The following is a 72089-nucleotide window of genomic DNA, read 5'->3' on the forward strand; positions in this document are numbered from 1 at the left end:
TATACAAAAACAAATGTACTTTAAGTTAAAAATAATGAACACCCTTTTGTTTGAACTGCAGGTGGTTGATATTGCTGCTTTAGTGGATAAGTCTACCCACAGAGCCTAGAGGGGAAGAAATAATTCAAACACAGAGACCAGGATGCAAACGCCACTCAGGAGCAGCCACATAGGACAGAGGCCCCTCCAGAGAAGCCAGCAAAGGGCACAAGTCTATGTTAAGGTTTTGAGAAAATACCCAGGTAGGAAATCAGTGTAGCCCCATTAAGTGACTTTCTCTTTCACCTTAAAGTTGATCACTACCTGATTTTATTTGCTTATTACTTGTCTCCTCCTTTTGAAATATAAGCTTAAACTATAAACTTAATATAAGTATAATTTACTTAAGTGTTCTACAGATGAGATCAGTGGCCTCTATCTCCAGTGCCAAAAGAGTGCTTGGCACATAGTAGATGTTCAATCAGCATTTACAGAATGACTCAAGACACAAAGCTAGCTTCACAAACAGTGCTTTGTTTGAGTTTTTATGAATAAACCAACCTGAAGACATCTCCTTTGTAGCTAAGTTCCCCCCTTTATTTAAAGGGGGTGAAGATGTGGGGAGTGCAACTTTAATCTGTGTTTACTGAAGGTGGAAGCACCAAGATTAACCTAAATGGTAATTCAGTATTCTTATGACATTACCCAGAGAATAACATGGTTCCTGTTCCAGCTTTGTCAATTACCATTCCAAGTCACAGTTTCTTCAACTGTGATGTAGGAACAATTATGGTACCTATTTATAGGATTATCGGGAGGATTAAATGAGACAGCAACTCTAACGCATCAATAAATGCAGGTATTTGGTTGTTATAATATTTGTATTAGTGGTACACAACTAATCATAAATCACTACATCTTAAATCCACTTAAAGTTTATGTTGAGTCATGGTGACTCACAATCTAACACATCGCGTCAATTTGCTCCCCATAATTCACTTAAGAAACCCATTGTGGCAAAGACATCTTTCATGATTTTAATTTTCTACCATTCAGAAGTTCCAGCCTACAGACAACAGGGAGTAAGTAAGAGGATTTCAGGGCCCAAGCCAATTTATTACTCGTGTAAACTGAACTTTACAATCTTGCTGTGAATTGCTGAGGGGCAGAGACAATGTCTTATTGAATGCTATAACCCCAGAGCCCAGCAGAGCACCTGGCACATGACAGTCAATGTTGATTAAATAATAAGTGAGTGACAAGTGTTTCAGGTCATCAGTTGCCTAGAGAGGGCATAAACTGTGAGAATCGAGCGGCCCCACGCACACCCGGCTGCAAGCGCTCCTCAACAGCGGGTAGGATACCTTCCGGCTCTCTCCGCGCCCAGACCTCAGCGCCGGACGCGCCCTCTGGCGGCGGCGGCGCCCGGGGGTTAGGCCGCGAACGTCGGGAAGGAAGCGCGCGGGGCGGCGTAGGGCGGAGCTTCGCAGTGGCTGGATGGAGCGTGAGGGCGCTGCGACCCGCGAGGGCGGCATGCCCGGCTTTCTACAGACTCTTCAGAGCGAGAGCCGAGTCGAGGCGGCGCGGGTGCAGGAGCAGGACTTGCGGCAGTGGGGCCTGACAGGTCAGTGGCCACGGGGGAACTTCCGGCTACGCCGCCCGACTCTTCGGGACTCTCCTCTCCCGGCCCGGGACCCGGCGCCAGGAACGGTCCGGCGGCGCCGCGGGTGGACCGTCTTGTGGGTTTTTAACCTACGGACAACAGGGCCTTCCCTTCTCGCCCCTGCGGTGGGGCTGGGCGGAGAGGAACCCCGCCTGGGGCCAGGTAGCCGTTACCCCGCCTGCGCAGCGCGCGGGGCCCGCGGACGCGGGAGGAATGTGTTTCCCGGCAGGGAAGCGAGGCCCGCCCGCGGCCCCCGCCACCCGGCACGCTGGCCCTGGGGAGGGGGAACTTCATGAGGCCCCTGTCCGGAAGGTAGGACTGTCCTCTCCGAAGAAGCGGAGGGCGTCCTGGCGCCCCAAGGGTGTGGGTTTAAAATTTCTGTTCCGGTGGGTTTGGAGGCCTGGCTTGGGAGGTTTAACTAGTTGCTTGTGTAAAACTATCAGAACTCTGATCCAAGCTTCACTTTTCTTCTTCGATTACCGTGCGCGCGCATTTCTTTGATAATACTCCACTGGTTAATTCTCCCTCAAAGCTCTAATTTGAAGTATGCAGCTAAGCAAAGTTCATAAACTCATTACTGCATGTAGCTATTTTATTTATAGTAGCCTTTCCCTAGAAACTTTGAAGCGCGAAAACTTGAATCCCCCTGAGGTCTGAAGGCAGGGGGGCAGACCGCATCTCTGGATGGAGGTCATAGGATGGAGAGACACAGGTACTATTTCCCGGCCTGCTCTTGACTCACCACCTAACCTTTCCCATTTCGTTTTATTTTTAAAATGGGGAACGCAGTGCTGTGCCTTAACTGTTTTACTCTTGGATCAATAATAATGATATGGTCGTTAACTCATTGTTTATTGAGTGCTACTGAGAGCCACATGCTACAAGATGTTAGGTGCAGAGATGAGGATACAAATGTAGGCCCTGCTCTCATAGAGTTTCTAGACTGGAGTCTGTGAGTGATTTCAAAAATATAAACAAGTATTTATTGAACTCATACTGTGTGCCAAATACGAAGGAAGTGTGAGGTTTTGTTATGAATGAAACAAAAGGGTCAGTTCTATGTCCAACTTAGAAGAGGGATGGGAAGAGATAAATGGATAGGATACAGACGTGGAAGAGAAAGAACTCTCCCTTCTTGAGGCTCTGAGTCTCTGAAAATGGTATCTCTGTGTCTGTGAGGAGTATGTATCCAACTTAAATATGAATTTACAGACTGATGCTTTTAAGTTTGGTGTACAATTTATATGTTTATAGAGCCAAAGTTTATACGTGATTATTTGTGTGTTTGCCTATTTCCTTGCATGTTTTTTGGGTATGATACTATGTGTGAGAGAAGGCTAGTTCTAATGTGCACATTGATACTGGACTGTCCGTAATACACTTGGAGAAATATACACATGGACCAGTGCTGTTACTGTAGTGAAATTGAGAAGATAGATAAGAGGTTGCAAGTTTGCCTGGATGAATTAGAGTGAGTGAATGAAGAAGTAAATAGACAAATGTGGAAGCTTGGTGGTGGGCATGGATAAGTGGATAGTGGGGGGAAAGAAAAATTAGAAGATAGGTATACTCAGAGGAATAACCATTTAATCTTTTTTTTTTTTTTTTTGCGGTACGCGGGCCTCTCACTGTTGTGGGCTCCGGACGTGCAGGCTTGGCAGCCATGGCTCATGGGCCCAGCTGCTCCGCGGCATGTGGGATCCTCCCGGACCGGGGCACGAACCCGTGTCCCCTGCACCGGCAGGCAGAACACTCAACCACTGCGCCACCAGGGAAGCCCCCATTTAATCTTATAACTTGAAATTCCTATTTCTATTTGCCAGAATAAATTAATATTCTTAGAAACTATTCTTTGTGAGTTGGTTAAACATGGTTACTGATTTTTTTTTTCCTTCTGATTGACAGAAGTAGTACATTTTCTCTGTAAATCATTTAGGGTAATATTTTATGCATAAAGAAAAAACAGTAATATACATAATCCTATTACTGTTAACATCTTATTATCTATCCTGCCAGTCCTTGGTCTGTGCATGCATATGTGTGTATGTAATTTTTTTTTCTTTCTTTTCCAGGGTGGAGCAGGGACTGAGGGAGAAGTGCAAAGATGGGGTTTCATGTACATACTTTTTGGAAACCATAATTTTTTTCCTTATTATCATTTAGTCTTCTTCAGTATCATATTTATTAGATACAGACTATTTCAGTGTATGGATGTGCTGTAATTTAGCCAGCCATTCTATTTAGGTATTTAGGTTCTTTTTTTGCTCTTTTAAATAATACTAAAAAATATCCTTGGAATCAAATATTTATTATTGCTATGAATTTTTTTTTAATTGGGGTATAGTAGTTTTCCAGTGTTGTGTTAGTTTCTACTGTACAGCGAAGTGGAATTCCCTGTGCTATACAGCAGGTTCTCATTAGTTATCTATTTTATACATATTAGTGTATATATGTTAATCCCAACCTCCCAATTCATCCAACCCCCCCTTTCCCTCCTTGGTGTCCATATGTTTGTTCCCTACATCTGTGTCTCTATTTCTGCCTTGCAAACCGGTTCATCTGTACCATTTTTCTAGATTCCACAAATATGCATTAATGTGCGGTATTTGTTTTTCTTTCTTACTTCACTCTGTATGACAGCGTCTAGGTCCATCCACATCTCTACAAATGAACCAGTTTCGTTCCTTTTTATGACTAAATAATATTCCATTGTGTATATGTACCACATCTTCTTTATCCATTCATCTGTCGATGGGCATCTAGGTTGCTTCCATGACTTGTAAATAGTACTGCAATTAACATTGGGGTGCATGTGTCTTTTTGAATTATCGTTTTCTTAGGGTATATGCCCAGTAGTGGGATTGCTGGGTCATATGATAATTCTATTGTTAGTTTTTTAAGGAACCTCCATACTGTTCTCCACAGTGGCTGTATCAATTTACATTCCCACCAACAGTGCAAGAGGGTTCCCTTTTCTCCACACCCTCTCCAGCATTTATTGTTTGCAGATTTTCTGATGATGCCCATTCTAACCGGTGTAAGGTGATGCCTCATTGTAGTTTTGATTTGCTTTTCTCTTATAATTAGTGATGTTGAGCATGTTTTCATGTACCTCTTGGCCATCTGTATGTCTTCTTTGCAGAAATGTCTATTCAGGTCTTCGGCTCATTCTTTCATTGGGTTATTTGTTTTTTTGATATTGAGCTGCATGAGCTGCTTGTATATATTGGAGATTAATACTTTGTTGATTCATTTGCAAGTGTTTTCTCTTATTCTGAGGGTTATCATTTTTTGTTTATGGTTTCCTTTGCTATACAAAAGCTTTTAAGTTTCATTAGGTCCCATTTGTTTATTTTTGTTTTTATTTCCATTACTATAGTAGGTGGGTCAAAAAAGATATTGCTATTCATGTCCAAGAGTGTTCTTCCTATGTTTTCCTTTAAGAGTTTTGTAGTGTCCGGTCTTACATTTAGGTCTTTAATCCATTTGGAGTTTATTTTATTTTATTCATTCATTCATTCATTCGTGGCTGTGCTGGGTCTCTGTTGCTGCGCGTGGGCTTTCTCTAGTTGCGGCGAGCAGGGGCTACACCTCCTTGCAATGCGCAGGCTTCTCGTTGCAGTGGCTTCTCTTGTTGCAGAGCACAGGCTCTAGGCGCACAGGCTTCAGTAGTTGTGGCATGCGGACTCAGTAGTTGTGGCTTGCAGGCTTTAGAGTGCAGGCTCAGTAGTTGTGGCACACGTGCTTAGCTGCTCTGTGGCATATGGGATTTTCCCGGACCAGGGCTTGAACCTGTGTCCCCTGCATTGGCAGGCAGATTCTTGACCACTGCGCCACCAGGGAAGTCCCTCATCGAGTCTTTGTTGTGGCTTGTGGGCTTCTTCGTTGTGGCAGCCAGGCTCTTTAGTTGCGGCATGCATGTGGGATCTAGTGCCCTGACCAGGGATTGAACCTGGGCCCCCTGCAGTGTGAGCACAGGGGCATATCCACTGTGCCACCAGGGAAATCCCTCAAATTTATTTCTTCCCCAACCCCCAAGCATGCCTTACTGCCTCCTAGAGGTTAGAAAGAAAAAGACTACATTTCTGAGACTTGCCTGGAGTTGTGTTGTGCATGTGACTTGACTCCCACCTAGCAGATGACTGTGGAAGATTTGGAAGAGGAAAGTGAGGGAGAAAGGCTGCAGTTCCTGAGGGATTTTAATTTTCTACATTTCCCTTGGCCGTGACTCTTAACCTCAGTGGGGTTGGGTAGGGTACTGAGCATCCACTTTGCTGGCATGGATTGCAGCTGAGGCAGTAGGGTCCTGGAGCTGACAGTTGGGGTAATGGCCTCCTGGTTTTTCCCCTCTAGGTAACTTATGTCATTTTTCTCTGGCTGCTTTCAAGATATTTTCTTTGTCTTTAGTTTTTAGGAAGTTAATTATGATGTGTCTTGGTGTATATTTCTTTGGATTTATTCTTTTATTATGTTTGAAGTTCATTCACCTTGAATCTGTAGGTCTTTTGCCAAATGTGGGAAGTTTTCACCCATTGTTGTGAGTACTCTTTTTTAGCCCTGTCCTGTTTCTCATCTCTTTCTAGGATGCCAATGAATGAATGTAGTTCTTTTGTTAGAGACTTGCAGTTCCCTGAAGCTCTGTTCATTTGTTTTCAGGCTGTTTTCTCTCCATTGTTCAGGTTGAGTAATTTCTATGGTTCTTACAGTTCACTGATTCTTTCTTCTCTCCATTCTTCTATCAAGTACGTTCTCTGAGCTCTTTACTTTGGTTATTGTATTTTTAAATATCTTCTTTTTCTTTGCTGAGACTTTCTATTTCTTTACTGAGGCTTTCTATTTTTTCAGTTGTTTTAAGCCTGTTCATGGTTGCTTGTTGAAGCATTTTTATCATTGCTGCTTTAAAATAAGTGTAACATCTGTGTCATCTGGATGTTGGCATCTGTGGATTATCTATTTTCATTCAGTTTGAAACCTTCCTGGTTCTTGGTATAATGTATGATCTTTTTTATTGAAACCTGGAAATTTTTGTCTTATGTTTTGAGACTCAGGATCTTATTTAAACCTTCTGTTCAATTGTCTGTTTCATGCTGCTCTGACAGGGGAAGGGGGGTTGCTGCTTTGTTACTACCAGGTGGAAATAGAAGTCAGGCTCCCCCACCCCGAGCTTCTCTTGATACGTGGGGATAGGGAGGGGGTTCCTCCTTACTTCTGGGTGAGAATGAGAGTACTGGCTCCCAACTTGGTCCCCACTGACACTGGTAAGATTGGTCTCATTACCTCTAGGCAGTGATAAAAGTCCTGAGTCTCCACTGGGCCTCCTTTGACACCATTTCTAGGGGTAGTTGGGGAGGGGACTCATAAGATCTAGTAGGGGTAGAAGTCCAGGCTCACTGCGTGGTCTCCACTGACCTGCATGGGAGGGAGAAATGGAGTGGGGATGGCCTCATTATTGGTGAGTGGGGATGAAAATCCTGGCTCCCTACCTAGCCCTCTCTGGTACCTTCCTGCTGGGGATGTTGGGGAACTTCATTACAGCCTCTTGAGGGTGGACGTCTAGGCTCCCACTTGGCCTTTGCTGATGTGGGTGGGCTACGTTTTTTTCCCTATGGTGTTTGGCTTAACTGGTGTGGTTATTGTCTAAAAGTTTACATTTTCTGTCTCTCTAGGCTGTCCCTTTCCTTTGGCTAGTGGGAGTAGGCTTTTGTGGGCTTTTTTTGTTTTTCTTTCCATGTCCATTGGCATTTCTGGGTGGCCAATTTCTTCACCTCTAAGTCTGGATATATGAGGCCAAAAGAAACCCAGGGAACTCATCACTGTGTTGTTTGCTGGGTTTCGAGGTTACTAACCAGTCTGCCTTCTTCACCCCACCTTTTCAGAGTCATCTTATTATGTTCATTTTCTTTGTAATATTCAGGATTTTTAGTTATATTAGCAAGAAGAATGGGGAAAAGAACATCTCCATCTTCCCCAAAGCAGAAGTCTCCAGATTTAACATTTTAATCTTCTTTGATTTTCTGAATTTTCTAACATACAGTATGTGGATAATACCTAGTGCATGGGATCATTATCAGCATTAAGTGGGGTAACTTATGTACAGTGTTTACTACTCACCGTGGTATTTAGTAAGTGCTTAATAAAAATAATTCGTCAGTCTTTTTAATGTTCTACAATTATATATTGTTTAGTTTCTTTTTAAATGTCATGAGTTCAAACCAGAGTCGTACTTTTGTTAATAGTTTTTCTATAAAGTATGTTTGGGGTCTTCCGTCTCCCAAAGATATGACTGTTCTCTGAAATTGGATTTTTTTTATCGAGAGAGAGAGAGAGAGAGAGAGAGAGAGAGAGAGAGAGAGAAGAGAGGCCCCAGAAGCTCTATGTGGATTTCAGACATTTTCTGTTGTCCCTGTGCACTGTTAAAACACCCTCTATGTAACATTGTTTCCATTCTTAACAGCACTGCTTCTTGATTGAAGCATGATTTAATCTAGTCCTGTCTTGATTTTTTTCCTTTAGCACCTGAGAGCAAATTTACATCGTTGCAATTAAGCAGGCAGACACATGTCCAGTCCATGTGTTGCTTGCTGTTATATCACATCAGTAAAACCTCATTTCCTAGAATGGACACAGGCATGAGACTCAGGCAGTCTAGAGGCCCAATCCCAGGCTGACTTTCTCAACTGTCAAGTTGATCCTGTAACACTGACAGGCTGTTTTAGGGCTTTGATTATAGTGGTGATTAAGTCTGCTCAAAAAGTAGTTAGGAAGTCAGCAAATATTTGCATATCTGTAACTTCTCAGCAAAGGATATGGCCAGTAAGGTTTGGGGTATGGGGATTTAGGCTGTGTTCTTTAGTCGAAGTCTTAAGCATAGCCTGTGTGTACGCTTAAATGTCTGCTCTTCGGACTTGCTGCTTTTTTTATTTCTAGGGATCCATCTACGCCCTTATCAGCTGGAGGGAGTCAACTGGCTGGCCCAGCGCTTCCATTGTCAGAATGGCTGCATACTGGGAGATGAGATGGGCTTGGGTAAGACCTGCCAGGTGTGTTACTGTGGAGTGAGCACTGTTCACCTCTACTGAAGTACCTCCTCACGACTCATTACTGTCTTTAGCTGCCAGCTGTTGGTATGTATTTTTATACTAAGAGGTAAAATGCCTGAACCTTTGTTAAGAGATCATGACCTTGGACTTGACTTTTCTCGTCATGGGGGTGGTTTTGAACTGTGTCACTACCTTTATTTTATCTGTCCCTTGACATACAGAATTACAATTAATGGGCAGGGTTTTTCTTTATATAAAGCAAATATACCTGTCCCAGGAATCAAATTGACGCTGCCCTCCTTAGTAATATTTTATGTAGTTAAGATAACTGGATCATTTCTCATATTAGTCTCCCTTCTTCAGTGGGTGATGGGGCTAATTCCCATTTCTCTGCCATGCTACAGAAGTACAGAGGAAATACTCTATGTTTTCCAAAATGCCTTGGCCATCTAATCGTAGGATATAGTCTAGACACCTGGAGAATTAGATGTGACTTCCTTGGGCATTGATTAGCAGGTTGCATGTTGACATTGATGCTTCCAGTAGGATGATCACCAATACAGCTCATGTTGACAGATGTCAGTGGTAGGCTTGGATTGATGAAAAGTCCAGACACAGATACTCCTTGGGTTCATCACACAAGGTTTATTCATCTATAAAGTACCAAAGAAAGTCAGTGCAGTCAGGATACACAGCAGAGGCGACTTGAGCAGAAAGCATGGAACTGTAGGTTTCTTGATTCCAAAAAGGTTTCATCAGTGAACCCACAGAGTGAGTAAAGTTCTCGTTAATCCTTTTAGAAGCTTAACCTGCCCCCTCTAACCTCACATCCGTAAACATTCCAGCTGGAGCAGTTCTGCTCAGAGTCTGGGCTGACCATGTGTTGGAGACACCTTAATCTAATCCAGGTGTACCTCATCAATCTTGGGGTTATTCAGGATACAGTATGACCTCCCAGCATGGTAGCCCCAGGTACCTCATTTATTACCCTCAGGTGTCTCAGGCAATAACTCTGGTTCTAGTATATTCCTGAACTGAGAGCTATGGAACAAAGGTAAGTTTCCCAGTGTTTCTGGGAGGGGGGCTAACGGACTCCTGTACTCAGGTCCAGAGCCCTCTATGCAGTCTCCTGTGCCATGGACATTGGAATCGCCCAGACTTCATTCAGAGCCAGCAAATTCCACTTGTCCTTTGCCTTTCCCAGGGTGTTCATATAGCTCTACTTTAAGTGCCCTAAAAATCACACCTCCAAATTCATCTTATTAAAATTTTGTTTAGAATTTTTGCATCTGTGTAATTTTGCATTGAGTAATGTCTTTGTATGGTTTTGGTATTGGGGTAAATCTGGCTTCATAAAGTGAGTTGAGAAGTATCCCTTCCTTTTCAGATTTATGTAAGAGTTTGTGTAGAGTTGTTACTGTTTCTTCCTTGAATGTTTGGAAGAATCCAGTAGTGAATCCAAATTTGTTTTGTAGATAGCTGGTTTAAGATAATAAAAGATAAATTTTCTCTAAATAGTGTCTTCAGCAAAAACTAAACAGAATGGTTTTAATTCAGTAAATACTTACTGGGTGGTTGTCCGGGCACAATCCGGGCTGGGAAGCCATGGGTAGTTAAAAAAGAAAAATATTTCCATTATGAAATTAATGTATTATCAGTTAAAACCTGTAACCATAGCACTCTAGCCATAATCATGAATAGCAATATGTGTTTTACGTGGTTGAAATTATAGCGCACATATAGTTTGCATTTTATTAATCTAATAGTCATTGTTATTTTCCATTTTATATTCTTTATATTTTATATTCTTCACAGTGATTATTTTCTATTGGCTGCATAATGGTCCATCAAGAGAATTGATCGTAATTTACTTGAATGTTCTGCAGATGAGGAATGGAGAGTTCCCCTCTTTTGTGATATTTAAATTAACCTCTATGTGAACATTTTTGGGCTTGCATAGCTCTCTTAGGATTTTGGATTATATCCTTAGGATAGATTTTTCTAAGAAACAGTTCAGCCATTGGGGATGGTGGGCCCTCAAACTTTTTGTTTTATAAAAGAGTGCTATTTTCTCTATATATCACAGCAACCTTTTAAAGAAAATTTAAAAGTCAAAAGTGTGTATAGCCATATCCTAAAATAGGCTATTGGGCTTTACAAAGATTTTCAGTTTAGACCCTGACCTGAGTTTATGAGGCTATATTATTGTTTGTTTTCCTCACTGGAATGTGTGCCCCAGGAGAACTAGGAGTTTTGTTTGTTTTGTTCACTCTTATATACCAGAGCTCAGAATAGTGCCTAGTAAATAGAAGGTGCACCATCAATGCACATGGAGGGAGGAAGGAAAACATTGTCTCTTAGGAGATCCTGGCCAACAGCAAGAGGCCACCACATGGTTGGGCCTCTTTGCAGTCAAGTCTTGATACTTCTTACCTTATGTTTTTAGAGCATTCCTGACCTTGTGCGTCATTTGCATTGTTTTCATTGATTTCTATTGTCTTTCCTGATGTTTTCCTTTGTATAAAAGGTTCAGTTACATAAATTTTGAGTACCATTGCTTGTTGACTGTTGATGTAATTGAGTACCATAAATTTCTTTGGCAGTCATATTGAGGCTTTACCTGATTTCACTCTAGGAATGGGTGACTCTCCTAATGTGTGGAGGATTGTACATTATTTTTGTTTTTTGCAAAGCAAGTCTTCTACAACAATTTGTGTTTGTGTTTTATTATTTTTGATGCGATTGTAAGTGTTCTCTACAAGGTTGTGGGAACTTTATCGTTGTTTCTCATGTGGAAATGTGGTCAAAACCGTCTTCCTTTTCTGTGTTCCAGACTATTGCTCTCTTCATTTACTTGGCAGGAAGATTAAATGATGAAGGACCATTTCTGATTCTTTGTCCCTTGTCTGTTTTGAGCAACTGGAAAGAAGAGATTGAGAGGTACAAGAGAAGATGTGGCTGAAATTTTATTTTTCACATTTTTGTTTTCTAGGTGCTATGTGAAATATGATAAAACAACATATTGTCCTAAGCAATGAGTTTATTCCAGAAAACTCTGACATGAGGCAGTGTAGATAGAGACTGAGGATCTGATGGGGGAGGGTCCAATGGATGTTATTGTTACCTTTTGTCAATTTGAAGGTCAGTACTCATTTATAGTAAATTTTGCTGAACTAAGGAAGAAACCATCTTTTTCATAGCGATATAGTGACACTTCATAGAAAGTAACGAATGTGGAAAAATAGTTTTCTTTTTACAGTTAACACAAGGCCCTTTTAGATGTTTATCTGACACGTCTCCCTCTTCACACGGGGACTTACCCTTAGGTTTACCCATTACTGTAGGTAAGATTTCAGGGTCCCAGGACTCATTCTGACTGCAGGGCATCCTGGGGTCTACACATCTGCAATCCTTCCATGAAAAGTAATTTTCCAGACGTGCACCCCTTTTCCACGGCTCTATGTTTGTGTTCATCTACCTCTTTTCTTGGATTCAGATTTGCTCCAGGTCTTTCCTGTGTAACATATTCAGGTGACAAGGAGGAGAGAGCCCACCTACAGCAAGACCTAAGGAAGGAGTCACATTTTCATGTGCTGCTAACTACCTATGAGGTATCTGTTTGTTTTTCTACAGCCAGAACTCTTAACCTGGGACCTTAGAAGTTGTAGAATCTACTGGAATTATATTTAATTTTTTTTTTGAGGGTTCATATTGTTCTGAGAAGAAGGTCTACTTTTATTAGATTCTCACAGAGAAGCTGTGAGCAAAGGAAGCGAAAGACCATTGTGCTCCAAGTTAGTTAGCTATTTCTCTCTCTCTGCCCTGGTGGATCAAAGGGGAAGGCTTCCCAGGTAGGTACTACTTGAGCTGCCTCTTGGCCGATGAGTAGAAGGAGGCAGGCAGGCAGGGGAAAGGGCTTTTTGGGCTGAGGCATCATCTCTTGTTACTGGAGGGTGGGAAAGGAGGACACTTAGTTCCAGTCCCTGTTTAAGTCCTTGTTCTTCAAGCTAAGACTGTCCAGGTCACTGTAAGCAAGACCTTCCACTCATTCATGCCTCCCTTTGTTTGTCTGTAAGATGGTGCTACTTAGAAGTTATGCTCAGAATTTCTTACGTAGTGAATGGATAAGACTTAGCTAAATCCTGTAGTTTAGGAGAGTTAATAAAAAGCTAGCTTATTAATATCAGAGTTATATCAATATCAGTCTTTGTAATGTGTCTTCCTTAATTTTACAGATTTGCTTGAAAGATGCATTGTTTCTAAAGTCGTGAGTATGTTGCACTACTTCAGAAATTGTCTTAAATGTATCGTGAAAGTCATTTCTTTACTTCACATTTTAGCACTTTGTGTTTTATCCTGATGTGTCATCCGTGAGTCTTATCTGGTGTGTGGCGTGGCAGGAGTCTTACAGTCTAACCCCCTACTCTTTAGGTGTAAATCTGTGGGTTCATTACTTAACCTCTGTGAACCTCAGCTTCTTCATCTGTAAAATGGGGATAATGAAATTTTTACCTTGGATGTTTGTTGTGAGGATTAAATAAGATAAGGTATACGTGGTGGGTGGTTAATAGATACTAATTCTTTACATCACAACTTGCACAGACACCTTTCAGGACTGCAGTGTGGAGATTTTACTGCAACATAGCAGGTGAATTATTTGAGCCTTTTCCTGGAAGTATCCTAAAAGAGCAGTGAGTACTATAAAATTAGCTTTTTAGAAAGGGATTTTTAAGTATACTTCTTTCCAGTGAATTGGCTTTCAGGCCTCTCCTCAGCTTGTGAAGTACAGGAAACGTAGATGTAACTCTTAGTACTACCTGGCAATAGGGATGAGGTGTTGCAGTATGTGGTTAAGACAACAGTCACCATGTAAATCAAACAAGAGCTAGTTTTAGGTGAATAAGAAGTTATGTTAACAGAGTTTCATTCATGTGTAGTTATGACATGGTTAGGTGGGGTTTGCGTCTTTAATATTTAGAAACTTTTCAATGTGCTTTATCAATATTTTGAATGTTATTTCCTATCCAGGTTCTTCTGAGTTGGATTTTTATTTTCATCTTATTTTTTTTTTTTTTTTTTTTTTTTGTGGTACGCGGGCCTCTCACTGCTGTGGCCTCTCCCGTTGCGGAGCACAGGCTCCGGACGCGCAGGCTCAGCGGCCATGGCTCATGGGCCCAGCCGCTCCGCGGCATGTGGGATCTTCCCGGACCGGGGCACGAACCCGCGTCCCCTGCATCGGCAGGCGGACTCTCAACCACTGCGCCACCAGGGAAGCCCTTTCATCTTATTTTGAAACACTAAAGGCTCAGTCATAGATTTCATGACTTCCATCTAGTGTTTTGTTTCACTTAAGTTTCATTTAAGTAAGCATATTACCTTACTTAGGAAAAGGATATGCATTCCCTCTCACTTCTTTTTTATTATTAATATCCAACTTAATATTTATTGAAGATCTGTCCCCTGGAAAGACACTGTTCTGGGAGTTACCAGCAATACCAGGAAAGTAAACCATAGAGTGACGCTAAGAGGACATAAACTCCAGTAGAGGGGTAAGAAGGGTAGAGGTATCCATAATACAAGGCAATATATTGGAAGTCTCAAAAGACAAGAAGATTGGGAGATAGATGTTATTGGGTACTTTACATAAATTATCCTATTTAATCTTCATGAAAACCCTAAGGTGGGTATTATCATCTGTTTTATAGATGAGAAAGGTAAGAGATTAGGTGACCCATCCCAGGGCACATTGCTAGTAAATGGCAAAGCAGACATCCAAACCCACCACTCAGTGCTGGGGAGCTTCTTTATAAGAGAGCTTTACAAAGTATCTAGGTACACTGGAGTTTCACATTTTCAGCAGAAATACAGTCTTTCTATATTAGATCATCTGCCTTCAATCCATTCCAGGTGAATTTAAGGACCTAAATAGTAAAGAGACGTCTATAATGTTTACTTAGTATGAACTCTAAGAACACGGATTTGTTCTTTTTTTTTAATAGATCTTTGTGGGAGTGTAGTTGCTTCACAGTACTGTGTTAGGTTCTGTTGCACACCAAAGTGAATCAGCCGTATGCACACACATGTCCCCATATCCCCTCCCTCTTGAGCCTCCCTCCCACCCTCCCTATCCCACCCCTCTAGGTCATCGCGAAGCACCAGGCTGATCTCCCTGTGCTATGCTGCTGCTTCCCACTAGCTAACTATTTTACATTCGGTAGTGTATATATGTCAATGCTACTCTCACTGCGCCCCAGCTCCCCCCTCCCACCCTGTGTCCTCACGTCCATTCTCTGTGTCTGCCTCTTTATTCCTGCCCGGCAACTAGGTTCATGTATTTGGCAAAGTTATACCTTGTACTACTGTACTGCATACTCTGAGAACAGCCAGGGAGTGTAATGTAATCTTTGCCCTAAAGAGGCTCGTCATAGAGAGCTGAGGCTGTGTGTGTAACAATATGAAAAATCAGAAAATTTTTTGACAGCAGACTTACAAAATCTTTGGATCAAGGGGACTAGAAGTTACTTTGTCCTACTTTCTGTTCAGTGCTGGAATTCCCTCTGCCTCATCCTCTCCAGGGAACATCCCTTGGCATGTCCTTTGATGAGTGACTTGACCTCCTTCTTTCACTGAGCCCAGATCCACCTCCCTGAAGTCTGTTTCATTGAATACACTTTTTATTGGATGCTTGCGGTGTGTAAAAACCTGAATATCTAGTTCTTAGTACCTTAATAATGGCATAATAATCTTAATAGGTTAATACCTAATTTATTTTGAATGCTAATTCAGACAGGAGCCAGGCACTGTACTGCAGCTGCTTTCACACCTCATCTCGTGACCAGTGTCCAACATCAGTTGCACTCTTATTCTTTGTTATCCTTCAGTGCAGCCCCTGGTCTTGCTACCCAGCAGGAATGATCCCAATTCCTGCTGGATTTTTACCCATTTTTTGGATTTTCTTTGTGGCCTCAGAGGAAGAAGGCTTCCTCCTCGTAAGGCCAACCTCTGCTCAATATCTTCCTCTAATATTTGAGGGATTTTTATTTCCATACCTACTGTCTTCCCAATATTCTGCTTTACTTGTATATACATTTAGTTTTTTAAGTATAAAAATAATGTAATGGCACTATAGAATGTTTACAAATGAAATAAAAAGTTAAAAACCTTATAACTTCCACTTTATTATCTTTTGCATGTTTTTCACATTTGTGAAAAAGATATATAATACCTTTTTTAGTTATAGAGGCCTGTATATTATAACATAATCATATTTATCATTTAAAATGCTGTATTTCGTCACCCATTACTGGACCTATTATTATTATTTTCAATTTTTTTGCTGTTTTAAATAATGGAGCTTGGAACATATTCATACATACATATTTTTCCATATTTTGAATTTTTTTGGTGGGAAAAACAGCTTCCCAGGAGTATATGCAGAGGATGTGCTTTTATGACTACAGCCTCTTGAGAGTTTGTGGTCGTAACTGTTATGCTGCAGAAGTGCTCCGGCACGGCTACCAACGACTGCCACATTAACAGAGACAATGATGTATCCTACTGTGTAACATTTGATCCTGTTCACCACGTCCCCATCTTAAAATCATACTCTTTTAGCTACTGTGACACCAGTGTCTCTTGGCTTTTCTTCTGGGTCTGAAGCTCAGTTCTGCCTCATACTAGCTTTATGACCTTGACCAAGTCATCTATCTTTCTGAGCTTTAGTCTGTGTTGGTAAAATGGGCGCAATAATGTCTGCTTACTTTATATTTTTGGTTTAAATAACATACCTCAAGCCCCAAGCTGAGTGTCTGGCACATAGTAGGTGGTCATAAGTGTTTTCTTTTGCTTTATGTCTCCAACTCCTTTCTTTCTGCCTTCAATGCACAGATCTTTCCCATAAATTTCCTTAATTTTACTACCTTATCCAGATTGTCTTATGTACATGGTTAGCTCTCAGATAAGAAGGCAATTTGGGTGTGTTTCTAATAGAATGGACTTGCTATTAGTCTTCCTAGCAATAGTCATGGTTTTGTAGTAAGACTTTTGGTTGTGAGGTATATGTTTGAGTTACATAAAACTGAAAGCTTGGATTTTTCCCTCACAGCTTCCCTTGGAGTGTTCTTGTTGTGGATGAAGCTCACAGGTTGAAAAACCAAAGCTCCTTGCTGCATAAGACACTTTCAGAGGTAAACTCCCAGGATACTCTTAGCTTTTATATAACTCCTTTTTAAAAAATATTAGTTTAGTCCTGTATAAAGCCAATTCAGTTGAAATATTTTTTTTCAGTGAGATTTCTGCAGGGCTCAGTGAACATTTATGGTGACAAGTAGTACTTAATATGGCTTAACTTCTTCCTCTTGTCTTTTACACAGGAGGTGATGTTTACTAAAATCTGGTTATCAAATGAGTAAGAGTCTACCCCAGGAAAATACATTGTATTTTTGGAAATGTTTCAACTTGTCTTTTTTTTTTTTTTTTTTTTTTTGGTAACCACTGCGCCACCAGGGAAGCCCTCAACTGTCTTTTTGATCTTCTTCAAAGAGGCAATTTCTTTAAAAATAATCTTACTGTAGTTTTTCTGTCTGCAGTAACAAACATATCTGACATATTGTACCCCTCCCCCATTTACCTGTTTAAAAAATTTGACAGTTTACGGAGTCGTGAAGAGACTGATTTCACACCGTTGAATAGTCCCTCCAATCTCTCCTGTCTTTGTCATACTTTTGAGTATGACACCCTTGATCTTATTTCATTCTCTTAATCTCTGGCACCATTCCGGCAAAATAGATGAGAAATGTCATTGTAGCCCTAGATATGCCCTCTTTTCTGAGGAGCCAGTGGAACAGCTTGTGAGTATGAAGTGCCCTTCTCCTTGTTGACCTAGTAAAGGCTTATTCGTTCATGAGACCCCCACGTGTGAATGTCTGGGACTGTCACTGAATTTTGGTCCCTATCCTAAAATAGATCAATTAATAAATTTAGAGGTCTTCTGGAGAAAGTCTTAGGTTTTAATTCTATATTTATTGGCTAAAAGTTGCAGTTTTTCGTGTTAATGCAGATATGGCCACTGTCTATTATTAGCACAGTCTCAAAGATTGCTGTCCATTAGTGGGGGCCCCTCTGCTCTGTAGTGTCCTTTACGTTCTTTTTAGGGACTCATAACAGTATCTCTTTCCCAAGAGGTTGTCATATCCTGGCACCTAACCTTATAAGAGACTGCTTCATAAACTACCGTGCCAGTTTACTGATTTACTATGGGAGAAGAGAAGCAGGTGTAGTAAAAGGACCCTGAGCTTGGAGTGGGGGAAGCTAAAGTCTGTTGCCGGTTCCAGAGCCTCTTCTTCTTACTCATAAGGAAACTAAGGCTCAGAGGGGCTAAGTGAGGAAATTGTTCTGCATCATCTAAGTATTCCTTTTTAGGTGAGGTTTGAATTGCAGACAACTAGTTGGTCAGAAAAAAACACTCATTTTAATAATTTTAATTTTTTTTCTCTTCCGTTATGGTTTATTACAGGATATTGAATAGAGTTCCCTGTTTTATGCAGTAGGAACTTGTTGTTTATCGATTCTATGTGTAATAGTTTGTATCTGCTAATTGCAAACTCCCAATCTATCCCTCCCCCACCCCCCTTCCCCTTGGCAACCACAAGTCTGCTCTCTATATCTGATTACTCACATTTATTGATTGGTGGGGAGAAGGGTAGTGCCTTTTCCTCCTTCCTAATGGTGTTTTGAGCTTGTTTGTAAAAGTTGGAAGCAACCTAAACGTGAATATAAGGAATTGGTTATACAATTTATGCATATAGTACACTTACAAAGTAAGGCTGCCATGAAAAGTTATGCAGAAGAATATTTTAATAATGTAGAAAATATTTGCAAAATATTTTATACAAAAATGTTTACAAAATATTGTACACAAACAAATTGTCTCCGGACTTTTTTTTTTTTTATAAATTTATTTATTTGTATTTGGCTGCGTTGGGTCTTCGTTGCTGTGCGCGGGCTTTCTCTAGTTGCTGCGAAGGGAGGGTTACTCTTTGTTGCATTGCACGGGCTTCTCATTGCAGTGGCTTCTCTTGTTGCGGAGCAAGGGCTCTAGGTGTGTGGGCTTCAGTAGTTGTGGCACGCGGGCTTAGTTGCTCTGAGGCATGTGGGATCTTCCTGGACCAGGGCTTGAACCCATGTCCCCTGCATTGGCAGGCAGATTCTTAACCACTATGCCACCAGGGAAGCCCCATCTCTGGACTTCTTTTTTTTTTTTTTTTTCCCGAGTATAAGTTTTGATGCCAAAATGGACACTGCTTTGAATAAAAATGTTAACTCATGTGATAGTGTAAGTTGATTTTAGTGACTGACAACCTTGATTATCTTTGTTGACCTCATTATTTTAGTCACTTTAGTTCTTTGCTTGGTGAGCACATATTTTAAAAATGTGATTTGGTTATTGGAAACCTTTATTGTTGAACTACTATGAAAACACTGTCCTACAAGCAGAGCAGGCATGAATGGACATTGATTAGACAATTTAAAAAGAAACGAAAAAAGGGAGAGTGCCCCCCCAAAAAAGATTTTGAAATCAATTTTAATTGATTGTGTCGTTTCATTTATCACCTTTTCTTATTTCAAAAGCATTGTCTCCTTTTTTTAATTTAATTTAATTTTTAAAATTTTTGGCCGCACTGTGTGGCTTGTGGGATCTTAGTTCCCTGACCAGGGATTAAACCTGCACCCTTGGCAGTGAAAGCACGGAGTCCTAACCACTGGACTGCTGGGGAATTCCCAAAAGCAGTATCTTCTTATGACCCCCTCCCAAATCAAAATACAGAAACACAAGAAGAAAAGTGAATGCTACCAAAAATCCTACTCCACTGCATATGTTAACATTTGGTGTATATGCTGCCACATCCTTTGCAGTGCTGTGTATACCCAAACATAAATATGCATATATATTGTTTAAAAAATAAAAATATATTACTTTAAATATCAAAGTGCAGTGTATATGTGTATCTATATAGATACATACACTCATACATAATGTATTTTGATGTTTAACATATATACATAGGATATGGCTTTCTCTTGGTGCTGTATTATTTAACTCAAGTGGTCTAAGTTCTTGTTAATGTTAGTTCAGAGGTTGTCCTTTGCTTTACCTAATATCTGTTGTTACTGTTTTTCCTAACCTTTTACTTCACTAGTCTATTATTCTTGGTGTTCCCATCTTTTGCTCAAAATTTAAAGAGTTTGTTTCCATTTTGGACTCTATATGGTCCAGAAATGTCCAGAAGTCTTGATGCCTTGCATTGGCTGCACCTGTAAAGTTTTACAAAAGGACATTCTTTTAAAAGAGATATTCTTGCTTCTTGCTTATAGTGGTGGGTCCTGCTGCTATTGCTTTGGGCTTCTCAGACTGCTTGGGTATATGCTGTGTGTTTGAATTCCCACATAGATTGAATAACAGTACCCATATTCAATACTCATGCAGTACTTTAGCGTTCAAAATATGATTTTACTTACCTTATAATGGTATCTCCTTCACAGGATTATTACCCTTTCTTACAGTCGAAATTGAAGAGGTATTATTTCCTACATCAAACAGTTATATACATTTTGAACCTGAGCCTTCTGATTTCATGTCCCTTTAGCCATTTCATTAAATCATGCCTCTCTTTGTAAAGGCTGTGATGGGTAACTCAGTCTTGCTTTCCAGGGTTATGGATTTTTCACTTTCTTTATTTATATATTTGAGTTTTCAGTCGTCTTCAGTCTCCTGTTGACCGGAACTCCCATCCAGAACAGCCTTCGAGAGCTCTACTCTCTCCTCAGTTTTGTGGAGCCTGATCTCTTTTCCAAGGAGCAGGTGGAAGATTTCATTCAGCGTTACCAGGATATTGAGAAAGAGTCTGAGTCAGGTAAGTTCCCTTCTTACAAATCATGCCCAAGAGGTCTGGCCCAGAGACTTCCCTAGTGCATAAGGGTTATAGACAGAAAAGAAAGAGAATCGATAAACAGAGGACACCTTCCGGGGAGATACAGAGCCGCACAAAGGTAAGGTGATGTCAGAGCCCTCCTGCTGTTCCCAACTCCTGCTATTCATGACTCTCTTACTCGTTTGTTACATGATTCTATAGTCGCACTTATTTGGGTCATTTTCAGAAGAAATAATATCTGCTGATTTGCAGACCTTTTTTTTCCAACATGTAATTTCTATAAGGACATTGTTAACTTCTCACGCTACTCCCTGAGGCAGAAAAGTACATGGGTGCTATAGTCTGAAACTGTCATTCAGCTTTCCACAGCACTGGTGTTTCTTTTAACGCTGCACCAAAACCAAAAGTCTGGGATGGATGGTGGTGGAAGTACAGGGGGAAGCCTTCCTTGTTTGTACAGTCACCATTTGTAGTCTTCCTCTTGCACCTTTGCCCCCCTGCCTCATAGGATTGTCCTGTCTATCTCTGTGATATTATCCCAGGATGATTATTCAAAGCAAGTGGTAGGCATGCCAACTAGTGGGTATGTATCTACTAGGTGAGTGTGAGTTGGAAAGGCTCCTCACAGCAGAGATCCCCACACCACAGGCTGAAATTTACCTGGGGAACCTGCTCTGATTGTTCCCATGTTTAGGGTTGCTAGATAAAATATATGACACCCAGTCAAATATTACACAGAACATACTGATATTAAAAAAATTATTTGTTTATCAAATTCAAATTTAACTGGGCACTTGTATTTTTATTTGCCATATCTGGCAATCCTACATGCAGTGGAATTCCAATTTAGGCTAGTTTTCGAAGTTCACAACAGCTGGGGAAGGAACAAGGGCGTTGAAGTCAAAGAACTAAGTTTGTGTGCTAGCAACATTAGAGCCAGCTATGTGACTTTGGATAAGGGGTTTAATTCCTCTGAGCTTCACTTAACTTAGTTATACAGATAGAGACAATATTACCTATTGCCCTATATTTCTGAGCTGTTATGCTGATCAAATGCAAAAGTATCCTGGAAACAGACTAGCTCTATGCAAATGAAATTATTAGTAAGAATCAGAAGGAGCTGGAAAGAAGAACCCAATAAGGAAGAAACACTATGAAAAATTACCGTGCTGGCCTAGAACCCAGAATTGGCATGAAAATGAGAAACAAAAATAAACTGTTGTGAGCTTCCCTGGTGGCGCAGTGGTTGAGAGTCCACCTGCCGATGCAGGGGACACGGGTTCGTGCCCCGGACCGGGAAGATCCCACATGCCGCAGAGCGGCTGGGCCCGTGAGCCATGGCCGCTGAGCCTGCGCGTCCGGAGCCTGTGCTCCGCAACGGGAGAGGCCACAACAGTGAGAGGTCTGCATACCGAAAAAAAAAAAAAAAAGAAAAACTGTTGTATGTTCTCTAGTAATTCATTGCCTTGGTCTTGCTTTTGTCCCACACTACTTGTGTGTGTGTGTGTTTCCCTCATACAGCAAGTGAACTATACAAACTCTTGCAGCCATTTCTGCTGAGGCGAGTGAAAGCTGAGGTAGCCACAGAGCTTCCCAAGAAGACGGAAGTAGTGATATACCATGGCATGTCAGCGCTGCAGAAAAAATACTACAAGGCCATTTTGATGAAAGACCTAGGTAATCAGAGGGCACTTGTCCATTTAGAAACTAAATGAGGATGTGATTTGCATGCAAGGAAATATTTTATAATCACACTCACTTTGTATAGCAAGACTATGGGATGGAATTTTGTATTCTGAATAATATTCGGGTCAGCTGCAGAGTATCTTTAATATAACTCAGACTTTATTGGTTGGTGCATTTGTGAAATTTCCTCCCCATCCCCCTGCTCCTGGTTTTCTTTATTGCCTTTAGTTAAGCAAACTCTTCTAGGTGTCCCAGTCATGCCTTTCATTTTCCTGTCCTGACACATATTTAACACATTGCAAAACGTTTCGGTTAAATCATATTGGGTTGGCCAGAAAGTTCATTTGGGTTTTTCTGTAAGACGTTACCCGAATGAACTTTTTGGCCAGCACAGTACTCTCTGGAAGGAATCGGGACTGGGAAGGGAGAGATAGGGATAGACAGATCTCTTAATTTGCACTGTTTTGTCCCTTGGCTCCAGAATAGCAGATGAAGAAGGAAATTTAGAATTCTGCAAAAGAGTAACAAAGTACCCCCGAGTTTGTTTTATAGTTAGGCTTCTTTCTTGAAACAAGGTGATGGTTAAGAAAACGTTATATCGATGTGCTATTAATTCTTAATGCGATCCAGTGAAATTTGGGAAGTTAATATAGGTTTGAAAGATATATTATTGAAATGAGTAAGGTTATGTATGGAAACTTAGAGGGTTTTTTCTGTTGTTTTCCAGTAGTCCATCTCTCTCTCTCTCTCTCTTTAAAATTTCAGACGCGTTTGAAAATGAGATGGCAAAGAAAGTTAAACTTCAGAATGTCTTGTCCCAGCTTCGAAAGTGTGTGGATCACCCATATTTATTTGATGGTGAGGCAGTGCCCTTTTTTCCCACATTACTTTTTGTTGTCATTTCTGTGGCCAACTTCACAGCAGAATTCTTCAAAAGATTTGCCTATACTTACTGTCTATTTTCCCCCATTTTCTCCTGTTAATGTTTCATGTTGATATTATCTTATGTATTGTTCATATTCAGATTTCTTCAGTTGTCTCCTAAACATCCCTTATGACTTTGTTTTCTTTTTTCTTTTCTTTTTTTAAAGTAATTTTATTTTTGTTTTAGATACAATGGGAAAACACAGGAGGATTTTAATCAGAGGAGTGACATTATCTGATTTACATTTTTTTATTGTTTTGAGCTACGGACACTTAAAAAAGAAACAACAGCAAAAATGAAACAAACAATCCAACCCCCAAAACAGCAGGTGCAGAAAGGATAACATATCCATCCCCCATCCCCTCCCACCATGAAGACCTCCTCCCTTTGTTGGGAGGAGAGTGACATCGTTATACTCAAAGGCAGAAATTGGAGAATGCTCTCATTCTCTGTACAAATTCTCTATTCTGTACAAATAGGCCTCGTTAAGCACAATTCTCATTCTCCTTAGCCTTTCCCACATAGTATGGTTCCTTTTTCACAATTGCCTCTCTTTGTTCAGCACAATAGAAAAGTGTTTAAATTTTGCCACTTTTCTGGGTCTTTCTTCATTTCCTTAGGAGAGCTCCCTGTGTCATGTAAAAACTTATGGGAAATAATGTGTATACTTCTCTCCTGTGAATCTGTCTCGTGTCTGTCTTTTTTTTAAATTCAAGATCTAGTCATAGATCAAGCATTGCATTTGTCTTTTTTTTTTTGCGGTACGCGGGCCTCTCGCTGTTGTGGCCTCTCCCGTTGCGGAGCACAGGCTTCGGATGTGCGGGCTCAGCGGCCATGGCTCACGGGCCCAGCTGCTCCGCGGCATGTGGGATCTTCCCAGACTGGGGCACAAACCCGTGTCCCCTGCATCGGCAGGCGGACTCTCAACCACTGTGCCACCAGGGAACCCCTTTTTGTCGTTTTTAAAAAATTTAATTCACTTATAGGTTTGAAGAATCAGGGCAGGTTGTTTTATGGGATGTCTCATAATCTGAATTTATCTGATCATTTCTTTTTTTTTAACATCTTTATCGGAGTATAATTGCTTTACAGCGTTGTGTTAGTTTCTGCTCTATAACAAAGTGAATCATTATCTGATCATTTCTTTATGATTGGATGCCCCTTGGTCTTGAACCCACTTGTTGAGCCTTTTATCACTACCATTCCTAGTTCACCAGTGGTCTCTGAGTGGCTCAACCAATAGTTGTCAGTTCACATTTTAATTAATCTCTCAAAACCTTGACGTAATTGATTGCATCTTGAGACACCTTTATCCTTTGGCTTCTGGGACAATACTTTGTCTCGCTTTTCCACCTGCCTTACATCTGCTCCTTCTCAGCCTCCTTTGCTGCTTCCCTTTCATCTTATGGATGTCTGTAAATTTCCCTCTTAAGTGCTACTTTAGTTGCATTCTATACATTTTGATATGTAGTGTTTTCATGTTCATTCAAAAAAAATTTTTTTTTTAAATTCACTCTGATTGGTAGCCTTTGGGACCATTCCAGACTTTTTGTGGCTCTGAGGGCTCTGTTATTGATAGGATCAGTGTGGAGGGTTTGCCAAGTCATCTTAAGTCTTTGCCAAGTAGCAGTATGAATTGTTTTAAAATGTCACAGAATCTTAATTAGGTGCATATCAGAGCTTTTTTTTTTAAGAGATGGTGCATTGGGAACATGTAGATTTTGAAGGAAGCCCTCCAGGTTATTCTACTATCCCCACCTTGAGAATGACTCATTTATACATCTAAGCCTATTTCTTGATTTGTTTTCTAGAGTGAGAGCCTGAAGATTTCAATTTTGGGTCTCTTTGGTCTTTAGCATCAGCTTCCTAAAGAGTGGGTTTCTTCCTTGGGTAAACATTTCTTAGGCATATTGGGTGTGCCAGGCTCTGTGATTGATGTTAGGCAGTGCTGAGATCATCATGTAAAAAATAATTATGAAATGCCTCAAAGAGATATGAGACTTGGGCCCTTTATCAGTTAGAAGGAGCTTGGCCTCTCTGTAGCCTCGGCTATTGGCTTTTCTGTTCAGTCTGCCCTGACTGGGGATACATTTACGGGGAGTGCGTTCTTTCTTTTCCAGGTGTGGAACCAGAGCCTTTTGAAATTGGAGGTCACCTGATAGAGGCCAGTGGGAAACTTCACCTTCTGGATAAGCTGCTGGCATTCCTGTATTCCAAGTAGGTGGTAGTTTCATATTTTCTGCTCTGAGCTGGTGACTGTTAAAACCAGAATAAGGAACAACTCACTGGTTTCTTGAGACTAATCCCAATTCTCCTTTTTTCAAGACCCTGATTCAGGTTCCATCTTCTCTGCAACTACAACCGCCGCCCCCGCCATTCCATTCCATCCCATCCCACACCATCCCCTCCATAATCATCCTTTCCTTTCCTGATTTCATACAGCACTTAGGATCCTAATCCAGTGCTTGGCAATGTGCTGCCTTAATCTGCTGTCTGGTTAATTGCTGTATATTAACCATCTCACTCTAGCTATATTGTTTAGTTCCACAGGGACAGAGATAACATCAAGCATTTCTTGTTTCATTTCCTGCTGGTACCTTGCATTGAATTGGCACATAATCAGTGCTTAGTAAATATTTACTTCTGTTAACTGTGGGGCTTGGTTTGAACCCAGGGAGAACTTGGGGACTCTTTCCCTGAGACATGGGTCGGGCATCGGATGACCAAGTCACTTCTGGAGCCTTTACAGGTTCTGCTAAGTGTTCAGTGGTCTGGTGTCCAGCCTGTATCTGATCTTTCTGATCCCCAGAGGGACAGAGGAGTCTAGAAAAATCCTAGTTTCCCAAGGATTTCAAAGTTATCCCTTAGGGACAACTGACCCAAGAAGGCCTGAACCAACCTAAAACCTCAGATTTGGCAAAACTGTCTAGCATTAGGAATGTGCAAGTCAAATAACTGCACATCTTACTATATTTTATTGGCTATGATGTATCTACTCTAAGTGTCTTAGTGTTGGAGAAGGACCTGTAAATATCTTCTCTCCAACCTTTTCCTTTCACAGGTGATGAAACAGGCCCAGAGAAGTTGTGTGGCTTGTCTGAGGCCACCACAGCTAGCAAATGACAGAGATGGGATTAGAACTGAGGTCCTCAATTTTAAGTTCAGTGCGATTTCTACCAATCTGGGGCTAGAGTCTTGAAGGAGTTGTTCATAATTGTTCATCTACACCCATTGCAAAATCAGATTAAATTAGCTTTCCTAATGAGAATGTTGTTTTGACAGTGCTGTGCTTCTTTGTTTACACAAACTTTTTTTCTTTTTCATTAGTTATCTACTTTATACATAGTATCAATAGTGTATATATGTCAATCCCAATCTTCCAATTCATCCCACCCCTCCCTTTCCCCCCTTGGTGTCCATATGTTTGTTCTCTACGTCTGTGTCTCTATTTCTGCTTTGCCAATAAGATCATCTATACCATTTTTCTAGATTCCACATATATTTGTTAATATGCGATACTTGTTTTTCTCGTTTTGACTTACTTCACTCTCTGTGATGGTCAGATAATGGCTGATAGCATGGGGCTCTAAGCTTGACTTTGTTTTTTTGTTTTGGTCGTACTGCGCAGCTTGTGGGATCTTAGCTCCTCAACCAGCAGTGAAAGCACAGAGTCCTAACCATTGGACCGCCAGGGAATTCCCTTGAATTTGTTCTTGACTTAATCCATTTTATCTCCTCCTTTCCTCTCTCCTCTCCCTACATAAATTTTCTCATGTATCACATGGGATATGAGATGCCACCTGCCCCTTGCTTCTCTAAAGTGATGTTTCTCAGAATTTTTAACCAATAATGCTATACATTGAAAGGATAGTAACTTTCACCCCCAAGTAGAGAAGAGCTATATAGATTGCCAACCACAAGCTCTTTAGGGTTATCAATTTTTGTTTTGTTTTTTGTACATTTGAATTTTGCATTTTTCTCTTCACAGATCTTTTTTATTTTGCTGTTAAAAGTGTATATTTCTTTCCATTTAGTATTTGACATCCTAGAAAGAGGTGTCTTGGTTATCCAGTCTTCCTACACCCTCTGGTGCATTGACACATGCTCCTGGGAATATCCCCACTCTAGTTGGAGAACTGCTCTAAGGATACAGCTACATGTGCAGTTAATATCCTTACATAAAGCATTTTGCATTACTGAAGAAGTCTCTGTAAACGATTATGACATTTATATTTCTGCTTCAGTATTTCATTTCTTTATAAACTTGCATTCTTTGGTAAGTGTCACCTGAGCGAAACCCACCTTAAATACTATCAGAATTGGCAGTTTTCCTTTTCTTTTTCTTGCCAGGGGCCATCGAGTTTTACTTTTCTCTCAAATGACCCAGATGTTGGATATTCTCCAAGACTACATGGATTATAGAGGTGACATCCCTTGACCACTACATTGCTCAAGACTTTTAGACTTTTAACAGTCCAGATAGGCCCCTGAAGAGTTACCTGGGGTGTGGGGCTGTTACAGAGGAAAGCAGTGTAAGAACAGTATTCAGAACCAAAGGAAGATTGCTTACAGTAGGGGCATGCCTGTATATGAGAAGGGACAAATTAGCATTTGGTTTTGAGCTGACAGTGTTTAATTCCACAGAGAATACTTGGAAATGGTTAATGTTTCTCTGTTTTCTCCCTCTGTGTGAAGGCTACAGCTATGAGCGTGTGGATGGCTCCGTGAGAGGAGAAGAGAGACACCTGGCCATCAAGAACTTTGGACAGCAGCCCATCTTTATTTTTCTCCTGAGTACCAGGGCAGGTAGGCCACATAGACACTGACCAAAGCAGACAAATAAGGGGTGACACGGTACCTTTACGTCCTAACCATTAGTATGTTCTTCCTTAATTCTCTGAAAGGTGAGGTTATTACTGAGGAGTGTAAAAAAGGGGGAACTGAGGCAGATGACATCAGTTTATCCAGGTGCTGGACTTTTAGCGTGGTGTTCTTTTCTATCCAACTGATCTAAGCTTTCATCTCATCAAGGAAGTAAGGCTAAAACCTGGGGGTCATTGGAAAGTAATTCTAATCTGCTTTGACTATTGACCTGGGATTATCCTAAAAGATTCCTATGATTTTCTGCAAAATTTTAGTCACATTTGATAGAGACAGCTTACCTTCCCAGCCATGAAATGAGATAGCAACCTGTCTACTAGTTGTCCTTCCTACAAGTAGCTCTTGAATAGTGTTGTAAAAGCTTAATAAAAATCTAGTGTTAAAAAATGTGATAATGGAATTGCCAGCTTGTTAGAATTATTTATAACATTGCCTGTATAAACTTGTTAAAAATATTATACATGACATTTATAGTGTTTTACCAGTTACAGAATGTTTTCATTTCTTTAAATAATACGACATCAGCTCTTGGAGATGAAATTATTCTCATGTCATGGAACAAGCAGACCTTAAGTTAGTTTTAAACTCATAGAATCTTAAGTTTCATTATTTTATTTTTTGTGGACCTAAATCTTGATGGAATAGATGCAGGAGCTCTGAAGGGATATGTGTCCTCTATAAATAAAGGGAGATCAATATCTTTATGAGAAGAGAGTTCAGGCTTACTTAGTAAGCATTTATTAAGCGCCTAGTACTATAGGGTATAAAAAAGAAGTGTTAGATATACTCCTTGACCACAAGGAGATTGTTCTGCCTGTGTACGTCTCACCTCTGTATTGTGAAGATCTGGTCAGATTCATTTGACCCCACTTGCTTCCAAGATCATCGACTGCACCCTGGATCTCAGCCATTTGTTCCTGTCATTAGTTGTCTCGGGTAGACTTAGGAGAGACCGAAAGGATCAGGGCAAACATCATCACTGTTGGGAAAACAGCCCTAGTTATGCTTTACTGATTTCATCATCTTCATATTCAGAGAGCAGCATTGTTTGAAACGTCTAAAATTAGGAAGAAAGAGATCTCTGCTTTTCAGCTAATCTCCTTGGAGTACTCAGAATTAGTTGAGACACAGTGATCTTTTAGAAGCCAAAGCAGTTCTGGACATGAGTCTTTTCCAAACACTGTCCTGTTTGCTCTTGCTTTTTAGCTGTAGATTTGCATCATTATCATTTATTCAGCAGTTTCGCTCCAACTTTCAAATATTTCTGATTGAGTCATATCGCCACCAGGTGGCAGTGATAGCTCATGAATATGTCCCAAAGAAGTCTGGCTACAACTTATTTATAAAATATCACCCCTTCATGAAGAAGAGTTGAACTTAGGCAACATTAACCCAAGAAGAAGAAGAAAATTTTTAGGGAGCACACTTTAATGAAACAAGTGCCTGGGAGGTATTATGGAATAGTGGGTAAAAAGCATAGGCTCTGGAGCCAGACCATGTGGCACCGAATCTGGTACTTTCTCTTTCCAGCTGTGCAACTTCCAGTAAATCCCTTAACCTCTCTGTGCTTCCATTTCAACATCTATAAAATGAGCATAATAACAGTAACTGCTCATAGGATTGTTGCGAGGATTAAAGGAGTTAATATATGTAAAGTGCTTATTGAAACAGTGCCTGGCAAGGAGTAAAGCACAGCACCTGGGTAGCCATCATTATTACTAAGTATAATTTAGCATCTCGCAGTAATCAGTCTTTATTATCTCTTTATTCCAACTTTAATTTTATATGAAGGGTTTAATTAGAATATTCCTGCCTGGCTTGTCTTGAGATCCAGCATAGAGACAGTAGCCTGTCTCAAAAGTTAGTCCTTAATTTTGGCTCTTGGAACAAGCCGTTTCAGGCTTGCTTGTTTCAGCAACGAGCTGTAACGACCCTGCAAAGAGGGAGTCAGTTTTGTACTTGTTTCCACATTAATCAAAGAGAAGGCTGTAATTTGCCCTCATGGTTCTCTTAATTAATTCCTGTAGTCCAAGGAGCCTCCGCAGCCCTTTTCTTACAGCGCTGAAGAAAGACCGGAAAGTTGTCCCAGGGAGTGTTCTTGTCCTTTGGTTGGTTTTGTTACCTTGTCTTTGATTAATGTGGAAACACATACAGAAGAGACTTAACTGAAGTTTTCTCCAGTCAGAGGGAGGTAGCTTCCCTGCTCCTCTTGGGAGTGTAATAAATGGCGTATCCCCTCTTCTCATTAACTTGTATCGGGGGTCTTACTGCTTAGTTGTACCTTGCAGTGGACGTTAAGAGCTCTTCTCTTAATGTTGCCCACAGCAGACCTCACTCATACTTAAAACTGGTTCTGAAAGAGCATGTGGCCTTTTCTATAGACGATTCTAAACAAATTGCAATGAAGATTTTTAAACAGAAGAGATTTAAGATGGCTTCAGGGCATGAACTTAAGTACCCACTTTTGCTCCTTGCCCCTGCTGCCTTCATTCTGTTCCTTTCAGTCGTTAAACTTTCCCAAGTCAGGTGATAGGAGCCCAGGTAGGACTTTTAACCACTCCAAGGCTCTGTCTGGAGTTGGGGATGGGGGTGTCAGTTTGAAGGATGAAGCCAATTGTTTTGGCTGCTCTCGGTTTATCAATCTGGCCACTGTAGCCCTGCGTCTTTATTGTCTGGTCCCTAGCCCATGTGCTGCTGATAACATTCTTTTCTGCATTGTTTTCAGGTGGAGTTGGCATGAACTTAACGGCAGCAGATACCGTGATTTTTGTTGATAGTGATTTCAATCCGCAGAATGACTTGCAAGCAGCTGCCAGGGCTCACCGAATTGGCCAGAACAAGTGAGAGATTTAAGCATAGCACGGTCCCACTTCCTTGGCTCCTGAGCAGTTCTGGGTTGGGGAGGAAGGTGAAGAGTTTGGGCTGGTGACAGTCCTAGACTGGAGGGCGAGAGACTGCTAGGTTTTAGCCCAGCTCTGTTGCTCACTCACGAGTAGTACTGGGATGGGCATGTTATTATTCCATACTTGCTTTGTTAAAAAGAGCAAAGTCGGGCTTCCCTGGTGGCGCAGTGGTTGAGAGTCCGCCTGCCGATGCAGGGGACATGGGTTCGGGCTCCGGTCCGGGAGGATCCCACATGCTGCGGAGCGGCTGGGCCTGTGAGCCATGGCCGCTGAGCCTGCGCGTCCGGAGCCTGTGCTCCGCAACGGGAGAGGCCACAACAGTGAGAGGCCCGCGTACCACAAAAAAAAAAAGTCAAATTGTGAAAGGACTAGAAGGAAGCTTTAGAAGTTATTTATCTCATCCTTCCTGAGTTAAGGTCTAATTCAGTTAAAAAATGAAGTTATGGCTTTATGGAGCTAAGCTAAAAAGATAAGTCTTACCCTTTGGCCTGAGGATGATTTAGATCTCCCAAAAGTTTTCCTCCACCACAGATAAGGAGCCCCAGTTATGGCCATCTCATCATCCCTCCCTTGACTTTTTTGGAAAGGTTCAGTGAGAATTAGAGGCCGGATCTGTCTAACAAATGCCCAGGTTCACATACAACCACTTCCCTTTAGTTGTACCCTGAACATGGCATTTTGGGTTTGTTTTCTTTTAGGTGTATTGACCTTGCATGCTTGTGCCCTTCTTTGCAGACCCTTCTATGTTAGCGCATTCCTTTCCTTTGACTTCTGTCCAGGTCCGTTAAAGTCATTCGGCTGATTGGCCGAGACACTGTGGAAGAAATAGTCTGTAGGAAAGCAGCCTCCAAGCTGCAGCTCACCAACACCATCATAGAAGGGGGCCATTTTACTCTGGGAGCCCAGAAACCTGCTGCGCATGCTGACCTCCAGGTAAAACGTATTCTTCACTTTAGAATATGTCCTGGTGTTAGTCAGTGCTCCTGTGGATGAGAAAGTAAATGAATTAACCACCCACTCTCCCCAACCACACATTTGTTCTCTGGCCAAATTCCTACCGGCCATCGTATCTACTGTGTGCAAGCTGCTGTGGGAGCTAAAATGAATCTGATATATAAAGGCAGAAAAATACAGAATGAGGATGGGCTTTGGATCCCTCTGCTTGGATTCAAATCCAAGCCTTGCCACTTATTGGCTGAGTGGCTTTGAGCAGATCTCTTAACCTTTGTTTTTCTAAAAGTGAGGATACCACAAGTTACCTCAGGGGGCCTTCAGAGAATTAGATAAACAGCTCAGCATAATAAATAATGATTAATCTCATACCTCCATCTTAACCCCAGACCCTTTGATCAGCGCTCTACATCACCTTCTTCATACTCAGAGGAAGGTGGACAAGATCAGGAATTCAAAATTATGCCATAGGAAAAATAGACGAAAGAACTAGAGTTAATTGCTTGAAGAAGGGGACGCAGGATAGGAAGCAAGTGCTGGCCTGGAAGACTTTAGAAAAAGCTGTCTTCTGGAAGAGGGCTTAGAGATATTCTGTAGCAGCCCTTGGGTTAAAATTAGAACCCATATTATGATATATCCCAGGTTCTCCCATTTTGACCCAGGGATAAGGGGCTGGAAGTGGAGAGACCAACTCCTAGGATACTGGAAAGATCCAGGTGTGAAGTGAGTAATAGACCTCTGATGGGGCAGTAGCAGTAGGAGGGTCTGGAGTGAGCAACATTACAAAAGAAGAAATGACAGGAGTCGGCTGCTTAGAGGTGGGAAGCTAGGGAGATGGAAAATTCAAAGATGTCTGTAAGGTCTTAACCCTGGATGATGAGGATAGAAATTAGGAAGAAAGAAGGTAGGCAGAGTTTTAGGAAGGGAAGATAATTTATGCTTTAGTCAACAGTTTGCAGTAAAAAATAAAATATAAACAAAACTATTATTAGAGGAAAACCCAGAGACAAAAATTTCATTTGCAAAAGTTTGTAAGAGAGTAGGTTTTAAAGGGACTAGTTTATCAAACAGAAAATATCAATACAACAAGTATTTAAAGGAAAAAAAAGTTAAACACTATTATAAGCAGAATTACCCAGTTTACAGTTAGTCTGGTTAAAAAAACATTTTCTCACATGGCTATCATATCCACAAAGACCAGTGCATATCTTTACACATCAGCTTTGCAAAAGACAGGGCTCACATTGGTTTTGTTAGTGAGTAGGTAACTTACAGGAAAGGCTCAAGGTTTCTTTTATTTTAGGTCTAGAACTAGAAAGCATCCCTGGGTTTTATGCATTTACTTGTTTGATTTTTGTTTATCTCAAGGTGCAAAGTGTGTTTTTTTTCTTTCTCTGTTCTTCCTTTGGTTCCCAATTGATGTGTGTACGCTTATCCATGCTGGTGGCAGGGCCGGCTGTACGTATTTTTTTCACATTATCCAAAAGGCAATTACAAATGTAAGATGAAGGCTTGAGCGAGAGGTAGGGACAGACTGCAGAGACTCTTAAATATAGTTCTTCATGCACGAGTTCTCCCATAGAACCTTGAGAGTGACAAGTTCAGCGTTGGGTCTGGTGGTGGGAATAGATGGCAGAGCCTTGGAGTGCCCACATTCTGGGTGTGGGAGGAGGAGGGGTTGTCAGTGAGAAGTTGGAACTCTCTCCCAGTGCAGGAGGGGCTCAGGGGATTCAGTCGGGGTGTCCTTGTGATGCGGGCTGCTGGGCATGTCCATGTGGTTGAGTAGACATGCCTCTGTGCTGTGGGCCAAATACTAGTGGGAACATAGACCCCTGGCTATTTGAGAGGGGCTCTGTTGGAATCTTGCCCAGCTTGGAAGGTGGTTATCAGAAGGTTACGTTCTGGCTCTAATGTCTGATTTCTCTCTTCCCTGCCAAGACTCTGCAAGTTATCTCTTTGGTTGCCAAAAGCAAAGGTAACAACCCAATGCCCTTGTCTCAGAAGAAAGCAGGGTTTGTTTGTAGAATAAAAAGAATCCAATAGTGAAAGATGTAACTGTTTAGTAAATTTAAGAAGTATAGGATCCTGAAGTCCTCAAGGAAGGAAGGTTTGTTATCCTGCAGGAGGAACGTAATAGAAACAGAGAGAGGCAGATGCAGATGTAGTGAACATTTATTGAACACCTACTGTGTGCTAAGTATCATATGAAGTGCTTCTCTCCGATTGTTTCCGTAAATATGAATAACAAGAGAATGCGGTAGGCACTCTCTTTATTCCCATTTTAAATAATTTGCCCTAGGACACTCATTTATTAGGACGCCAGTCCAAGTACTCTCTAACTTCCAAGCACATGCCGTTAATTACTGTAATATATTGCTTCTCTAAAAACACATGTAGTCCCTTGGTGACTGAGACACCTCACAAGTGAAAGCATAAATATAAGGTAGACTGAAGGGAGTGTCCCAGGACGGACCAGTCCTTTTCATAAATAGTTGGCTTTCTTCTATTTTTGGTGCCAGTCGCCTTGTTATATATATATATATCCAGGTTAAAGATCAGTGTATCCAGGTTTGTTTGATGCTTAGGTGAGCTGCCTAAATTTTTTTCAAGCTGATACAGAATACATTAAGATTTCCAAGTTACTCACAAAATACACCATCTGGAGATAACTGACCCAGTCTAAAGAGACAAGATGCAAATGAGCCAAGATGTGAATGCGGCTTGGTTCAGGGTCTCAGAGTTATCACTTAGGGAAGTACAGAGTTGGAAGTAGGAAGCTAAAGCCAGGAAAGATGATCTGAACTTTTTAGGTGGTTCCTGCAGCCCTAGGGATAGGCTGAGGGTACATTAGAGAGAAGGAAAGAGAAGCAGGGTAGTGCAATGCTAGAGGAATGTCCAGCAACATTAGAATTGAGAAAGGGCTTTCAGGTCTAGTGGTTGGGAGTTGTTACTGGTCTTTGTGAAGGCGTTTTCCATAGAGCACTGTGGCAGGAACAAAATTGCCAAAGGAAAGAAGTCACTTAAGAAGTACCCCATGTAGCCCTCTCGTTCCAAGAAGTTTGGCAGTGGAAGGGATGGGAGAGTAGCTAACAGGGTCTGTGACTTCTCACGTGGCTGCTGGGATTGCCTGTGAAAAAGACTCCATGAGAAGTGCTAAGATAATGCAGGAAATGGCTGTTATTCAAAAAAAGAAAACTTGGAGGCTCAGATTTTTTGTTTATTGAGAATCGTTAAAGTCAGCATCTCTGACTATCATTTATCACTCTCTGCTTACCCATCATCCAACTACAAAACAGCCCCATTGGTGTCATCCGTCATGGGGAGAGAAAGAAGGCTGACCATCGGAGGAGGAGTGTGCCTGGTGTCGTTAAGCCACTTTGCAAATCACTGATATCCAATGTTTGTTTTCATGAGGGCCAACTGGTCTTCTTGTTTTCTTCATTCAAGTTGAGTGAGATACTCAAATTCGGTTTGGATAAACTGCTGTCCTCTGAGGGGAGCACCATGGATGAAATAGACCTGGAGTCTATCCTGGGAGAAACAAAAGATGGCCAGTGGATCTCTGGTGCCCTGCCGACAGCAGAAGAAAGAAGCAGAGAACAAGAGGAAGGAAGTAAGTGGGGGGTGAGAGCAGAGCCAATGGCACGGCCACCCCAGGCTAGAACATGAGTGAGATGGGTCCCCAGGGAAAGTCCTGGATACTGCTCCTGGGACATCCTTTTCCTGTCCAGCCCTATTCTCCTCCTGGGCACACTGTTTAAGACTTAACGTGGTTCAAGAACTCTTCCTAGGCTGATTGGAAATTGTCTGGCTGTTCCCTTGTATCTGAACTTTGAACCAAATTGATGATGCTAATGCTTACGGTAGTATCAATCTCAAGGGTTTTAATTTGTGTTTTTTCCTCCCTTGATGGCAAGCATCTTCTCCTTTGTTTAGTAGTAAATCCTCCAGTCCTTAGTACGATGCACGTAGTGATCCCTTTCTGAATAGCAGAATGAGTTGTTTTTTAAGTTATAGTTAACGCCAGTTGAGCATTAAGTGTGCACTTATGTGCCTTATACCATTTCACCGCTCTGTGAAGTGAGGTGCCATTAATTTTAATTTTTTTAGTGAAGCAATATATATGATCATGAGATGATCTTGTCTTTTTCTTTCTGATTTGGGTCAACATTTGTCTTTTGTCCATTTCTATATCTATAGTATTTTAATTTCTTATTTGAAATTTTTTTTTTCACATAGTAGCTTTGTAAGGATGTTCCCTGTTGTCTTAGGGTTATTTTGAAATGACTTTATTTTCCCATACCAGTGGCAACAGAGATTCAGTGCAGACTGGGGTGAGAGGTCTGATAGTCTTACTAGGCTTCTTAATTCAAGAGTACCTTATTCCATTCATACAGAGAAGGGCAGTTTCTTTACCCGACGCTGCTTCCTTTTATCGGGTGGAGAGTGGGCTGGCATGACTTCCGGTTTTGTGATTCTCATTTGTTTCTGTAGGACCCTGAATTTCCATCACTTGCTTCCTTCTTTCCCTTTGCCACCAAACTGTCAAAGCACGACTTCCCCTTCTAGGTTGTCTCTTTCCCCCAGAAGCAGTGCCTTCCCAAATTGTAAGCTGCAACTACTTTCTAGTTCCTTCCTTTCAATTCCTTAGTAGCCGCTGCTCTGATCTGCCAGGTCTCAGACCTTTCTTCATTATTTTCACATTTGGGGTGTGTCCTTCTCGAGTGGGATAAATTTGATCTGTGTCTGACGTTGGTAGAACCCCGCTGCCTCTTTGCGGTGTCTGCCTGACTCTACTCCAGCGTGGGCTTGGGAGCCAACTCAGCTGGTTTGAGATGTTCATTTCTCTACCTACCTGCAAATTGAAGTTTGTAGTACTCTCTGCCTCCTAGTTTTGTAGTAGGCGTGGGTTCAGGGTGGTTTTGGTATCATTGTTGTTCTGTATGGTTTTTATAGGATGTTTGGGGAGATTGGAACGTCAGCAGCTGGCATGATTCTACAAGACAGTGCTCTTTGACTTTCCTCGTAGTTTAGCTTTTAAATTTTTTAATATTAGCATCCCATTTTTATTCTTCAAGAACTCTTTCTTATTCTCTGCTTGTTGTTTTAAATGTATCTTGTTCTCATTCTAGGGATATAACATCCTCTCTGAAGACATTTATTATAGCTTTTAAAAAGTATTCCAGGGAGAATATTTATTGTATCTTTTAACAAAGTATTCCTCTACTCGCTGTGTTGTCTCTCTTTTCTCCGATTGCTTCTCCTTCTTTTTAAAAAATTTGTCTTGTCCTTGTCGGTAGTTTTCCTGAAATACCTGGTGTGCTCTGGCTGTCTGTTCACGTGTGCTGGTGAAATGCCAAAGCTGATGGGCAGCTCCGGCCTGAGCAGGTATCTGGGCTCCCGGGGCTTATTCCAGCATCACTGGTTGGTGAGCTGTCTTTCACACTGAAGGGGACCTTCCCAGATGTCTGTGTTCGAAGTCTTTTCGCTGGGCAACTCCGTTTCTCCAGAGACAAATCCTTTAATATCTTTCTTGGAAGAGGTGGGTAAGGGTCGGAATAACCTGTTTGCTCAGATTGAGGAGACAACGTGAGTAAAGGGGTTCAGGGCACTCCTGTGTTTGCTGTGCAGATTTTCTCTCAGTTCCCCCACCCCTCAGTTCCTCATCCATGGTAAGTTCTAAGCTTTTGGGGGATTGAAAGGGTCTGTGTTCTTATAATCACCCCCTGACTAGGCACCTGTGTTTTGCTTCCATTGTTCTTTTCACTCTGTTATCATCCCTCCAGCCACTTCTATTTTCTAAAGAGTTATTGACCTTTTCATCCACTGTCATCTCATATATCTTTTTAAAATCCCTTTACTGCCATGTAGTTATTTTAGGTGGGAAAAGAAATAGATGTATGTGGTCCTATTTTTAAGTTGCATTTTGATTACATTAAGTACTGAAGCTTGCACCCATTTCTGCACTCATCTAGATTAATTTCAGCCTATTTTCCTAATGTTTAATAGAATAAAATAAAATTTCACTGTTTTCCAGAAAGATAATTACAATTTTTTGGCAGTTGGACTGAGAAATATATTTTTCTTTCAGGCAGTCCAGCTGCCAGAAAAGATTTCCCAGTTGTATTAAAATTTTGAATTTTGTCTTTGATCAGTGAGTATAGAGTTCACTCTGTGGTAGGTGATTCCATTGACAGGCTATAGATAAGTGTCTAAGCCTGTGGTCTCTATACTTCTCTGGGCTGCAGACTGAAGACAGATAGCATGGTTAAAAGAATACAAATAAATATGGAAGACTAGTAATTACAGCATCCCCTATCAAAATTAAATAGAAAACAGGGTGGCTTTATCTTGAATGCCGGGCTTTTTTTTTTTTTTTAAATCACGTTCGTAAGTTGAGAATTGCATGAAGATACATATGTTGATATTTTACACTTCTCGACTCTTTATTTTTTTTTTCCACTTGTTGGTAGAGCACCTCATTGAAAGCCCCCCTGCTGATTTAATTAGCAAATGCCAATTAGAATTACAGCTGGTTGGATTTGGGTACAAGTGTGAAGCAGTTGATCTCTTGAGAATGAAAATGTTTTGCTTTCGAACTCTCTGGGAAAAGCATACCTACAGCTGATTTTATAATGCTGTGAAAATACATTTTTGGTAACATGTGCTATTAAATATGTTTCACTTTAGAATCATTGTCTCACCTCTCTCTGGTTGCTAGTCTTGGCTTGTTATGACTTCTCTTTATCATGTGATTCATGATCTTGGCACATCACCCAACCTCTTTGAGCCTTTGGGTCCTCCTCTGTAAAACGGTGCTATTAGTACCTGCTTTACTCTTTTACACAGTTGCAAAACACATAGCATAAAATGCTGTTCAAGTTTACACTGTCACCATTATTGTTGTTACTGTAATTGTTATCTGCTGGCCTGTTACCTTTCCATCCTTCTATAGAGAACAGTAATGTACTGAAAAGAGCACATTGGCCTTAGAGTCAGGAAATCCTGCCTTCTTCACTTATTAGCAATGAGAACTGGGGAGTCTCCTGATCACTGTCTGAGCCTCAGTTTTCCCTTTCTTAAGTGGGGTTAGTTATATCAGAACTGTGGTGAGGCTCATGAAGATGCTTCATGAGATCTACAAAGAATATTGTAAATCTAAGGGATTGTTTATGTGCTTCTTTATTCCCTCCTAGATTTTCTACTTGTTCCTTTTAATTTTACAGCAAAGGAGGGGAAAAGTTGAGTGTTAAAGGTGTGTTTAGAATTTAAAAAATATGCTCTTGGTTACCTTTATTAGATAATCTTAATGTCAGTGAGATTTATGCTGGGGAGTTGTGTGGAATGAACGAGTGATGAGTGTTCCGGAACTCAGCAGGGTGGAGGCATCCAGCAGAGACTCACAGACCATCTAGAGATGGACCAAAAGGGCTTTACCATGCTCTCTCCTTTGAAAAGTAAATACACGAGATCCCCATGTGGATCCCAACCCATCAGCATTAGTGAGACCAGAAATCCAGTACCTTCATCACAAGCTAGTCTTAGCCCATTTAGAACACGGGCTGCTCTTTTGTTCGCCCTGGTTATGCTTTGACTAGAATCAATGTATTTTTCTTTAGTATCTAACATTTTTCTCTTTGTGTTTTATGTTTTTAGAAAACCACATGTACTTATTTGAAGGTAAAGATTATTCTAAGGAGCCTAGTAAAGAAGACAGAAAATCATTTGAGCAACTGGTGAATCTTCACAAAACCCTTTTGGAGAAGACTAGTCAAGAGGGCCGGTTACTCCGACATAAAGGCAGTGTAAGAACTATTAATTTGTGTAAGGATAAATTCTTTCAGATGTTCATCCTAAGAGAACAAAAAATGATGCTGGGAGTGATTGGTTAAGAAATAAGTGTGTAAGTGTTTGTTGAAATACAAGTATCATTGATTGTACCCTAGTATAAAAACTATGTAAGAAGTTGGCATAAAAATAATAACAAGGAGTGTATATTTTACCGTTTAATGCAGGTGATAGCAGCCTTGTCTGTCTAAGCCACCCCTGAAGGGATCACTGTATTAACACCAAAATACCATACCCTGCTGCTGACAATCATGACCCTATGTCATTAAGAGAGGATGGCAATCATAAGTGTTGTGTGTAATGTCCACCGTATTTGGCACTTAATCTGTGCTCATTAAATGCTAGTTGTCATTAAGATAATCATGATGTTGAAATATTCTGTTTAAGGCAGAATGATATAATACATTGAGGAAGATTTCCATTAAACATGGTTAAACCTAAAATAGCATCCTGCAGGGTATGCCTTCAATTTTTTAAAAAAGAAGTTATTTTCTGAAGTACCTTATTCCTAATGAAATTAATCAAAATGATGTATTGCTGTACTAACCATGGCAGTGCTTTGGCTGAGTTTAGAGCACAGTATCCTGGTTACCATGCCTATAAAATGTCTTAACTGAAGTGTCTTGCTACCACTTCCCACCACCCAAGGTGATGTGGAGATGCAATGTCTTGTGAAATATTAAGCACGTTGCTTCTGTTCAAAGTGTGTTTTAGGGATGAATGAAACTCGTGAAGGAACAGGTAGCCCCCAGCTTTCCTGGTTATGGAGCTTGTTCTTCCTACAGGTTCTCATCCCAGGCCTTGTGGAGGGGTCTACCAAAAGGAAGCGGATTCTGAGCCCAGAAGAGCTGGAGGACAGGAGGAAGAAAAGACAAGAAGCAGCAGCCAAGAGAAAGAAACTATTAGAGGAGAAGAAGAGGAGCAAGGAAGAAGCAGAACATAAGAAAAAGTATGTATGTGTTACTCGATTGTATTATTAATAAAGCTGAGGGTCCCAGTTGGTAAAGGAATCACTGTTGCATAGTGAGTCCACAGTTGAACATCACTTTACAATTGCAGAAAATGTCTGTAAAGCTGGTAGTTCCTGCTGGTACTAGAATACATTTTTAAAGGTTAAACGTTAACCTTAACAGTTAGTCTACTTAAGAGAACAGTCCTGAGTGCCTAAGGCAGAGAAGATGCATTCAGTTGAAGCTAGAAAATTTTAGCATTTTATTTCAGCTGCCTAAGGAGAGTAGTTTACTTGAACATTCCCTTTTACTCACATGTTCTTAAAAACAGTGACATCCGGTGGCTGCTCATTTTTGAAGTGTAGTCAGGAGGCAGTTAGGCTAATCAGTAAAGGCTTCTTGTTTATTTACAAATAGGCAGAAAACAGGGTGAGTTTCTATTTGCATCTCCACTTGGCACTTACTGTTTGTGAATAGCAGTACAAGCTGTGCTCCAAGGGAAACTGTGATAAGCCCAGTTAATTTCCTTTCCTCTCTGGCCTGTTGAAGGATGGCCTGGTGGGAGTCCAACGATTACCAGTCCTTCTGCCTGCCTTCCGACGAGAGCGAACCAGAGGACCTGGAGGACTGGGAAGATGAACGCTCTGCCCAACTGGATTGTGAGGACCCGGACTCGACCTCCATCAAGTATGTAAGCGGTGATGTCACCCACCCACAGGCTGGGGCGGAGGATGCTGTCATCGTGCACTGCGTAGGTAGGAGAAATGGGGCCTGAGTCTTTATGGTACCAAGGTCTGGGGAAGATGAGGCAGAACCCTGATTTAGGGGTGATTAATGGGCCCAGTGTAGTCTTGTGTGGTCAAAAAGAGTGAATTTTAGAACCAGGAGACTGGGATTTGACTCTTGTCCCGCTTGTTTATCTGGTTGAGCAGCCCAGCCTCTCTGGGCCCCAACTTCCTTATCTGTATAATGGTATAAGATCTGCCCTGTTCTCTGCACAAGGTTTTTAAGAGAGTACAAGGAGGTAACATGTATAAGACAAACGAATCCTTTCCAAACTCCAAGCATGTTCTTCCCTCATGACCTTTGTACTTTTTACTTCCTTTGTCTGGAGCCCTCTTTCCCCACTTCGCCACATCAAGCATTGTTCAACTGTTTGCATCTCAGAGAGGTCTCTATTGATTGCCCAGACCCCGTCCTCACCCCTCTATTCTTCTCTAGCCACTTTCTTACCTTATTTTACTTGATGATACATCACCACCTGATGTATTGCCTGTGTATTTGCTTATTTGTTTCATTGAACTAGAAAATAGCTTCATGGGAGTAGGGATTTCTTTTTGTCCACTGCTGTAACCCTAGTGCCTAAAACAGTTCTTGATATGTAATACTAACAAATATTTATAGTATGATTGAATGAATGAATGACTGTAAATACCAGGTACTAACTAGCTGTGTTAGTACCAGCTTGAATAAGTCATTTAACCTTTCCATTTTCTTACGTGTAAAATGGGAGTTGTGTGCTGTTGTATTACATCTGCTCTGCATCTTTCCTCAGCCATCTCCCAGGAATTACAGAAGTACCGCAGGGATTCTGCTTTCAGAACACTAATTTTTTTGATGCTTTTCTGTTATGATGGCCAAGTATATTCCAGAAAACCTAAACATATTTGAGAAGTCCAGTGTATAATATGTGCAGGAGATTAGTTTCTTCTGCTCTTTGAAAAATCATTCTTCTACAGGTCTCTTCGGTGTACCTTTGTTTTTTTAAATTGTGGACTGGATTTTGCCTCCTATAGAAGAAAATTTTCTGTTTCTTCTATCAGATGACTCCGGCCGCTGGGGCAGAGGTGGTTTATTCACAGCTCTGGAAAAAAGATCTGCTGAGCCAAGAAAAATATATGAGCTGGCTGGGAAAATGAAAGGTAAGAAGCAAAGCAGAGAGAAGGGCTAGGGATGGGAGAAGAGGGGAGAGGATGCTTAGGACAAGTATTAGGTGCGTTAAAAAGCACTAGTGAGGAGCGGGACGAGCCAGTTGGGGCCGCATTCTGTCATCAGTCAGCTGGTTGATATGTGACTTTGAGGCAATCCCTTCCCCTCCCTATGTCTGTTTTCTTATTTGTAATTTGTGAATAATACTTATTCCACCCACCACATGGGACTATAATGAGGATAATGAATGAATGTGCAAGTACTTTGATAAATGTCAATCCCCGCAAGCATGTTAAAGTGTTGGCTTGAAGATCATTTCATTGTTTACCCAATTGACTCCATCTTCTTGAGGGAATAGCTCCTGAAAGTGTCAGACTGCTGTGGGAGAGAACTGAGACATACCACTGAAGTGCTAACAAGACCTGGGTGCTGAAGGGAAGGAGGTTGTATTATGAAGTAACACTCCCTGGAGGCAGAAGTAGAGCTGTGCGGGGCAGGGGAGCTTGGAAGCTGAACACTCTTCCGCCTTGGCATAGGGAGGGGCCAGGGCACCTCCTGTTATGTGTGGAGATCACAAAGTGGCCTCTCAAGTTCCGTAGGAAATAAAGGATCTCATCCAGTGGAGGAGGGCTCTTCACATTTCTTAGAGATTGTTTTTTTCCTAATTCTTCTGCTCACTTCTCCAGGGTAGAAGGGGATGTAAGGACGTAGCATGAATCCTCTTTCTACTAAAACAGATTACATATTACAGGGCTTAATATGTGTGAAATAATTAACCCAGATCTAGATATTGATTGGGCAGCTGGAAAAGGAGAGAATTCAGGAGGAGGTCGGAGTTAGAGATGCCGGCTGAGAAGTTCCCATTTGAGTGAGGAATGGGAGGGCAGAGAATAGAGCATGGAAAACACCTCCACTTAGGAGCAGAGGCAAGAAGGGGAGAAAGAAGGAATTGTCAGAAAAATAAGAGAACCTTGAGAATGGAGTGTTTTGAGGTACAAGGGAAGAGAGATGTCAAGAAGTGGTCTGTAGTGTCAGACACTGAAGTGAGGATGAGCATTGGGAAAAGGCCATTGGATTTGCCCCAAGGGCAGTCACATGACCTTGGAGCACTTGGAGAGAGTGTGAAAAGTAAAACCTGGTTGCACAGAGTTAAGGCGTAAGTGGTCAGTAAGGAAACAGAGATGGGGGTGTGCACTGTTTTCTGAAGAAGGACTGAAATAAGGTAGAGCAGGGTAGATGAAAAGTGGGCTTGAGTTATCAGGGAGGCCTTCATGGAAAGTGGTGAAAGTTCTCTTAGGCCTAGAAGGGTAGGTTGGGTTGAATTTAAATAGGTGGAGAGAAAGGGCAGGAGAGTCCATAACCATGTCTCATTCTTTTTGGTATCCCTGTAACTCCACCGTTCCCAGTATGGGGTATTGAATGATCCCTGCAGCTACACAGTGAATGTTTTTGGGGAATGTTGTATAGGTCAGACAGGCTGGAATAGAGGGTTTAGGCTGAGGAATAGAGGAGAGTTAGATTTCAAAGAAGAGAGATTTGGGCCACATTATAGAAGACCGTACATGACTTGTCCAGGGAGATGCCATTCTAGGCAGTACCTTATCCAATGGCTAGTGGCTAGATATGGGAGATTTGAGTAGAAGAATGGCATAGCAGAGCAAATATTTTAGAATGACCTGAACAATTGGGGTATGCAGGATGGATTGAGAGGACAAAAGGTTCAAACTGGAGTAGGCCAAAAAAAAAAAAATTGGAGTATGCAAAGCCATAGAATTAAATTAGCTCATTTCTCTAGAGAATTTGGTTTGATTTGGGTGAGGTAGGAAAATATACAAATACAAATATGTAAGTATGGTAGAATACAATATTTGAATAGTTTAAGACAAACGTAAGACTCTTCTGAAGGAATTTTACGTTCATAGTGCCCCACCCCCTCCCAGCCTGGATGCCTCTGGGTTTTGCATTCACTCTCCAGTGCCTACAGGAGTACTTTGTAGGCAGCGTTTGAGAGGCACTGAATTAGATCATAAAAATTCAGGCGTGAAGGGGGTGACATGGTTGCATAAGACATTCCTTCTTTAATCTCCCTTTTTAACCGACAGTTTAGACATCTAAACATGAACAAAGGTGCTTTGGTGGGTCTTTTGGGAGACCCAAGAGAAGACTCACCCACCACTGCAACTGGTAAGAGACAGACCCACCTCTGTATAGGCAAGGAACCAATGGAGCCAGCAAAACTGCCTAGACCCCTCTCACTGCTGTAGGGCAAAAATCAGGTGAGTGCTGCCTTGGGCAGTTACTCACACACAGAACTTGCAGAAGTCCAGCCTTCCTGAAGGGAGACTCTGGCACACAGTTGGAGAAAAAGAAAAATACGAGTTTGCTTGCAGCCGAGGTGGTAAGAGATTTTTCTGGCAGAGGCACCCAGCTACCCTCACCAGGTGGAACACAGCTGGAAAAACCTGTTTCTCTCCGCCAGCATCTGGAGTACTAAGGTGGGAGCTCCACGACTGTGGGAAGGAAGGATATTGGGAAAGAGTCAGATAAGAATTTCAAATGGTGTCAAAGACGTGCTCAGTAGGAAGTTCACTCAAGGACCCCTGGGGGGTACCATGCTGGGGATCTCCCTACCAGGTGTGTGGGCACTCCCAATGCACCAAGTGTTAAACCCACACCTCCCCCCAACTCTGCTGCTGGCTCCCTGTGCTTGCTCCGCAGTGTGTCCATGAGAACGAGCTCTGCTAGACCAGGAGCCCACTCAAAACAGGTCCTGTTGATGGGCAGGGAAGAAACCACAAACTTGGTTTCCACCTTCTGGGGAAAAAAGGTGTGCAGCCAACCTGGTGAATTGTAAGAATCAGAGAAGACACAAAAGCTTAAAAATTTGGCCACAAGACAGAGCAAGAAGAGTGGAGCACAAACACATAGGAAAAACCGAGATAATATCAAAACCATAGAACATAATACCCCATCTGCTGACGGTAATGAGCACAGAGTTTAGGACGTATCCACTACTTCAGATTCAAAAGCACCAGCATGTACCAGGAATATGGAAAATCAAGGAAATATGGCATCACAAAAAGAAAATGACAGTTCTCTAGCAACTGTGCTCAAAGGCACAGAATATTATGATCTGACTGACAAAGAATTCAGAATAGCAGTTATAAAGAAACTCAATGAATTTTACAAGAAGACTCAGGCAACTCAGTAAAATCAGGAATAAAATATGTTAACATAATGACTTCTTTTCAAAGAGATTGAAATTTTAAGAAACAAAACAAATCGTAGAGCTGAAGAAGTCAGTGGATGAGATGAAGAATGCAATAGAGAGCAGCTATAGCAGGGGAGACCATATGGAAGAAAGAATAAGTGACTTCGGGAGATAGGAATTTTGAAATAACACAGAAGAGATGAAAGAACAGAAATTTTAAAAGAGCAAAGCAAGCTTATGTGAGTTATGAGATTGAAACAAGAAAACACAAATATCAGAATAATTGGGCTTCTAGAAGGAGAAGGGGACAAAGAGTTTAAGAAATAATAGCTGAGAACTTTCCAAACCCAGGGAAAGTCTTGGACATACATGTCCATGAAGCTAATAGATCACCCTATAATCTCAATGCAAAAAGACGTTCTCCAAGACACATTATAATGAAACTGTCAAAAATCAATGATAAAGAATCTTAAAAGCAGCCAGGGAAAACAAGAATGTAACCTACAAAGGAACCCCTATTAGGCTATCAGCAGATTTCCTAGCAGAAACTCTACAGGTCGTGAGAGTGGAATGACATATTCAAAGTGTTGAAAGATCAAAATTTCCAGCCAAGAATACTTTACCAGCAAAGTTATCTATTGGGTATGAAGGAGAAATAAAGGCTTTCCTAGGCAAACAAAAGCTGAGGGAATTCACCACCACTAGACCTGCCTTGCAAGAAATGCTGAAAGGAGTTCTTCAAGCCAAAATGAAAAGACACTAATCAGTGACATGAACACATATGAAAGTACACAACACACTGGTAAAGGTAAAATATATAGAGTCAGATTTAGAAAACTAACTCACTGTTAGGATGGTGTGTTAACCACTCAACTGTAATGTAAAGGTTAAAGGAAAAGAGTAGTAAAAATAACTATAGCTACTATAAATTGCTAATGAATAATATAAAAACATAAAAAGAGGTAAATTGTTACATGTATAATATAAAAGGGAGGAGTAAAAGGGTGGAGCTTTTATAGGCAATTGAACACTGTTCTGTCTATAAGATGTTTCATGTAAGCGCCATAGTAACCACAAAGCAAAAACCCAGAGCAGATCCACAAAAGACAGAGAAAGGGGAACCAGAGTATACCACAAAAATAACCAATTTACAAAGGTAGGCAGAAAACAGAGGGAAAGAGAAACAATGGAAATACAAAACCACTGGAAAGCACAAGATGACATTAGTAAGTCCTTACATATAATTACTTTAAATGTAAATGGATTGGGGACTTCCCTGGTGGCGCAGTGGTTAAGAATCCGCCTGCCAATTCAGGGGACACGGGTTCGAGCCCTGGTCTGGGAAGATCCCACATGCTGCAGAGCAACTAAGCCCCTGTGCCACAACTACTGAGCCTGCGTACCTAGAGCCTGTGCTTCACAATAAGAGAAGCCACCGCAATGAGAAGCCCATGCACCACAGTGAAGAGTAGCCCCCACTAGCCACAACTAGAGAAAGCCCATGTGCAGCAATGAAGACCCAGCACAGCCAATAATAAATAAATAAAATGTAAATGGATTGAATTCATCAATCAAAAGGCACAGAGTGGCTAGATGGATAAAAATAACAAGACCCAACTATATACTGCCTATAAGAGACCCACTTGGGCCTTAAAGACACATGTAGACTCAAAGTGAAGAGATGGAAAAATATATTCCATGCAAGTGGAAACTAAAAGAAAGTGGAAGTAGCTATATTTATATCATACGAAATAGACTCTAAGCCAAAAATGGTAATAAGAAACAAAAGGGTCATTGTATAATGATACAGGGATCAATTCATCAAGAAGATATAACAGTTGTAAACATATATGCACATAACATCTGTGTACCTAAATACATTAAGCAAATATTAATAGATATGAAGGGAGAAATAGACTACAATACAATAATAATAGGGGACTTCAGTACTCCACTGTCAGTGATACGTAAATCATCCAGACAAAATCAACAAGGAAATGATGGGCTTGAACCAAACATTTGACCCAGTGGACCTAACAGGCATCTATAGAACATTCCATCCAACAGCAGCAGAATACACGTTCTTAAGTGCACGTGGAACATTTTCAAGGAGACATCGTATGATAGAGCAAAAAACAAGTCTTAGCAAAATAAGACAATTGAAATCATACCAAGTATCTTTTGTGTTCACAGTGGTATGAAACTAGAAATAAAATGAGGAAAGCTGGAAAATCTGCAAGTGTATGCAAACTACACAACACACTCCTGAACAACCAATGGGTCAAAGAAAAAACCAACAGGAAAATCAAAGAGTATTTCAAAAAAGTGAAAATAGAAATGCAACATACCAAAACCTATGGGGCGCTGCAAAAACAGTTCTGAGAGGGAAGCTTATAGTAATAAATGCAAATGTTAAGAAATTAGAAAGATCACAAATAGTCAACCTAACTTTACCCCTCAAGAATTAGAAAAGAGGAGTAAATTAAGCCCAAAGTTAGCAGAATAAAGGACATAAAATTCAGAGCAGAAATAAATGAAATAGAGACCAGAAAAACAAAAGGTCAATGAAACTAAGAGCTAGTTTTTCAAAAAGATAAACAAAATTGATCAACCTTTAGCAAGACTAAGAAAAAGAGGAAAGACTCAAATAAAACCAGAAAAGAAATTATAACTGATCCTACAGAAATATATAGAATCATAAGAGACTACTTTGAATAATTGTACACCAACAAATTAGATAACCTAGAAGAAATGGATAAGTTCATAGAATCTACAACCTACCAAGACTGAGCCAGTAAGAACTAGAAAGTCTGAGCAAATCAATGATGAGTAAAGAGATTGACTCAGTAATTAAAAACCTCCCAACACAGGAAACTCCAGGACCAGATGGCTTCACTGGCAAATTCTACCAAACATTCAAAGGAGAATTAACATCAGTCCTTCTCAAACTCTTCCAGAAAATTGAAGAGGAGGGAACACTTCCAAACTCATTCTGTGAGGCCAGTATTACCAATATCAAAGCCAGATAAGGACACTACAAGAAAACAACACTATAGACCAATATCTCTGGTAAACATTGATGCAAAAATTCTCAGGGAAATATTAGCAAACCTAATTCAGGAACTCATTAAAAGGATTACATTCCATGACCTAGCAGGAATTTTCCCTGGGATGTAGGGATGGTTCACATACACAAATCAATAAATGTTATACACCATGTTAATAGAATGAAAGATAAAAGTGATCATCTCAATAGATGCAGAGAAATCATTTGAGAAAATACAACATCCTTTCGATAACATACCCTCTGCAGATTGGGTATAGAAGGAACATACTTCAGTATAATATAAAAGGCCGTATACAGCAAACCCACAGCTAACATTATATTCCACAAGAATTGAAAGCTTTTCCTCTAATATCAGGAACAAGACGGGGTGCCACTCTTACCCATACCTGAGTGGATTTGGAAAAGGCAAGACATAAGGAGGATTCAGAGTGGTCCTTCCTCAGGGATCTCATTCTGTAGTGAATTTTGTGTTCTTTCTGTTGCTCCCTTTTGTTTTACCTCAGATTTGAGTTTGGGAGGTGTCCTTTTATTTCCTATTGATGATAAAGAGTCAAGAAGCAAAGGGCAAGATTTGGTAAGTAAACAACCACATCAGTTTATCAGAGCTGAACTTTGACTCCCATCACCTCCCCTTGAAAGTACTCCTGCTCCCACCCAGCTAATGATCATTCCTCCTAGTTGGCCTTGATTGTGGCCCAGCACCGTGATCGTGCCAATGTCCTGTCTGGCATTAAGATGGCAGCCCTAGACGAGGGCCTGAAGAAGATATTTTTAGCAGCAAAGAAAAAGAAAGGTAAGCTCTTCCACTTGTGCTCAGGGATAGATGAATTTCTGCTCCCAGGCATATGATGTGATTTTTAAAGGGAGGTAAGAAATGTCAAGACCCCATTCAGCATACATGGTAAAGGTAAGCCCCAGTATGAGAGATCACAGAAGTAACAACCTCCGCATCTTGTATTTGCAAAGCCCTTTTCCTTTCTACATCACTTTTGTATCCATTATCTCTGTGGACCGCCTGCATCCACTTGGGTATTTGTATCATTTTACAGATGAGGAAGTAAAGGACCACAGATGAAGTAAACTGGTCATAATGCAGTTGTGAAACGCCTCTTGGAGAGTCCCAGTCCACATTAGCAGACAGTTCTCTGCCAAAAACCCGAGTTCAATTTTGTTTCTAAGCCCAGTGTGCTGTCTCACAGTTTCTTGAACTGATTGACTTTTTAAAAATAAATTAATTTTATTATTTTTGGCTGCATTGGGTTTTCATTGCTGTGCACGGGCTTTCTCTAGTTGCAGCGAGTGGGGGCTACGCCTTCGTTGCGGTGCACGGGCGTCTCATTGCAGCGGCTTCTCTTGTTGCAGAGCACAGGCTCTAGGCGCGGGGGCTCAGTAGTTGTGGCACATAGGCTTAGTTGCTCCGCACCATGTGGGATCTTCCCAAACCAGGTATCAAACCCACGTCCCCTGCACTGGCAGGCGGATTCTTAACCACTGTGCCACCAGGGAAGTCCCCTTGACTTGTTAAAGAATCTTTCCTTATTTTAATTACATCTTGATCATTGATCGTATTTTATTTCCATAGTACCTACTTATTTCCAGAGCCTGTAGGTCCTTGTGTTCAATAGAATTAATTTAATTTTCCCCTATTACAACCCCTCCCCAGAATATTTTTGACATTATAATCATATGCTTTGAGTGGGACACACCAAGATTATATACATTTTGTTCATTGGAAACCACAAAGTGACTCAGAATATGTTATTATCTCCTATGTATATTTTATACACATTAATCAATTTGATGAATGAAGACATCATGATTCTTTTTTTTTTTTTAACAGCAAGTGTCCATCTTCCACGCATTGGACATGCCACGGAAGGTTTTAACTGGTATGGTACTGAGCGACTTATTCGGAAACACTTGGCCTCAAGAGGCATCCCAACTTACATGTATCCTTTTGTTGTCCTGATGGTGTGCACTTCCAGCTCAGAAGGGGAAAATGTCTTGCATTTTTCTGGTGTCATTATTTAATCCAAGGCCAAGTCTTCTTCTGCCATGTTTTTCAGTCTTCCCCTCTTCAATGAGAAAAAACTAAGGAGCATTTTCTAACTTGTATATATCCAAGGAGGTAAATATACCCAAGCGTTTCTGGGTGCCAACAGCTAAATTAAAAGATATACGAAGAGGGGAATTAATTGAAGAATTGCCATTTGCTAACATACTGAATCTTTTTCACATCAGTTCTCTGTAGATCCTTCAGGCCCATAGACCAAGGCCTGATTCTAAGAACTTCACTCTGTTCACTAAAATAAACAAACAAGCAAACAAACAAGTGAACTGTTTTATTTCTGAACCCATTCAATGTATTCTTAAGGAGCAGGGTGAAATTCATTTTGACCATGAGGATATAATGTAGATTTGCTGGACTAGTATTTTCTTCTAATGACCTGCTTGCTGTATAAGTTAGCATTGTTTGAACAGTACTGAGTCCAGAATTACTAGAAGAAGCTGAATTGGCCCCCAAGTGCTATAATTATACAGAAATTTCATCTTTTTACTTAGATACTTACTGAAATGAATTCACTCAGTGGTGGTTTATTTAAACCAATGTAAAAACTTAGAGAAGTTATGTTTTATACACTTGCACAATTCAAGCAGTATCAAAAGTTTTAGTATATCAGATAATAATTCTACAGTAATAAGTACGAACAATATTGGAAAGATTTATGATACGGTAAAAAGAAACTAAGGCATGCTACTTCTGGAGTGGTTATTTCAATAATTACTAAAGAACTAGTAGTTTTAGTAAAGTTGATTTTAAAAAGTTTTAAAGTTTTTTAAAGTGATGAAATATATATTCCTTGACTATCCTTATCAGCTACTACTTTCCTAGAAGCAAGGCTGCCATCCTTCATCCACAGGCCTCATCTTCCTCCTTAGGACAGCCGGTGCCTTAACAATCGGCTCAGCATCAGATCCAGCCTTCAGCAACCAGCTAAGATGTTTGCTCAAAGCTACTGTAATAGAATATTTCAAAAAGGAATCAGGATCTGGTGGGCCTCTGAGGTACTCTGTTTTCTGAATTCGAATTTTGTTCTCTTGGATGTGGTACTGATGTGGTGCGTGTAATACAGGGATGCACGAGATATGTGGGAAAATCCTTTGGCAGCTTGCCAGGGCCCCAGTTTGCACAGCTATTTGCATAATAATAAATACATTTTCTATCTCTAATGGTTTCTTTGCTTTCTTTCCCCTCAGTCTAGTTTTCGTCCCCTCCATCAGACTGATTTCTTTATAGTGAGAAAGGTGAGTGGATTAAGGAGAAAGGAAAGGTAATAGGAGAACAGGGTGGCTCTAGGGGAAGGAAGCACCTTCAGCCAGTTCGTGCTTTGGAAAGATAGGTCTCCGAGGGGAAAGGCTGAGAAATGAGATTCCTGATCCAGACGTGTGGAGCCCCTCCTGCCCTTCTCTCCATCCTGCTCAGCATTCAGAGCTAGAAGAACACATGTTGGCCCAGAGGCCTGTCAAATGTGACTTCAGAGAAACCAGAAGATCACTCCCCCTCCCACCGAATCAGTTCAGCTGCAAGAAATAAGGGAATTGTGGAAATGGCACAAAGCTGACAGGGAATGTCAGACTGGGGAGGGCAGGGGGCAGAGAACCACAGGAGAAGGAGTCTTAGGAGGAGACACCCGTGTAAGCTATGGCTTTTCACACTTGGTACATGAAGTCTCAGTCTTGGCTGACTATCCTCAGCCAGCCTGATTTCTGCTGCTTTGAGGCTGTAAGTCTCAGAGCTGGGACCATGACCTTCTAAGGAGAGTAGTGCTGTTGGCACCTGGCTTGTACTGTTCTATTTGACTCCCTCTGGGCGCCTTCACCCTTCAACAATTTAGCATCTGTTTTGAAGACCTATTAGACCCTAAATTCACGATTCCTTAATTTGTTTTTCCTAAAATTTCTTTTTTACTTTCATTTTTATTGCCTCCTATCTATTACTCTTAACCACCAGCGCTTGACACATGGGTGATTATAATAACTTTAACCTCTTGTCTGGCATCTTAAGTCTTAGAAGCAGAATTGGAACTCCGAAAAGGGAGAATGTAGAGAAATCTAAGCCAATGCATAAGTAAGCTGCCGGCCCTTCAAAAGCAGCCAGAGTCCAAACAGGCGAGGTATAAGCAGATGCAAGGAAAACCTGATTGTCCACAAGCTGTCTACCCTTCTGAAAAGCTGTACTTCTTTGGATATCAGAGTGCACAGGGCTAGCTGTAGATGTTTCTGAACATCCGTGAGGGGCATCAGAAGGGGGAACTCACCCCCAAAGGGAGCATAACTGACATTTTTAGGGGCACAGGTATTTTTTTTGAAAAGAAAGAGGCTCCTTTTCACCCTATTCTGTCCCACTTGCTCCAACCATATGGGCCTTTTCTCTGGATGAAGGCCCTAGGCCATGACTGTCTGCCCCCTGGTAAACTGGGCAAAACAACACGGAAAGAGATCAGAAAACTCATGTAGCACTTTCTCCCTTAAACATGAGGTCACCTGTTAGTGGCAGCCCCCTGCTTTCCTTTCTGACCTCTCCTAGCTCATCAGTCAAAAATGCTGCCCTGCTTTATCTCCGTATGTCTTTCCTGTCTCATAACCCCTTCACTCTTCCCATCAAAGGGTGTCACTGTCTGAGAAGGAAGAATGAGAGAAGCTACCTACTTTGTTTATCCCAAGGGTTCTGTCCCCTTTCTTCCACAGCATCTTTGATGCCATCTGGCCCTCCCCTCTGAGGAGACCAAGATAGGACCAAGAGGACAATATAAGGTTTTGTTCACGGATGAGCTTTTGTGAAGTTTGTACCATAAACATCAATTTTAAAAAGCCCTGCTTATTGAGACAGTGAGGAACTTAACTTAAACTTGAAATTTTCATTATGTACAGTCTTACATATTTTCTTGACTTTTAATAAACTTTCCATCACTTTGTAACATGCCTGTTGTTTAATTTTTTGTCCCATCAATCTAAACTACATTCTAAGTTAATTAATCCTCTTCAAGTATAGCTTGAATCACCCATTTTAGAGCCCTGAACCATCTCTAGGCCAATGTGTTTTCTTTTGCTGTCTGCTAAGTGAAGAATAAACTCACTCGAGCATTACTTGTCTTCCACCATAATTTAACCTAATTTCCCAAAGACATCCTACAGTTTCTTGCTTGAGGCTTTGCTCATTCTGGTCCCTCCCTGGACACCCTGCACCCTCTAAATCCCCTCCCGTATCTCCAACCCACTATTGTCCCCTATCAAATCTGATTCTTTAAGAATCCAGAAAAATCTAACCTCTCTGTGGTTGAACTACAAATGATAATTGGGTTTATGGCACTTAATTTGTTGACATATTATACTCATTGGTATATTTATTTAATTACTGCCTAAATACTAAGGCCTTTGAGAAAGGTGATTTCTCATTTATTTTCCCTATCACACAAATCAATTAATAGGTACTCAAATACTGAATTTAAAATGGTATGTGGATAACTGGCTAGCAAGTTGGGAAAAGTATTAGACTTCCTGAATATGTCATAAATGCCAGATGGCATAAGTACTTAAATGTAAAACTTGAGAATATACAAACTTGTCATTTTTATGGTGTCTTGACTAGCAACTGGCCTTTGAAGCTTCTCCCAACTTCTCACTCAAATACCAGTGGCATTAAGGTGAAGACTCACAACCACACTGAAAATAAGACAACCAACCAACTAAATGCCAGAACATGAGAGGAAATGACACTAGTTATAAGGCAAAGTTGAACTGAGATTTCATTTTAGGAAGCAAAGATTGCTTAAAAACCTAGGACCTTCACCAGCCAGAAAATGAACAACAATCCTTCTATCCTTTTCTTCTCTTATGTTAACAAAAAGGTCAACTGCCCCCTTCCCCCATGTCTGCTGTGAACTCTGTCCCCTCTAGCCTTCTCAAGAATGTTATTCTACCAATTACTTTCTCTTATATATTCAGTTTGTTCTTTAAATTAGAATCTTTCCATTGACTTATAAACAAGGTCAAGTCACTCTCATTAAAAAGAACTCCCTAGGGACTTCCCTAGTGGTCCAGTGGTTAAGAATCCGTTTTGCAATGCAGGGAACGCTGGTTCAATCCCTGGTCGGGGAACTAAGACCCCACATGCCACAGGGCAACTAAGCTCACAGGCCACAACAACTGATCCCACGCGCTCTGGAGCCCGCGCACCACAGCTAGAGAGAAGTCTGCACGCCACAGCTAGAGAGAAGCCCGCACACCGCAACAAAAGATCCCATGTGCCACAACTCAGACCTGACGCAGCCAAAAATTTTTTTACATAATAAAAAAAAGTTTTTTTTAAAGAACTCCCTAAATCCTCATTCCCTCCCCCGTCACAGCCCAACCTCCAAAGAGTTGTCCCATCTACACTGCTTTTGTTTCTTCACCTCCCACTGACTCTAACCCACACCATTCTGACTTTCTGCACTTTCACTCCACCAAGAGAGTCTGTGTTAAGAATACCAATGACCTCCAAGTCGCTAAATCCAAAGAACATTTTTCAGTTCTCATCTTGACCTCTGAGTAGAGTTCAACACTGTCCACTGCTTCCCTCTTTTTGAAACACTATTGCCTTGGCTTCTGCGACAAGATACTCTTCTGTGACACAATAATCCAGGAACTTATCTTTTATCATCTTTGCACAGTTTTCTCCCATGGTCTCCTTTTTACCTAGTGTATTAGTTTGTTAAGGCTGCCATTACAAAATACCACAGACTGGGTGACAACAATAAATGTATTTTCTCACAGTTCAGGAAGCTTGAAGTCCAAAATCAAGATGTCAGAAGGGTTGGCTTTTTCTGAGACCCCTCCCCTTGGCTTGCAGATGGCCACCCTCTTGTTGTATCCTCACAAGTTGTTTCCTCTGTGCGTGCATACCCTGGTATCTGTATTTCCAAATTTCCTCTTACAAGGACACCAGTCAGATTGAATTAGGCCCCATCCTAATGGCCTGACTTTAACTTAATGCCTCTCTAAAGGCACTATCTACAAATATAGTCACATTCAGAGGTACTGAGGATTAAGGCTTCAACACATGAATTTTGGAAGACACAATTCAGCCCCAAACACCCAGCCATTAAATGTTAGAGTTCCTCACCATAAAAGACACTGAATTGTGAAAACAATCCTGAAGAAAAAGAACAAAGCAGGAGGCATAACCCTCCAAGACTTCAAACTATACTACAAACTGACAGTAATCAAAACAGTATGGTTTGGGCACAGAAACAGACATATGGATCAATGGAATAGCATAGAGAGCCCAGAAATAAACCCACACACCTATGGACAATTAATCTTTGACAAAGGAGGCAAGAATATACAATGGCAAAAAGACAGTCTCTTCAGCAAGTAGTGTTGGGAAAGTTGGACAGCCACATGTAAATCAATGAAGTTAGAACACTCCCTCTCACCATACACAAAAATAAACTCAAAATGACTTAAAGACATAACTGTAAGACATGACATCATAAAACTCCTAGAAGAACATAGGCAAAACATTCTCTGACGTAAATTGTATCAATATTTTCTTAGCTCAGTCTCCCAAGGCAATAGAAATAAAAACAAAAATAAACAAATGGGGGCTTCCCTGGTGGCGCAGTGGTTGGGAGTCCGCCTGCCGATGCAAGGGACACGGGTTCGTGCCCCGGTCTGGGAAGATCCCACATGCCGCGGAGCAGCTAGGCCCGTGAGCCATGGCCGCTGAGCCTGCGCATCCGGAGCCTGTGCTCCACAACAGAAGAGGCCACAACAGTGAGAGGCCCGTGTACCGCAAAATAAATAAATAAATAAAAATAAGCAAATGGGACCTAATCAAACTTACAAGCCTTTGCACATCAAAGGAAACCACAATCAAAACAAAAGGCAAACTACAGAATGGGAGAAAATATTCGCAAATGATGCAACCAACAAGGGCTTAATCTCCAAAATATACAGTTTATACAACTCAACAACAATAAAAACAAAAAACCCAATCGAAAAATGGGCAGAAGACCTAAAAAGACATTTCTCCAAAGAAGAAATACAGATGGCCAATAGGCACATGAAAAGATGCTCAACATCACTAATTAGCAGAGAAATACAAATCAAAACTAAAATGAGGTACCACCTCACACTGGTCAGAATGACCATTATTAAAAAGTCTACAAATAACAAATGCTGGAGAAGGTGTGGAGAAAAGGGAACCCTCCTACACTTTTGGTGGGAATGAAAACTGGTGCAGCCACTATGGAAAACAGTATGGAGGTTCCTCAGAAAACTAAAAATAGAAATTATCATATGATCCAGCAATCCAACTCCTAGGCATATACCCAGACAAAACTATAATTTAAAAAGACACATGCACCACTATGTTCATAGGAGCACTATTCACAATAACCAAGACATGGAAACAACCTAAATGTCCATCAACAGATGAATGGATAAAGAAGATGTGGCACATATATAGATTAATATCTTCAAATTGCTGAAACGTCGTTTCAGCGAAGTAAATAATAACCTAGAATTATTTATTGGTTAAAATATCATTTAAGAATTAAAGCAAAATAGATATTTTCAGGCAAATGAATATTGCAACACCAGGCCCAAAATACTTTACAGAAAAGTTCTACTAAATAACCCAGAAGGTCATTCCCTTTTTGTATATACTTCCTTTTGTATAGAAGATAGATAAAGAGGTGGTATCCCTGATTCATTTCATGTGGCCAGTATAATCTTAATAAAACAAAGCCAATAAAAGCAAGGAAAATGATAGGCTATTCTTACTTATGAACATAAGTACAAAAATTCTAAATAACATAAAAACAAATCAAATCTAGCAACGTGTATGAACTAATTTGGTTAAACTGACTTTGTATTTAACAGATTAGTATTAAAAATCTATTCTCATAACTTAGCAAGTAAAAGAACTTAAGACTTACCTGCCAACTGAGTGCATTGTCCTACATATTTTAAAATGATTTTTTCCTCAACCTTTTACAATTATCTTGTCGAAATGTAATTTGACATCAATTTTTTGGTGACTCATCTTTAGTAAATCTTTCCAAAGACACCAAATTTTTCTACACATTTTATCAGTTTATCTGACATTTCTGGCATATAACAGGTGGGAGCAAAGGTGCTGATTCTCAGCTAATATTCAAGGTACAAGAGCACTACTGGTTAACACTGAAAAACTTCCACAGCAGTTAGTAAAGAGAAACTCTCTACTTATTTAGATTATAAGTTGGAAAGGGACATCAGCATGTGGCAGCATAAGATATTCCTCCTTTTTAATCCCCCTCATTAATCAACAAATTGTACATCCATAATGAACAAGGTCGCCTCTATGAGGGTTTCCAGATCTTGTACCTTTCCCCAAGGGATCCAAGGGGAATCCTGCCCACCAGTTCAGCCAGTAGCAGACAGACATACCTCCATACAAACTGTGGAACCAGCAGAGCCAGTGAGACTTCCTGGATGCCTCTTGCTACTGTTGAGCAAGAATTAGGTGAGTGCTGAAGTGGCCATGAGAGAGAACTTGCAGAGTCCAGCCCTCCTGAAAGGAAAATATAATACACCACTGGAGGAAAAGGAATAAAATACAATTGGCCTTTGAACAACGTGGGGGTTAGGGGCACCCACCCTCTGTGCAGTCGAAAACCCACGTAGAACTTATAGTTAGCCCTCCATACACTTGTGGTTCCTCTGTATCTGCAGTTCCACATCCATGGATTCCACAGATCTCAGATCATGTAGTACTGTTGTATTTACCATTTGAAAAATCCACATATAAGTAAGTGCACCCACATAGTTGAAACTTGTGTTTGAGTCAGCTGTGTATGAGTGTGGTTACACAGGAAGCAGGAAGAGAAACTTTCCCAGTGCTACCCACCCCCCCCCGCAGAAGGCCCTGACTGGGGCTGATTTATCAGGCAAAGGGGACACCTCTCGATTACCTGGGTCTTGTGGCAGTGGGTCTTAAATTCAGGGGTCCCACAGAACTGTAACAAATGGAGAAAGAGTTCTTAACCAGCTGCCAGTAAGATGAACCCACAGCCTTCCTGTGAAAGGAGCCAATTAGCTTATCTTCACAGCTGTGGCCTTAGGGGTATTCTTCTAATTAAACACAGTGGAAAGAAGGAACTAAAGACTAGAGTGGAAATAGATAAAATAGAGACTAAAAAGAAAATTTAAAAGATGAATGAAACTAAGAGCTCAAAAAAAAAAAAAAACACAAAAACCCAAAACCAAAGAAACAAACCTTTAGTTAGATACACCAAGAAAGAGAACTCAAGTGAAATTACAAAGAAAGAAGATATATTACAACTGATAATCACATAAATACAAAGGATAAGAGAATACTATGAAAAATATGTCAAAAAATTGGACAGCTTAGAAAAAATGGTAAATTCCTAGAAGTGTATAACCTACCAAGACTGAATCATGAGGAAACAGAAAATCTGAACAGACCAATTGTTAGTATGAAGATTAAACAGTAATTAAAAACCTCCTAACAAAGAAAAGTCCAGGACCTGATAGCTTCACTGGCAAATTCTACCAAACATGTAAAGAAGAATTAACATCAATCATTCTCAAACTCTTCCAAAAATAGAAGATGAGGGAACACTTTCAAACTCATTTTATGAGGCCAGTACTATCTTGATACAAAAACCAGACAAGGACACCACAAGGAAAGAAAATTACAGGTCAATATCCCTGATTAACATAGATGCAAAAATCCTCAATAAAATATTAGCAAAACAAATTCAAAAATACATTAAAAGAATCTTACACAATGATGAAGTGAGATTTATTCCAGGGAATGCAAGAACAATTGAATGGTAGATGTTGAATCAATGCGATACACCATATTAACAAAATGAAGGGTAAAAACTGTATGATCATCTCAACAAATGCAGAAAAAAACATTTGCCAACATTCAAATCTATTCATGAGAAAAACTCTCAGGGACTTCCCTGATGGTCCAATGGTTAAGACTTCATCTTCCAGTGCAGAGGGTGCAGGTTCGATCCCTGGTTGGGGAGCTAAGATCCCACATGCCTCAGGGCCAAAAAACCAAAACATAAAACAGAAGCAATACTGTAACAAATTCAATAAAGACTTAAAAAAAAAAAAACTCTCAACAAAGTGGGTATGGGGGAACATAACTCAGCATAAAAAGTCACATATCTCGTAGTTTTGATTTGCATTTCTCCAATAATTATTTAATAATTATTTCTCTATTAGAGAAATGCAAATCAAAACTACAGTGAGATATCACCTCACACCAGTCAAAATGGCTATCATCAAAAAATCCACAAACAGTAAATGCTGAGAACCCTCCTACACTGGTAAGAATGTAAATTGGTACAGCCACTATAGAGAACAGTATTGAGGTTCCTTAAAAAACTAAAAACAGAACTATGATATGATCCTGCAATCCTGCTCCTGGGCATATATCTGGAGAAGAACATGGTCTGAAAGGATACATGCACACCAATGTTCACTGCAGCACTATTTATAATAGCCAAGAGATGGAAGTAACCTAAATGTCCATCGACAGAGGAATGGATAAAGAAGATGTGGTACATATATACAATGGAATATTACTCAGCCATTGAATAGAATGAAATAATGCCATTTGCAGCAACATGGATGGACCGAGAGACTGTCATACTGAGTGAGGTAAGCCAGGCAGAGAAATATCGTATGATATCGCTTATATGTGGAATCTAAAAAGAAATGATACAAATGAACTTATTTACAAAACAGAAACAGACTCACAGACTTAGAGAAGGAACTTATGGTTACCGGGGGGAAGGGTGGGGGAAAGGGATAGTTAGAGAGTTTGGGATTGATATGTACACACTGCTATATTTTAAATGGACCTACTGTATAGCATAAGGAGCTCTGCTCAATATTATGTAACAACCTAAATGGGAAAAGAGTTTGAAAAAGAATATATACATGTATATGTATAACTGAATCACTTTGCTGTACACCTGAAACTAACACAACATTGTTAATCAACTATACGTCAATATAAAATAAAAAGTTAAAAAAAAGCCACACATGATAAGCCCACAGCTAACATCAATCTCAATGTTTAAAAGCTGAAAGCTTTTCCATTAAGATAAGGAGCTGGACAAGGATGCCCAATTTGCCACTTTTATTCAACATAGTATTGGAAGCCTTTGCCAGAGTGTGTAAGCAAGAAAAAGAAATAAAAGCCATCCAAATTGGAAAATAAAAAGTAAAACTGTCTCTATTTGCAGATGACATGATCTTATACGCACAAAACCCTAAAAACTCCACCAAAACACAGAACTAATAAACAAATTCAGTAAAGTTGCAGGATACAAAATCAATATACAAAAATCTATTGCATTCCTATACACTGATAAACCCTCAGAAAGAGAAATAAAGAAAACACATCCATTTACAATTGCATCAAAAAGAGTAAAATACCTGGGAATAAATTTAACCAAGGAGGTGAAAGACCTTTACACTGAAAACTATAAGATATTGATGAAAGAAATTGAAGAAGACACAAATAAATGGGAAGATATTCTGTTCTCATGGGTTGGAAAATTTAACATTATTACAATGATTATATAGCCCAAAGCAATTTACAGTTTTGATGCAATCTGTGTGAAAATTCCAATGACATTTTTTCACAGAAATAGAAAAATAATCCTTAAATTTGCATGGAACCACAAATAACTAAATAAGTGAATAACTAAAGCAATCTTAAGAAGAACAAAGCTGGAAGCATCACACTTCCTGATTTCAAACTATATTACAAATCTATAGTAATCAAAAGAGTATGATATTGACATGAAAACAGATGCATAGGACGATGGAACAGAATAGAGACTGTTGGCACCAAAAACAAAGGCAACAAAAGCAAAAGTAAATAAATGGGACTACATCAAACTAAAAAGCTTCTGTACAGGAAATCATCAATAAAATGATAAAGGAGCCCAGAGAGTAGCGGAAAGTTTTTGCAAATCATATATCTGATGAGGGGTTAATATCCAAAAAATATTTTTAAAATTCATACAACTCAATACAAAAATGCACAAACAATAAAATTAAAAAGTAGGCAGTGAAACTGAATAGACAGTTTTCCAAAGAATACATACAAATGGCTAAGTGGTTGATGCAAAAGTGATCAACATCACTAACCATCAGGGAAACACAAATCAAAACCACAGTGAGATATCACCTACATCTGTTAGAATGGCTACCATCAAGAAGACAAGAAATAACAAGTGTTGGAGAGTGTGGAGAACAGGGAATCCTTGTGCACTGTTGGTGGGAATGTAAACTGGTACAGCTACTGTGGAAAACAATATGGAGGTTCCTCAAAAAATTAAAATTACCATATGGCCTAGTGATCCATTTCTGATTATATTTTTAAGTACAAAATATCAAAGAGGAAAATAGGGAATCTTGACATTTGCAACAACATGGATGGACTGTGAGGGCATTATGGTAAGTGAAATAAGCCTGACAGAGAAAAACTAATACTGCGTGTATTACTTATATGTGGAATGTTAAAAGAAAAAAACCCTCAAATTCAGAGAGTAGAAAAATGGATTCCAGGGATGGAGGCTGGGAGAAATAGGGAGAGGTTGGTAAATGGGTACAAACTTTCAGCTACAAGATGAATAAGGTCTAAAGATCTAATGTAAACATGGTGACTGTGGTTGATAACACTATTATATAATCAAAATTTGCTAAGAGAGTAGAACTTAAATGTCTCACCAGAAGGAAAAAAAAAGATAAATATGTGAGGTATTGGTTGTGTTAATTAACTAGTTGGAGGAAATCCTTTCATAATGTATGCATATATCCAATCACCACAATATACACTTAAAATATCTTACAGTATTATGTATCAATTATACCTCAATAAAGCCAAAATTTAAAAGAATAAAAAAAGGATAAACGTTATTCACCTGGAATAAGATTAAATATATTAGCTGTCTCAATAGATGGGTGATGGGGAGTTAAATAGAATATACGATTTATTTTTATAGTCCTATATAGAGATACGTAAATGTAACAAAGTAAAAAAATCCCTGACAAAAAAAAATAGAAACAAAAGTAGATGGTAAATGTAGTAGGTTAAATTACTGGTGTCAATATTTACCCTTCACAGTATCCACATCCTCACCCTTGGACTTTGGGTCGGCTATATTACCTGCTTCGATAAATGGAATGTGGGTAGAGGTGACAGTCTGCCATTCTGAGCCTCAGTCTTGAGACCTCAATTCTTTCTAGTTGCCTTCTTTCCCTGTACTATCACCATGTGATCTTCCAATGAGTAGCTGTAATCCTGTTAGCCTATACCTTAGTGGAACACATGTGAAGCAAAGCTATACCTGGCTGACCTGCAGAACTTAGTGAGAAGCAGGGCTCCCTCAGCTAAAGCAGAGGACTTGCAGATCCATGAGTGAAATAAATGCTTATTGCTGTAGACCACTTAGAGTTTGTGGTTATTTGTTATACATCAAAAATTAACTAATACAGGACTTCCCTGGTGGCACAGTGGTTAAAAATCCACCTGCCACTGGACACGGGTTTGGTCCCTGGTCTGGGAAGATCCCACATGCTGTGGAGCAACTAAGCCTGTGGGGCACAACTACTGAGCCTGCCCTCTAGAGCCCCGCAAGCCACAACTACTGAGCCCGTGCACCACAACTACTGAAGCCCACGTGCCTAGAGCCCGTGCTCCACAAGAGAAGCCACTACAATGAGAAGCCTGTGCACCACAGTGAAGAGTAGACCCTGCTCCCTGCAACTAGAGAAAGCCTGCACGCAACAACGAAGACCCAACACAACGAAAATAAATTAATTAATTAAATTAATTTTAAAAAATTAACTAATACAAACAATGAGAAAACAGCCATTTCATTTTAACAATTGAGATAGTAGGTATGATGAAAATGAAACACCTAGCTAGCTCATAAATTTGATCCCAGAATCATAATATGGTTTGCACATACTTGGAAATAAGTCAATTAACATTTGGGTTGTCACCCAGCAAGAATTGCACAGGTGCTGAACAACACTGTATTAAATGGCAAACTACTTCCCTTATTATAATAAAATAATAATATATGGAAAATACATGCCAAAGAAATACTAACAGCAAGAATTAGGATTAGAAAATGTTAATTTTAAACAAAATAGAATTCAAGAGAAAGCATCAAAGAAAATTACCTCACAGTGATAAAAGGTATAAGACAAATATAACTGTCATTAACTGTTTTGTACTTACACTACAGTTTTAAATTGTTTCTCTTGCTATACCTATCTAAATATATATCATAGTTTTATATGTCAATTATGCTTCATTTAAGCCATACTTAAAAAAAAGAGAAACTTAAGTCACATGAAATAAGATTCACTATACCAAATTACATATATATGGCATAAATTGAGGTAATCTTCTCTGTATTAACATATCAAAAGGGGAAAAAAGCATAAGATTATCACCATAGATTCCAAAAATGTCTTTAAAAACTTCACTAATCATTTTTATTTTTTTAAATTTTAAAAAAATATTTATTTATTATTATTTTTGGCTTCATTGGGTCTCAGCTGTGGCTCACAGGCTTCTCTCTAGCTGTGGTGTGCAGGTTTTTTCTCTCTCTAGTTGTGACGCACGGGCTCAGTTGCCTCGCAGCATGTGGGATCTTAGTTCCCCAACCAGGGATCGAGCCTGCGTCCCCTGCACTGGAAGGCAGACTCTCCACCACTGGACCACCAGGGAAGTCCTCATTTTTATTTTTTAAAATACTCAAATTAGGAATTGATGGATACAGCCTAAACATGATAAAATATATACACCTTACTCCTACAGCCAATATTTTACTAAATGGGAAAACACTAAAGCCATTTCTACTAAGGTCAAGAACCAAGAAGATACCTATTATCTCCTCTACTATTTAACATTGTCGTGGAGGTTTTAGCCAATGTAACTAGAAAGAGAAAACAGAGACATAAGAATTGGAAAGGTGATGTTAGACTATCTATGTTAAAAGGTGATATGAGAGTTTAACAAAATAATCAATTATAAACTCAGGCAATTAAAAAGTAAAAACCCTCAGTAAAGTAGCAATATATAAAATTTTAACATACAAATTCAATAGTCTTCATATATACAAATGATATATGATTAGAAATCATCAAGGAAGAAGAACACATTTAAAATTCTAACAAAAAATACCTGTACACTGGAAAGTATAAAACATTGATAAAGGAAAGAGAATATCACTCAAAGAAATGGAAAGATATCCCATGCTCTTAGATTGGAAGAATTAATATCATTAAAATGGCCATACTACCCAAAGCAGTCTACAGATTTAATGTGATCCTTATCAAAATACTGATGACACTTTTCACAGAGCTAGAACAAATAATCCTAAATTTTATATGGAATGATAAAAGACCCAGAATTGCCAAAGCAATTGTGAAGAAAAAAAAAAAAAAAAACAAAGCTGGAGGCATAACCTTCCAGGCTTCAGACAATACTACAAAGATACAGTTATCAAAACAGTGTGGTTTTGGCACAAAAACTGACATATAGATCAATGGGATAGAATAGAGAGGCCAGAAATAAATCCACACACTTACAGTCAAGTAATCTTTGACAAAGGAGGCAAGAATATACAATGGGGAAATGACAATCTCTTTAGAAAGTGGTGTTGGGAAAGCTGGACAGCCACATGTAAATCAATGAAGTTAGAACACCCTCACACCATACAGAAAAATAAACTCAAAATGGCTTAAAGACTTATATATAGACATGATACCATAACACTCCTAGAAGAGAACATAGGCAAAGCATTCTAGGACATAAATTGCACCAAAGTTTTCTTAGGTCAGTCTACCAAAGCAATAGAAATAAAAGTTAATAGAAATAAATGGGACCTAATCAAACTTAAAAGCTTTGACACAGCAAAGGAAACCATAAACAAAATGAAAAGACAGGCTATGGACTGGGAGAAAATATTTGCAAACGATGCAACCAACAAGGGCTTAATTTCCAAAATATACAAACAGCTCATACAACTCAGTATCAAAAAATAAACGACTCAATCAAAAAATGAGCAGAAGACCTAAATAGATATTTCTCCAAAGAAGCCATATGGATGGCCAACAGGCACATGAAAAATGCTCAACATCACTAATTATTAGAGAAATGCAAATCAAAACCACAGTGAGGTATCTCCTCACACCACTCAGAATGGCTATCATCAGAAAGTCTACAAATAATAAATGCTGGAGTGGGTGTAGAGAAAACAGAACCCCACTACACTGCTGGTGGGAATGTAAATTGGTACAGCCATTATGGAAAACAGTATGGAGGTTCCTTACAAAACTAATAATAGAGTTACCATATGATCCAGTGATCCCACTCCTGGGCATAGATTCAGAAAAGATGAAAACTCTAATTTTAAAAGATATACTCACCCAATGTTCGTAGCAGCACTATTTACAATAGTCAATACATGGGGAAAAAACCCAAGTGCCCATCAACAGATGATTGGTTTAAGAAGATGTAATGTATATATCACATGATGTAATATTACTCAGCCATAAAAAAAAATGAAATGTTACCATTTGCTGCAACATGGATGGACATAGAGAATATCATACTAAATTAAGTAAGTCAGACACAGAAAGACAAATATGATATCACTTATATGTGGAATGTAAAAAATAATACAAATAAATCCATATAGAAAACAGAAACAGACTTACAGACATAGAAAACAGACTTATGGTTACCAAAAGGGAAAGGAAGAGAGGGGAAAGATAAATTAGGAGTATGGGATTAACATAAAAACTACTATACATAAGGTAGATAAGTGACAAGGATTTACTGTACAGCACAGGGAACTATATCCAATATCTTGTAATAACCTATAATGGAAAATAATCTGAAAAATATATAGCTGAGTCACTTTACACCTGAAACTAACACAATATTGTAAACCAACTATACTTTAATAAAAAATAAAATTGTGACAATAAAAAACTTAAGAATAAAATCAACATGAAATGAGCAAAACCTACACAAGGAAAGCTTTAAAATACCCCTAAAAGATACAAAAGCATATTTGAACCAATGTAAACACATTGAATAAGATACTTGGATAAGTCAATATTACAATGACCTTAGTTTCCCCTTATTTATATATTTAATGCAATCCAAATAAAAATAACACATTGTTTCCCAAGAGTTTTGTACTAAATTTCACAGTATTTAGTGAAGAAAGCCTAAATAAGAAAAGCAGATTTAAAAGTATAGGATAAAGTATCTATGAATAAATGTGTCCTACTGTTATATTAATTGACAGACAGAATAGAATTGAAAGTCCAAAACGAAGTCCTAAAAATGTAATGAAAATTAGTATGATTACAATGGAATCTCAACTTACTGGAAATGATGGAATTTATAATAAATAGTATTGGGACAACCAGATAACCATTTGGAGGAAGATAAAATTGTAACATACCTCACACAATACACAGGAAAAAATAACAAATGAATCAGATGTAGATGAGAAAAACAAATACTGTATGATTTCACTTACATGTGGAATCTAAAATACAAAACAGAGAGACGAGGGGAAGATGGCGGGAGAGACGAGGGGAAGATGGTGGAAGAGAAAGACACGGAGATAACCTTCCTTCCCACAGATACACCAGAAATACATCTACACGTGGAACAACTCCTACAGAACACCTACTGAACGCTGGCAGAAGACCTCAGACCTCCCAAAAGGCAAGAAAGTCCCCACGTACCTGGGTAGGGCAAAAGAAAAAAGAACAAACAGAGACAAAAGGATAGGGATGGGACCTGCACCAGTGGGAGGGAACTGTGAAGGAGGAAAGGTTTCCACACACTAGGAAGCCGCTTCACGGGTGGAGACTGCGGGAGGCGGAGCGGGGAGCTTTGGAGCCACGGAGGAGAGCGCAGCAACAGGGGTGCGGAGGGCAAAGCACCTCTGTGCAGGAAAAGAGATTCCTACACAGAGGATCGGTGCAGACCAGCACTCATCAGCCCAAGAGGCTTGTTGGCTCACCAGCTGGGGCAGGCGGGTCTGGGAGCTGAGGCTCGGGCTTCAGTCAGAGCGCAGGAAGAGGACTGGGGTTGGCAGAGTGAACACAGCCTGCAGGGAGTTAGTGCACCACAGCTAGCCGGGAGGGAGTCCGGGGAAAAGTCTGGACCTGCCGAGGAGGCAAGAGACTTTTTCTTCCCTCTTTGTTTCCTGGTGCACGAGGAGAGGTGATTAAGAGCACTGCTTAAAGGAGCTCCAGAGACGGGCGCGAGCCACGGCTAACAGCGCAGACCCCAGAGACGGGCATGAGACGCTAAGGCTGCTGCTGCTGACACCAAGAAGCCTGTGTGCGAGCACAGGTCACTATCCACACACCCCCTTCCAGGGAGCCTGTGCAGCCCACCACTGCCAGGGTCCAGGGATCCAGGGACAACTTCCTCGGGAGAATGCACGGCGCACCTCAGGCTGGTGCAACGTCACGCCGGCCTCTGCCTCTGCAGGCTCGCCCCGCACTCCGTACCCCTCCCTCCCCCCAGCCTGAGTGAGCCAGAGTCCCCGAAGCAGCTGCTCCTTTAACCCCTTCCTGTCTGAGCGAAGAACAGACGCCTTGCCTTTCGGCGACCTACACACAGAGGCGGGGCCAAATCCAAAGCCAAGCCCCGGCAGCTGTAAGAACAAAGAAGAGAAAGGGAAATCTCTTCCAGCAGCCTCAGAAGCAGTGGATTAAAGCTCCACAATCAACTTGATGTACCCTGCATCTGTGGATTACATGAATAGACAACGAATCGTCCCAAATTGAGGAGGTGGACTTTGAGAGCAAGATTTATGATTTTTCCCCCTTTCCTCTTTTTGTGAGTGCATATGTGTATGCTTCTGTGTGAGATTTTGTCTGTATAGCTTTGCTTCCACCATTTGTCCTAGGGTTCTATCCGTCCGTTTTTTGTTTTAATTTGTTTTCTTAATAATTATTTTAATAACTTTATTATATTTTATCTTACTTTATTTTATTTTACTTTATCTTCTTTCTTTCTTTCTTTTTTCCTTCCTTCCCTCCTTCCTTCCTTCCTCCCTCCCTCCCTCCTTTCTTTCTTTCTTCTTCTACTAATTCTTTCTTTCTACTTTTTCTCCCTTTTATTCTGAGCCGTGTGGATGAAAGGCTCTTGGTGCTGCAGCCAGGAGTCAGTGCTGTGCCTCTGAGGTGGGAGAGCCCTGAATGAATTTTAAAACAAGCCTTAAAAGAATCAAACTGAACACAAATCACTTAGCTTCTAGGGAGAACAAAGTTCAACAATCTTTAAAAACAAAATTCAGTAACCAACAATGGATAATTCACAATGTTCAGCATCTAATAAAAAGTATTATACATAGGACAGGAAAATATGACCCATAACCAGGAGAAAAATCAGATAACAGAAACAAACTCAGAAATAAAATAGATGATGGAGTTAGGCAAAAATATTAAAACATATAATTATGCTTATATGTTCAAAAATGAAAAGAAATGAACATAGGAGAGAAATGGACGATATAAGTATAAATGGAACTCCTAGAGATGACAAAATATCAGAAATAGAAATATATATTACTAGATATGATTAATAGCAGATTAGAGACTGCAGAAGAAATTGTCATTAAACTTGAAGACATTGAAAAAGAATTTATCCAAAATCAAAGAGGAAAAAAAGAGTTGAAAAAAAGAGTTAAAAAAGAGTTTAAGTGACTTGTGGGACAATGTTAAGTAATACAGTATATCCAAAATTGTTGTCTCAAAAAGAGGTAAGAGAGAGATGGGCAGAAAAATATTTGAAAAAATAAATGCTCAACATTTTCTAACTTTTTGGAAAAGTATAAACACACAGAATGAAGACTCTTAATGAACTCTTAAGCAAAATACACACACACCAAACTACCATAAGGCATACAACAATCAAATTATTGAAAACTAGAAAATTGATCAACTAGAAAAAGATACCATACATATATAGGAACAACTAGAAAAATACATTGTACATACATAGGTAAAAGGTAAGAAGGTTTAAAGACTTCTCATCAGAAACTATGAAGTCCACAACAATGGAATGGTAACTTTAAGTGCTGGAAGGAAGAAAAAAACAAACTTTCTACCTAGAATTTTCTATCCAGTGAAGTTATTCTTCAAAAATGAAGGGTAAATAAAAGCTTTCTTTCCCAGACAAACAAAAGCTGAGAGAATTCAGCAGCAGATCTGCACTACAAAAAATGTTAAAGTTCTCAAGACAAAAAGAAAATGATGTTACTTGTAAACGTGTCTACACAAAGAAATGAAGAATTATGGAAATAATAGACACGTGGGTATACAAAGAAGACTTCCTCCTTTCATTTTTAATGTCTTTAATAGATAATTGACTAAGAGCAAAGCAATTTAGTGTGTGGTCCATAACATGTAAAAGTAAAATGTATGACAGCAAGTAATACAAAGGACAAGAGACAGAAACAGAAATATATTACTCTAGGTGTTTCCAAATTATATGTGCAGTGTTATATATTATTTAAGGTAGACTGTAATGAGTAACAGATGAGTTTTTTAAACTATAGAGCAGTGCTGGCAAATGGAAGTATGGGAACCACATATATAAATTGCTATTTTCTAGTAGACACATTAAAACCCTAAAAAGAACCAGATAAATGAATTTTAATGATATATTTTATTTGACTCATTCAAAAATATTATCATTTCAACATGTAATCAACAAATAATTATGAGTGAAATAGTTTACATCCTTTTTTTATACCGAGACCTTGAAATCTGGTGTGTACATTCTCAGCACATCTCAATTTGAATGGCATATCTCCATTGGAAACACATTCTCTGTTTTTAAATTTAATGAACTGTACAGTTGAAAAATAGATTCCCATACCCAAATTGTTCCAAACATACTTAAAATTTTCCAATAACTGAACCAAGTATCAGTTTTTAAATTACATTGCACTTGCAGGTTCGGCTCTGAAAAAAGATTCAGAGCTAAGTGTCACTCCCCTTCTTACAATAAAGTAGAAGCTAAACAAATCAGTGTAATCAGTGACTTATCTTAGACCCATGAAAGAATTGAGGTTGTAGGGCAAACTGTCACACTGAAATCTGGAGCGACAGGCAAAAATAGAGAATCACAGCTGAGATCTGCTTACCTGGAGCACAAGCTTCTGCAGCCAGCAACTGGTAGGAACAACTAACTGGTAATTTTTATGAATTGATGGAGGCTGAGCGTGATCTAGTGTGAGAACGAGAAACTCCTGGGGGTTAAAGTCTTAGCGGTGCCTCCACATTTCCATGGGTGTTCTCTCTAGAAACCCCACCAGGTCTTCGTGATGAAGAGCCAAGAAAAAAATATCCTCAGGTGCTGGCAGGGGGGGCGGGAAAAGTAACCTTTTTGGAATATGCCCCAAGCATTCTCCATAACAAAAGTCTACTCACCAAGGACAAAGACTTTATCAGAGCTTTATCCCACTTAGAGGAAAGGACATTCCCCCAACTTCGGCCACCTTTTGCCTACCTGTATCACCTGAGGGTAAGCTGAAAAAACCCTTGTGGAGGTCACAGCCTAGAAACACCAGCCCAATAAAACACGGCGATTAATCACAAGATTATTATGCTTTTTCTCCCCATGCCTTACCACCATAGCAATAGGGCTTCAGAGTAACAACAACAGATTACAGTTGAAAGAGCTGCAAGATATAGTTAATATTTAAGGAGGAGGCCAAAAGAAGGACAGAGGAATTTGAAGGATCTGGCACTGATAACTATAGCAAACATTAAGCAGCCCAACTCCTAGCTAGATTAACATAAAACCTCACACTGAAGACCTTTTACCTCAGTTCCCATTACCCAGTACACATGTCTTGCTTTAAACAAAAATTACAAGGTATACTAAAAGACAAAAAAAAAAAAAAAATTAAAAAGTTTGAATAGATAAAGCATGCATCATAACCAGACTCAGATACGATACATATTTTGGAATTATT

General features: G+C 40.1%; 1 protein-coding gene across 2 annotated transcripts; it reads left to right on the top strand.

The window, feature by feature from the left end:
* The first annotated feature begins 1462 nt into the window (after window positions 1–1462).
* On the top strand, window positions 1463–52194 carry CHD1L (chromodomain helicase DNA binding protein 1 like). Of its 2 annotated transcripts, none has more exons than XM_024764835.1 (23): window positions 1463–1603; window positions 8570–8682; window positions 11516–11622; window positions 12179–12293; window positions 12918–12949; window positions 16787–16868; window positions 20432–20594; window positions 22134–22289; window positions 23064–23156; window positions 25344–25440; window positions 27574–27647; window positions 27919–28029; window positions 30830–30944; window positions 31787–31940; window positions 35406–35571; window positions 39615–39763; window positions 40592–40755; window positions 41306–41511; window positions 42580–42678; window positions 49467–49537; window positions 49642–49756; window positions 50804–50912; window positions 51842–52194. In XM_024764835.1, the coding sequence occupies exons 1-23, from the start codon at window positions 1477–1479 to the stop codon at window positions 51918–51920; spliced, it is 2697 nt and encodes an 898-aa protein (XP_024620603.1). In that variant the 5' UTR covers window positions 1463–1476; the 3' UTR covers window positions 51921–52194. The 2 variants fall into 2 exon arrangements, with proteins under 2 accessions (XP_024620603.1, XP_024620604.1); XM_024764836.1 differs by having other exon boundaries at window positions 1472–1603; window positions 8570–8668.
* The last annotated feature ends 19895 nt before the right edge of the window (window positions 52195–72089 follow it).

Source organism: Neophocaena asiaeorientalis, unplaced genomic scaffold, assembly GCF_003031525.2.
Source record: "Neophocaena asiaeorientalis asiaeorientalis breed wild unplaced genomic scaffold, Neophocaena_asiaeorientalis_V1.1 scaffold62, whole genome shotgun sequence".
Classification (NCBI taxonomy): Eukaryota; Metazoa; Chordata; class Mammalia; order Artiodactyla; family Phocoenidae; genus Neophocaena; species Neophocaena asiaeorientalis.

Bases quoted from the DNA above. Each gene is read 5' to 3' on its own strand.
- CHD1L (XM_024764835.1), top strand. From the start codon at position 1,477: ATGGAGCGTGAGGGCGCTGCGACCCGCGAGGGCGGCATGCCCGGCTTT. The intron at 12,294-12,917 runs GTATCTGTTTGT...TTAATTTTACAG, and splicing joins TGCTGCTAACTACCTATGAG to ATTTGCTTGAAAGATGCATT. The intron at 50,913-51,841 runs GTATCCTTTTGT...TATCCTTATCAG, and splicing joins AGAGGCATCCCAACTTACAT to CTACTACTTTCCTAGAAGCA.